At 42.5% G+C, this 72,089-nt stretch overlaps 3 protein-coding genes across 5 annotated transcripts; 1 reads left to right on the top strand and 2 right to left on the bottom strand.

Moving 5' to 3' along the window:
* Positions 1-5,700: 5,700 nt before the first annotated feature.
* On the bottom strand, positions 5,701-23,823 carry LOC112230951 (complement component C6). 3 transcript variants are annotated; one of them, XM_024397384.2, is made up of 19 exons: positions 23,633-23,786; positions 20,753-20,953; positions 14,329-14,485; positions 14,092-14,233; positions 13,847-13,988; positions 13,507-13,651; positions 13,205-13,414; positions 12,700-12,940; positions 12,468-12,590; positions 12,136-12,302; positions 11,709-11,934; positions 10,932-11,100; positions 8,354-8,468; positions 7,596-7,728; positions 7,218-7,412; positions 6,960-7,047; positions 6,501-6,742; positions 6,115-6,295; positions 5,701-6,022 (listed from the first exon to the last, which is right to left on the bottom strand). In XM_024397384.2, exons 2-19 carry the CDS (start codon positions 20,896-20,898, stop codon positions 6,019-6,021), a joined length of 2,826 nt encoding a protein of 941 aa, XP_024253152.1. In that variant the 5' UTR covers positions 20,899-20,953; positions 23,633-23,786; the 3' UTR covers positions 5,701-6,018. The 3 variants fall into 3 exon arrangements, with proteins under 3 accessions (XP_024253152.1, XP_024253150.1, XP_024253149.1); XM_024397382.2 differs by lacking the exon at positions 23,633-23,786 and adding an exon at positions 23,799-23,823 and having other exon boundaries at positions 5,701-6,295; XM_024397381.2 differs by having other exon boundaries at positions 5,701-6,295.
* Positions 23,824-29,361: 5,538 nt separating this feature from the next.
* Positions 29,362-43,459, bottom strand: LOC112230952 (regulator of G-protein signaling 7-binding protein B-like). Its single transcript, XM_042311259.1, has 6 exons — positions 42,798-43,459; positions 42,097-42,269; positions 34,618-34,748; positions 34,216-34,360; positions 31,203-31,273; positions 29,362-29,974 (listed from the first exon to the last, which is right to left on the bottom strand). The coding sequence occupies exons 1-6, from the start codon at positions 42,945-42,947 to the stop codon at positions 29,883-29,885; spliced, it is 762 nt and encodes a 253-aa protein (XP_042167193.1). The 5' UTR covers positions 42,948-43,459; the 3' UTR covers positions 29,362-29,882.
* A 12,411-nt stretch (positions 43,460-55,870) lies between these two features.
* LOC112230563 (5-hydroxytryptamine receptor 1A-beta-like) lies at positions 55,871-57,578 on the top strand. The gene has a single exon (XM_024396840.2). It carries the CDS (start codon positions 56,020-56,022, stop codon positions 57,250-57,252), a length of 1,233 nt encoding a protein of 410 aa, XP_024252608.1. The 5' UTR covers positions 55,871-56,019; the 3' UTR covers positions 57,253-57,578.
* Positions 57,579-72,089: the final 14,511 nt, after the last annotated feature.

The following is a 72,089-nucleotide window of genomic DNA, read 5'->3' as shown; positions in this document are numbered from 1 at the left end:
CTGACACTTGGCCAGCAGGATTTCAGATCAATGTATGTATTTGTACATTTATGCATAATGATTGTAATTGTGATATTTTGGCTATTGGTTTTATAAGGGGTGATCCATGGGAGCTGTAGCTGCTGGTTGTCATGGGGGTCCTGTTCTCAGGGTCAAATGTCAAGACGAGGGGGGGGACTCCCTTTTTTTTTCTTTTTTTTAACCTTTATTTAATTAGGCAAGTCAGTTTAGAACAAATTCTTATTTACAATGACAGCTAGGAACAGTGGGTTAACTGCCTGTTACTTGGTTAACTGCCATGTGTGGGCTGCCCACAGAACACAGGTCCTGTTAAGTGCCAGACCTACAACATTTACAGTGAGGAAACTTGACCTAGCAGCTGTCATCGAATTTGATAAACTTATCAGTCATGTGAGGACTCTCTGTCACCCCCTGACCATAGAGAGCCTTTTTATTCTCTATTTTGGTTAGTTCGGGGTGTGACTAGGGTGGGTAATCTTGGTTATTTATTTCTATGTTGGCTTGGTATGGTTCCCAATCAGAGGCAGCTGTTTAGTGTCGTCTCTGATTGGGGATTATATTTAGGCAGCCATTTCCCCACTGTTTTTTTGTGGGATCTTGTTTTTGTGTTGTTGCCTGGTGAGCACTCCAGAACGTCATGTTTAGTTTATTTATTGTTTTGTTGTGCGGTTCACTTATAATAAAATACGTGGAACCCATATCGCGCTGCGCTTTGGTCTGAGAATGCTTACGACAATCATGACACTCTCTTGAAGCGTAAGAGGAATGAGAGTTGGAGTAATACAGTGCTGAGGCATAAGGTTCATAGACAACTGGATACTATTATGAATTGTGTGGTGACATTTCTGTAGCCAAGAGCCGCTGAGGCATCCCCCAAGTGTGTGCTTCACAGAGTGGAAGGCGAGAAGTCCAGTGGCTATATGACTCCGGCTGGTTCCCAGACTTGCCCGTTACAATATCAGCAGCAGACTCCATCGCTACCATTTGACCAGCTCCCTCCGCTCAAGCCGTGAACTGACTAATTTATCTGCATGTCCAGCCCGTATTTATCCTGACATTGAAGTGTCTCACAGTTTTTCGTTCCAGGGCTACAAGCAGAATAGAAAACTATTTGACCTATATAGTTGCATTCATTAGTTTTATTGACAAATGTCAATGGAAAAAATAAGGTCAGCCAAAGCAAAAACCTGAAATGATTTTATATAAATGCTGTAAGTACAGAAATTGTATGGTCACTGGTTTCCAAGAACACAGGATGAGATGTTACTATCCTTTGTGCAAGCACTTCCAAGAGTTAATGAACAGTGAGCGTGGTGAAATTTGGGGAGCGCATCGTCAGTAGTGTACCTTTTGGTTCCTAGGGTGTTTCGGCCTTTCACACTATACACCCTCCCCAAAGGCGGCCAGCGACAGGGTGATCAATCCTACGCTTGCGTCCCATTCCCAATTAGTCATAGGAGTTGCCTTGTTCTTGATAGCCAACATCCCATGGGACTATGCATGGCAGGGGCGTCCTCCTCCCTGAGTCAAGCATTGTTGACCACATACCTCCTGGCCCTCTCACTTCGGGGCCCAGCTGGGGTCTTTCCTCTTCATCCAGAGCCACTGACTGCTGCCGCCTCCGATACAGCTTTGATTGCCGAACGCTGGCTCTGGCCCTTAATTCCCAGGTCTCTAAGCAGTCTGGTTGTAGATGTTGCCACAAAACCTCTGCAGCCCACCTCCACTGGTCGGACTTCTGTGTTCCAGCCATGATGCCGTGCTTCGGCAGCTAGATCAGCATAGCGCAGATGTTTTTGCTCATAAGCCTCATCTACTGAGTCCTCCCAGGGTACTGTGAGCTCAATGATGAAGACCTTATTGAGTGAACGGGACCAGAGCACCATGTCAGGTCTTAGGGTGGTGGTTGCGATCTCCGGAGGAAACACAAGTTGCCGGCCAATGTCAGCTAGCATTTTCCAGTCGCGGGCCAAGCACAGCTGGTCTCGCTCTAATGGTGTAGAGCCGCTCTTCCGTGGTTTAGCCCCTTCGCGGACAAAGTTTGTCCGTAAGGAGTGTGATGCTGCTGTGGGTGGTAGGGAGTTGGTGGCAGCTCGCTTGTCCTCCAGGGCGGACGCAAGGTTTTTAAGGACTTGGTTGTGACGCCAAGTGTAGCGTCCTTGGGTGAGGCTTGTTTTACACCCTGTGAGAATGTGCCTGAGGTTGGCTGGCATGGAACAGAGGGCACAGTCCGGATCTTCACCATACCATTGGTGAAGATTAACTGGTGTTGGAAGGACGTCATATGTTGCTCTGATGGAAAAGCTCAACCGCCTCGCTTCCATGGCCCACAGATCCTTCCAGCTGATCTTCCTCTTCTCCACACTGTCCCATCGAGTCCACTGTCCCTGTTCGGCAAGAGAGACTGCCTTGGCCCACCTTGCAGCCTCCTCCTGATGGTGTACTTCCTGCACTACCATCTTCCGCCGCTCGGGTGCAGTGGCCTTACTCCAAGCAGCACGGCTAGTTAACCCAAGGCCTCCTCTCCCTTGCTGAACATGACCCACAATGTCAGCATGTCTGAGGGCTGCTGTTGCCTCCTGGACTGCTTTTCCTGGCCTCCATTTTCGCCCAGTTGCCAAGGTCGGCGCGTTGTTGCTCACCACTGGGTCTCGAGATTCATTCAGTGTCATCTGGAGCCTGGTTTTTGCACACTTGAATTCCTCTGTTAGACTGGTGAGGGGCAGCTTGAGGACACCATCTCCATAGAGGCCTATGGTGGTAAGGCATCGTGGAACTCCGAGCCACTTCTTTAAGTAGCCTGTGACTCCTCTTTCCATCTTCTCCACTGTTGAGATTGGAACCTCATACAGTGCTAAGGGCCACAACACCCGGGGTAGGAGACCAAACTGCAGACACCAGGCCTTTTAACTTTCCAGGTAGCTGGGTGTTGTCGATGGACTGTAGGCTACTACTGATGTCTTTGCACAGCTGTTGCACCTGGTCTTTGTCCTTCAGGCTTGCATCATACCACCTTCCAAGGCTTTTTACCGGCTGCTCAGACACTGTTGGGATTTGGTCATCTCCGATGAAGAATTTCAGGTCAGAGAGTACTCCCTTCACAATCGAGATGCTGCGTGACTTGGATGGGAAATTAATAACGTACTTTGGTGCGAAAAGTGCAAATCAATCCCAGAACAACAGCAAAGGACCTTGTGAAGATGCTGGAAGAAACCGGTTCAAAAGTATCTGTGTCCACAGTAAAACGAGTCCTATATCGACATAACCTGAAAGGCCGCTCAGCAAGGAAGAAGCCACTGCTCCAAAACCGCCATAAAAAAGCTGGACTACAGTTTGCAACTGCACATGGGGACAAAGATCGTACTTTTTGTAGAAATGTCCTCTGGTCTGATGAAACAGAAATAGAACTGTTTGGCCATAATGACCATTGTTACGTTTGGAGGATAAAGGGGGTAGCTTGCAAGCCAAAGAACACCATCGCAAACGTGAAGCACAGGGGTGGCAGCATCATGTTGTGGGGGTGCTTTGCTGCAGGAGGGACTGGTGCACTTCACAAAATGGCATCATGGGGAAGGACAATTATTTTGTGGTTATATTGAAACAACATCTCAAGACATCAGTCAGGAAGTTAAAGCTTGGTTGCAAATGACCAAGCATACTCCAAAGATGTGTGCAAAATGGCGTAAGGACAACAAAGTCAAGGTATTGGAGTGGCCATCACAAAGCTCTGACCTCAATCCTATAGAAAATGTGTGGGCAGAACTAAAAAAGTGTGTGCGAGCAAGGATGCCTACAAACCTGACTCAGTTACACCAGCTCTGTCAGGAGGAATGAGCCAAAATTCACCCAATTTATTGTGGGAAGCTTGTGGAAGGCTACCTGAAATGTTTGATCCAAGTTAAATGATTTATAGGCAATGCTACAAAATACACTCAATTAGTATGTAAACTTCTGACCCACTGGGAATGTGATGAATGAAATAAAAGCTGAAGTAAATCTCTCTACTATTATGCTGACATTTCACATTCATAAAATAAAGTGGTGATCCTAACTGACATAAAACAGGGAATATTTTACTAGGATTAAATGTTAGCAATTGTGAAAAACTGAGTTTAAATGTATTTGGCTAAGGTGAATGTAAACTTACGACTTCAACTGTACATGCAGATACAGCATCATTCATAGACTGGAATGTGATACTCCTGGTATTGACTGAAAAATAAGCTCAAAATAAGCTCAAAGCTCAAAGACATTCATACCTGAACTGCACCTTTATTTGCCAAGGTAGAGTACATGATCAGTGAATATATTAAATGTACAGGCTACAATGTGCAGATCTCATGCATGGTAATAACTACATGTATATACGACTTGCATCCTTTCACAAAGTTATATTATATTCTACTCAATCCATAGGCTTCATTAATGTCATTCAGACTGTTTTGAAGTTGATACATCTGGCTATGAAAGCTGAGGTTCATTGCTAGGTTCTGAACTAATACGTATACCAAACGTTTGGGTCCATACACAGATCAGCTAGATAGATAGCTACACATCCATAGGCATACAGGCATTTTTATCCTGCACTGCATAATAAGCAAGAACATAGCAAGCTACGTTATTTCATCTATCTGCATTGCATGGCAAATATCAGCAAGGCAAGCTTACAAAATTGTACATTCAATTTGCAGGAAATGCTTTAGCTAGCTAGATTCTATACCTCCAATGTCACAAGATGAAAGCCTGGTTTGCTGGTTGTTTCAGGATTCCCTAAAACAACAACACCCATAAAGCTAGCCAGCTAGCAAGTCAGCTAGCTTGCTAAATCACGATTTTCATCAATTTAACTTCATGATAAAAAGAAAATGCATAATCGTTTGTCTCTACATTAACATATTCCTGTCAACTGTACATTTCTCATATGATTCGTTATGACATTATAATCACTTACATTTGCTTCCATCCCAGTATGTTTGTCAGCCATCTTTGTTGAAAAAAAGTCTCCAGCCTTGGGTCGCATAGGGTCAAATTTGTCACGGGAACCACTCGATACGATTGGTCATCGCCCAGTGGTCGCCGCTTGTGATTTGCATAAAGTTGGGAAAAGTGTATATTTTTCACCGCACCGCCCACAGGTCCCCTCTTCTCATTGCTTCCCATTCATTCCAATGGAAGGCAAGCAGTGTTTCACCGCACGGCATCCTGTGCTCGTGTATCATGCCCATTTTACGGAGATTCTGGCGCGGCCCCTGAGGCAGGGCTTTCCACTACCATCTATCTACAAAACACAAAATAATGGAATTTCTCATTGAAGAATGGTGTCCCTCCAATGGAGTTCCAGAATCTATGTTAATGCGCATTGAAGCTGTTCTGGTGACCCGACACTCTATTGGTAACGATGTATGCTGAGAGTCGGGAAGCAAGTTCAGGGAGTGAATACAGTTAATAAATAAATGAACAAAACAAGAACCACAAACAGCTCACCGACATGAAACAGGAACAATGCCGACTGGGGAAGAAACCAAAGGGAGTGACATATAAAGGGCAGGTAATCAAGGAGGTGATGGAGTCCAGGTTAGTGTCATTATGCATGCAATGCTGGTGAAAGGTGTGTGCCCTAACGAGCAGCCTGGTGACCTAGAGGCCTGAGAGGGAACACACAGTGACACTATTAAGACACTATGTTGATGTTTCCTTTATTTTTGGCAGTTTACATGTAGTTGCAAGTTGTTGTAAATAAAATATTTATTTGATATCATAACAACACAAGCAAATAGTCATAAAAGGATATAAAAAAGACATACAAGTACAAAATAACATGCAAAGAAATGAACTTCAAGCTAGATTGTAAAACAAATTAAATTGAACAAAGCTGCGATTCAAACGGGACAAAAAATCAGCTCCTTCAGAACGTCCATCTTTACAGTTGTGCTGTATGATATAATGGAGAGGGAGAGAGTGAGAATACAGGAAGAGGAAAGCTACACTAGGACCTGGTTATGTGGACTCTTCACACAGTTGTGCTGTATGATATAATGGAGAGGGAGAGAGTGAGAATACAGGAAGAGGAAAGCTACACTAGGACCTGGTTATGTGGACTCTTCACACAGGCCTTCGTTGAGAATCTCAAACTCCATCTTTCTACACTTGATGGCCGCCATGAAACACAGATTCACACTCCTCTTGCTCTGGGTCTTCAGCAGCTTCACACAGAACATGTGTTCTCCCTCCTTAGGACAGTCCCGGGGAACTTTACACAGACACTGTTTGGACTCTGATTGCACAAAGACAAAAGGGAAAGAGCACAGGTATATGAAATGATTTTGCTATGTTGAAACCCTATCGACACATTCATCCTTGAAACATAATTAATTGTATTGCATGTAAACTAGTTAACTCTTTGCAGATTAGGTTATTTCAGATGAAGTGGTCAAGTGCTATCTAAATCTGAGAGGGAATCTGTGGTCAGTCAGTCATACCAGTGCAGCTCTCCCACTCATAGCAGGTGTCAGAGTCGCAGGGCTCCTGGACTGAGCTCTTGGCAGCCATGCTGACCCTGAACTTGGCCCAGTCCAGGCTGACCACATCCTCGTCACACGGGCCCACATTCATGAAGAAGAGCTGGTCACCATGGCAACGGCCCGAGTGGAAACCACAGTAAGACATCATCACACCACTGCCAACTTCAGCATTGAAGATGCAGAACTCAGTTTTGTATGGGCTGCAATACACACACACAGGTGGAGCACACACAGACATGGAAAATCATTAGTCAGTCCAAGAAGAGGACAAATCTAGATGAATAGACTGATTCGGGAACCAAATTATTATGGTGGCCTTCAGATGCATGTGTTTAGCTAATGTTAAAAGGCAATTAAAAATCCATGAATATTCAATTGTTCATGACTTAATTATGATTGATAGGTAAAAGTGCTCACAGGCATGTCTCACGTGCCACGCAGCTACATTTGGATCCAACGTGCCTCTCTCCTCTCCCACATTGACTGTCAGGAACAAATGGCTTATCTGGACAGACACATTGACAGGACAAACATCTAATTACGTAATTTAATTATATTGTCAATCACGTGATCTCCACTTGATTGTCGAAAAACTCTATGAGGTCTTTAAAAGGATGCCAACTTTCCACCAACATCCCTCTAATGTTTATTCAAAGTCCATTTGAGACAGACTACCTATTTTGCAGTGCAGGTCTTTAGGAAGTGGAGGCTCCCAGGTTAGACTCTTGGCACAGGTGTAGAAGCCCTGTTCTGACGGAACCATGCCTCTCTCCGTGCATTCAAGTCCAACGGAGTGGTCCACCTTGTACTCCTTCTTGGAGGGGTACAGAGTCATACCCTCAGGCACGGCAGGCGGGGAGCACACCTTCCCTAAGATGGAGGACAAATACTCAACAAGACTGGTTTGACATGAATTATTTAAAAAAATATATATACTATTGGCAAAACATGGATTCCAAAGTCTTTCCATAAAAAAGAGGTTTGTTATGGACAGAGTGTTATGCCTTCTGTCTGCATTCTATGCAGGGATTGTTCCTAAGAGGACAGACTTACTGATGCACATCCCTGTGGGAGGGGTCCAGGTCCCGTCAGGGCGACAGTTGATGAACTGGTAACCTTCCATTTCAAACCCTGTGAAGCACAGGAACTCCTCCATGTCGCCAAACTCATAGTAACGCTTATCTTTCTGACATTGAGAAGACAGAGAGAGAGACCAAACCTTCCATCATAAAGCCCTAACCTGCAGAGAGATGAACCTAGAGAAGAGGCCACTCAGCCAGCTGGTTCTGGGGCTCTGTTAAAAAATCCAAACAGATACCACAGAGCCCCAGGATAATTAGACCCAACCAAATCATGAGGGAAAGAATTCATTCCAAAAACTGAAAACATTGGAATGCCATCTGTCCCTAAACAGAGAGTACACAGTGGCAGAATATCTGACCACTGTGACTGACCCAAAACTAAGAAAAGCTATTTGCACATTGTTACAACACTGTAGTTAACAATATAACATGTCAAACGTTTCTTTGAAAATGTTTGTGTGTGTAATGCTTATTGTTTATTCATGATTGTTTATTTCACTTTCTTTGGCAATGTAATTCTTTACCATGCCAATAAAGCCCCTGAGAGAGAGAGACTAAAGGAAGAAAAAGAAGATGCTAATAAGGGTATAAACAGGTAAAGGTCACTAAGACTGTGACATCACTGAGAGCTGGCCCAGAGTCTTTGGAAATATCACTCTTTCAGAGATGTTTAGTGAGCTCTGTCTCTGTTAGCTTTGTTAGCAGCTAGTGTTGTTAGCTTGTGTCTACCCTGAGGTGACTGTTGGTAGGACGCTTGGGTCTTGGACAGCCCTCCACGCCGGGAGGCAAGCCCTCCGCCCGCCCCTCTGTGGCAAAGTCCTCATCATTAACACATACATTTTGCCTGCGGAGAAAAGACAGACCAACAGAAAATCAGAAATGCACTCAGGTATATAAATCAACAGTACGTTTTTATCTAGAAGACCAACACTCTTCCTGGTTGATTCTATTTTACTGGAGTGGTATGTACAGGTAACTGCCAAAATAAAGGAAACACTAACATAACGTGTATGAATGAACACTGGAACCACACCTGCTTTCAATATACACTGGATATACCAAACATTAGGAACACCTTTCTAATATTGAGTTGCACCCTGCCTTTTTTCCCTCAAAACGGCCTCAATTCGCCGGGGCATGGATTCTACAAGTTGTCGAAAGCATTCCATGGGGATGCTGGTCCATGTTGACTCCAATGCTTCCCACAGGTGTCAAGTTGGCTGGATGTCCTTTGGGTGGTGGATAATTTGGATACACACGGGTAACTGTTGAGCGTGAAATACCCAGCAGCGTTGCAGTTCTTGACACAAACCGGTGCGCCTGGCACCTACTACCAAATCCAACAACTAGACTTTACCGTGAAATGCTTACTTACAAACCCTTAACTAACAGTGCAGTTCAAGAATAAAATATTTACCAAGTAGACTAAAATAAAAAGTAATAATAAAAGTAACACAATAAGAATAACAATAACGAGGCTATATACAGTGGGTACTGGTACAGAGTCAGTGTGCAGGGGTAGAGGCTATAGTTGAGGTTATCTGTACATGTAGGTGGGGGCGAAGTGACTATGCATAGGTAACAAACAAGCAGTGAGTGTACAAAAGGGAGGGGGGTGGGGGGGGTCAATGTAAATTGTCTGGTGGCGATTTTATGAATTGTTCAGCAGTCTTATGACTTGGGGGTAAAAGCTGTTGAGGAGCCTTTTGGTCCTAGACTTTGCGCTCCGGTACCGCTTGCCGTGCGGTAGCAGAGAAAACAGGTCTATAACTTGGGTGACTGGAGTCTCTGACAATTGTATGGGCTTTCCTCTGACACTGCCTATTATATAGGTCCTGGATGGCAGGAAGCTTGGCCCCAGTGATGTATTGGGCTGTTCGCACTACCCTCTGTAGCTCCTAACGGTCAGATGCCGAGCAGTTCTCATACCATGATGCAACCAGTCAGTGATGTAACCACACTCAGACCTGCCTGGTGTTTACTCTCGATGGTGCAGCTGTAGAACCTTTTGAGGATCTGGGCACCCATGCCAAATCTTTTCAGTCTCCTGATGGGGAAAAGGTTTTGTTGTGCCCTCTTCATAACTGTCTTGGTATGTTTGGACCATGATAGTTCATTGGTGAAGTGGACACCAAGGAACTTGAAACTCTTGACCCGCTCCACTCCAGCCCCTTCGATGTTAATGGAGGCCTGTTCGGCCCGCCTTTTCCTGTAGTCCACAATCAGCTCCTTTGTCTTGCTCACATTGAGGGAGAGGTTGTTGTCCTGGCACAACACTGCCAGTTCTCTGACCTTCTCCCTATAGGCCGTCTCATTGTTGTCGGTGATCAGGCCTACCACTGTTGTGTCGTCAGAAAACAATGATGGTGTGGAGTTGTGTTTGACCACGCAGTTGTGGGTGAACAGGGAATACAGGAGGGGACTAAGTACACACCCCTGAGAAGCCCCAGTGTTAAGGATCAGCGTGGCAGATGTGTTGTTACCTACTCTTACCACCTGGGGGCAGCCCATCAGGAAGAACAGAATCCAGTTGCAGAGGGAGGTGTTTAGTCCCAGAGTCCATAGCTTAGTGATGAGCTTCGTGGGCACTATGGTGTTGAACGCTGAGCTGTAGTCAATGAACAGCATTTTCACATAGGTGTTCCTTTTGTCCAGGTGAGAAAGGGCAGTGTGGAGTGCGATTGAGATTGCATCATCTGTGGATCTGTTGGGGCGGTATGCAAATTGGAGTGGGTCTAGGGTGTCCGGGAGGATGCTGTTGATGTGAGCCATGACCAGCCTTTCAAAGCACTTCATGGCTAACGACGTGAGTGCCACGGGGCGGTATTCATTTAGGCAGGTTACCTTCGCTACATTTGGCACAGGGACTATGGTGGTCTGCTTGAAACATGTAGGCATTACAGACTCGGTCAGGGAGAGATTGAAAATGTCAGTGAAGACACCTGACAGTTGGTCCGGGCATGCTTTGAGTACATGTCCTGGTAATCCGTCTGGCCCATAGCCTTTGTGAATGTTGACTTGTTTAAAGGTTTTGTTCACATCGGCTACCAAGCGCGTTCATATTGGCTACCAAGAGCGTTATCACACAGTCATCCAGCTCTCGTACATGCTTCAGTGTTGCTTCCCTCTAAGTGAGCATAAAAGGCATTTAGCTCGTCTGGTAGGTTCGCGTCACCGGGCAGCTCGTGTCCATACCCCATTTAAAGGAACTTCAATCTTTTGTCTTGCCCATTCTCCCTCTGAATGGCACAAATACACAATCCATATCTCAATTGTCTCAAGGCTTAAACATGTCAGTCTCTCTTACTCTTGGAAAATGGAGATGAAGCATCCCTCCTCCTGTCTGGCCGGTCCCTGGCAGAGTTTCCCCCCCCTCAGGGGAGCGGGGTTGTTGCACTCTCTGGTACGATGTCTCTTCATGGATGCATCACAGGCACTCCATGTCCCCCAGCAGCTCCAGTAACCATCTACTGCCTCTGAGGAAACCACACAGCAAACCACACTCAGACCTGCCTGGTGTTTACAGACCAGAAGTCAAACCACATTCAGCACTGTTTGGTGTGTACTAATCACCAGGAGTCAAACCACATTCAGCACTGTTTGGTGTGTACTAATCACCAGGAGTCAAACCACATTCAGCACTGTTTGGTGTGTACTAATCACCAGGAGTCAAACCACATTCAGCACTGTTTGGTGTGTACTAATCACCAGGAGTCAAACCACATTCAGCACTGTTTGGTGTGTACTAATCACCAGGAGTCAAACCACATTCAGCACTGTTTGGTGTGTACTAATCACCAGGAGTCAAACCACATTCAGCACTGTTTGGTGTGTACTAATCACCAGGAGTCAAACCACATTCAGCACTGTTTGGTGTGTACTAATCACCAGGAGTCAAACCACATTCAGCACTGTTTGGTGTGTACTAATCACCAGGAGTCAAACCACATTCAGCAGTGTCAGGTGTCAGTCAAACATACTGAGCACTGTCAAATGACTGTGCAATACACAACAGGGACTATACATAATCATCATCCTGTATAAAAATGTGTATATCAGTGAGTGAGTGGGTGCTGCTGTGTACCTGAGGTGTAGTCTTGTGCCCGTTGCTCACAGTTGGGCCCATAGGTGCCCGTCTGGCAGATGCACTGACAGTCTGTGCCAGAAAGGACGGCACGGGCATTGTTAGGGCAGGGGGCACACTTGCAGGAGTCAAAGTCCTCCAGGTACTCCACCAGAGCTCTGGTCAGGTGCCTTCTTTTAGTGGCAGCACATGGGATCCCCTTGACCAGATTGATGATGGGCAACAGCTGGAGACAGATAGGAAGGAGACCAATTTCTCACAGGAAGTGACATGTTTTATGTCTTAGGAAAGAGCTGTTATAAACCGAAAGTATCTCAAAAAGACGGTATGGATTCACTATATCACAGCCAATCATACACAATCAATGAATGAACTGGATTCATTGTTTCCATCCTATTTCATTATATTCCACGGAGGGAGTTCTGACCTCATACTCCACAACAGCAGGGTTGTCTATGAGTGATTTGGCCCAGTTCTTATAAGTGGTGCTGTCAGGGGCAGCCCCTTTCTGTTCCCAGGCCAGGGCTGCAGCCTCTCCGGCCCTGCCTCCACGCACCATGGAGAAAGACTTCTCTGACGACTGCACGAAAGAGCCTGACCAACACAGAAGTAACAGTAAAAGGTGAAGAGCCAGTTCTCAACAAAACTATTGAGAGAGATACTTAATGAAACCGAAAAAGTGAAAAGTCAAGACGACTAGAGCAAGGTGGTCTATCTCGAATGTTCAATTTGTGTGTAACGGTAATGAGAAAAACCAACCTTCATGTTTTTGAGTCATTGTGTTGTCAGAGCATCTTACAACATTTGAACTTTGCGAGTATATTATTATAGACATGCTCGACTCAGACTTTAGGCATCCTTTGGTATGCTCTTCTGTTAAACCTGTGACAATGAAACACAAAAAAAATGAACAATTTATGAAATCAGAGAGAACAATGCACTAGCAGTGGGTATTGTGCCTCCTTTTGACTACAAGGCTGTGCTCTCGTACCACTCTTCTTAAGCTCCAGTCTGCTGTATTGGTAAAGCAGATCATAGTGTCCCCCTAAGGTTCCGGAGGCGAAGTAGTGGGTCCCAAAGTGCTTGAAGATCTCCCTGTAGAGGGCGTAGTTGTACTCCAGGGGCAGGCTGGTCAGAAACTGTAAGAAGGGCTCTGTCAGGTACAGGTCTGAATCCTTCACCCTGAATCTGGATACAGGTAACACCTGGTGCACTCGGAAGAACTGGGAGTCCTGCAGAATAGGGTGAGATTACGTAATCATAACGTCAGTGTTACCTTCCCAGCTTTGAAACGCAGTGATTGTATGCCTGCCTCACAGTAAATGCCAGTCCTACTGCTTGGATAGAGGGTATGGTAATGTGATCTTAGATCTGTGATTGAGGGAAACCTCTACTTCAAGGTCTACCACTACGTTGCAATACTGTGATCAGGGTGTTTATTTTTGTGTGTGTGATTGTGAATGTATGAGAGTGCATATACTGTAGATGCAGCTTGCCGTCTTCTTTGAAGCTGAAATAGCCTGCTTGAATGTGTCTGTGTTGGATTGGTGGTGGCTTCTGGAACCAAAGAAGAAGATCGGGACCCAGATTAAACTAGAGTCACCACTGGAGGAATCACTTCTGGTAGAGACTGGTGGGGAGGCCAGGTTGAAGGTCTCACTGTAGACTGGCTGGGGTTCCTGTTTAAAGTCATCTGGGATCTCGACCTGTGGAAGCAGAACCACAACTAGATCTGATCCCAGACCAGTCAAACATGGGGAATAGAATAAGATGAGATCTCTATGCATTAGTACTGTACCTTGATCTCAAAGCTTTCTACATTGGCTGGGACGCGGTAGTACAGCCTGTAGCTGCTGCCTCTGCTCCTGTTAAGGTTGCAGGTGTCCCCCATGAACATGTTATCCAGTACCGCCCCCCTCTTAGTCTCTGCCATGGCATCAAACCTAAAACAGGAAAGTAACAGAAGCCAGCAGCATTAACCCTGAAGTTACGTTACTTTTCTTAAAATCACAGGATACGTATCAAGAATTACATGAAGCAGTCCTGCTCTGTATTCACTGACTACAGCTAAACATCTACTATGACATTGACCACTGCTCCAGGCAATGTCTTATGCTGGCCTTTGACCTTTAACCTACCCGTTTCCTATGAGGTCAGCTCCAGGGACCACTCTCTTCTCAACAGGACACACTATTTTGAATTCATCACAGTTCTTCTCATCCGAGTTGTCCCCACAGTCGTTCTGTTTATTGCATGTTAGTTTGGAGCTGATACAGCGACCTGCGACAAGGGGAAATGTACATGAGCAGAGTTTTGTTTAAATGTGCACATGCAGTATTTTGTCTATACCGTATATGTAGTAGGTTAATATGTGACTGTTCACCATTGCCACACTGAAACTCTTTGCAGTTGAGTGTTTCCATCTTGCACTCTGTTGATGGGTAACACGCTCTGTCTTCTGTCAGAACAGCATCGCACTCCACGCCTCCAAACTGGGAAGGCCTTAGCAGTGACCGAGTCCTTAACTACAACATCAGCAAACTGGTCAGAGACAGACGGTGGAAGTGTGTGCGTGTATTTCTGTCTGTGTGTCTCTGTGTGTGTATATTCTTTCACTTGCCTGTTTTTTGGCACACGGGGAGCACCCGGACCAGTTGGCCCAATCAGTGAGTTGACAGTGGATGAAGCAGGCCTGGACGTTACATGCCCGACTCTCATGCTTTTGACACAGCTGCTCACAGCCATTCTTCCAGTAATAGTCATCATATCGGATACTCCTGCAGAGGAGGGAATTGTGAAAACACAGAAAGTCGTATTCTATTGTATTTCAAACAAGGTTTGTTTAAAACTGAGATGGTCATGGAAACGCTGAAACGCAAAAGGAGCTTTTGGCCAACTGACCTCAAAATTATACACATTAATCATAAATCACTTACAGTAAAATATCCTTCCTTTATGTCATTTATGGGGCTTGTGAAGCAAAATTCCCACTTTAAATATTTGACATACTTCTGACTTATTATAGTAAAACAATAACAATAGTCAATGTCTGCGGCCCCGCGGAAATCTAGTTAACATAATACCAAAATCCCCATAAAAATGAATCACTTTAAGCTAGAGATAACTGGTTCTTTGCATGGGCAGCGTCTCAATCCACTACACCCCCTCATGTTGCCCGTCCGGCTCTGCAGGACTCATCTGAAGTCGGTACATCTGATCTACCAGCTTCTGTCTGTAGCGTCTGAACCGTTTGGGCTACACACTAACTTAACCCCTCGGTGGAAACTTGAGTCTCTCACGAACGCGTACAGTTGAAGTCGGAAGTTTACATACACCTTAGCCAAATACATTTAAACTCAGTTTTTCACAATTCCTGACATTTAATCTTACTAACAATTCCCTGTCTTAGGTCAGTTAGGATCACCACTTCATTTTAAGAATGTGAAATGTCAGAATAATAGTAGAGAGAATGATTTTTGCCAGTTTTTATTTATTTCATCACATTCCCAATAGGTCAGAAGTTTACATACACTCAATTAGTATTTGGTAGCATTGCCTATACTTAAAAAAAAAAACTTTGGTCAAACGTTTCGGGTAACCTTCCACAAGCTTCCCACAATAAATTGGGTGAATTTTGGCCCATTAATCCTGACAGAGCTGGTGTAACTGAATCAGGTTTGTAGGCATCCTTGCTCGCACACGCTTTTTCAGTTCTGCCCACAAATTGTCCATGGGATTGAGGTCAGGGCTTTGTGATGGCCACTCCAATACCTTGACTTTGTTGTCCTTAAGCCATTTTGCCACAACGTTGGTCATTGTCCATTTGTGACCAAGCTTTAACTTCCTGACTGATGTCTTGAGATGTTGCTTCAATAAATCCACATAATTTTCTTTCCTCATGAAGCCATCTATTTTGAGAAGTGCACCAGTCCCTCCTGCAGCAAAGCACCCCCACAACATGATGCTGCCACCCCCGTGCTTCACGGTTGGGATGGTGTTTTTCGGCTTGCAAGCCTCCCCCTTTTTCCTCCAAACATAACGATGGTCATTATGGCCAAACAGTTATATTTTTGTTTCATCAGACAATAAGACATTTCTACAAAAAGTACGATCTTTGTCCCCATGTGCAGTTGCAAACTGTAGTCTGGCTTTTTTATGGCGGTTTTGGAGCAGTGGCTTCTGCCTTGCTGAGTGGCCTCTCAGGTTATGTCGATATAGGACTCGTTTTACTGTGGATACAGATACTTTTGTACCTGTTTCCTCCCGCATCTTCACAAGGTCCTTTGCTGTTGTTCTGGGATTGATTTGCACTTTTCGCACCAAAGTATGTTTTTCTCTAGGACACAGAATGTGTCTCCTTACTGAGCGGTTTGACAGCTGCGTGGTCCCATGGTGTTTATACTTGCATACTATTGTTTGTACAGATGAACGTGGTACCTTCAAGCATTTGGAAATTGCTCCCAAGGATGAACCAGACGTGGAGGTCTACAATTTTTTTACTGAGGTCTTGGCTGATTTCTTTTGATTTTCCCATGATGTCATGCAAAGAGGCACTGAGTTTGAAGGTAGGCCTGAAATACATCCACAGGTACACCTCAAATTAACTCAAATTATGTCAATTAGCCTATCAGAAGCTTCTAAAGCCATGACATAATTTTCTGGAATTTTCCAAGCTGTTTAAAGACACAGTCAACTTAGTGTATGTAAACTTCTGACCCACTGGAAATGTGATACAGTGAAATAATCTGTCTGTAAACAATTGTTGGAAAAATTACTTGTGTCATGCACAAAGTAGATGTCCTAACTGACTTGCCAAAACTATAGCTTGTTAACAAAGAAATGTGTGGAGTGGTTGAAAAACTAGTTTTAATGACTCCAAACTAAGTGTATGTAAACTTCCGATTTCAACTGTATATATAGACAGGTGTGTGCCTTTCCAAATCATGTCAAAACAATTACATTCACCACAGGTAGATTCCAATCAAGTTGTAGAAACATCTCAAGGTTGATCATTGGAAACAGGATGCAGCTGAGCTCAATTTCGAGTCTCATATGAAATGTTCTGAATACTTCAGTTTTCTTAGTTTTTTTATTTTTAACACATTTGCAAAAATGTCTAAAAACCTGCTTTTGTCATTATAGGATATTGTGCGTAGATTGATGAGGATTTTTTTATTTAATCAATTTTAAAATGGGGCTGTAATGTAACAAATGTGGACACAGTCAAGGGGTCTGAATACTTTCCGAATGCACTGAATGTTATCTGGCTATGCACCATGCTATAGGCTTGTTTAGCAGACAAGAAATGCTTATAAGTGCCTTTGACATTATTTTACATGATATGATTTTATAGTAGCAATAATTTAAATGAATTTAGCTGAATAAAATAGAAATAATATTTTTTTCCATTCCCTGAGCGTGAAAGTGATCATTTGAAACAGGTTCTATCTATAGTTATTTGGCAACTTAAGTTGTGAATGTTGCAAACCATAGAATGCCTTATAAATTAAGATATATGGGCTGCATTTATGACTAGGCTATCGATGATTTGAGAAAGTCGTGAAAAAACAGCTTGTGCTTTGTTCCTTGCTGCACACGTTGTTCTCTCCTCAAGTGATCATATTTTCATCCATCAGACTATTCTCAATTTAAATTGAATCTTGTCTTTACTAATATGTACAATTTGTTTAGATTTAGAATGGCCCATTAGTGTCACACCCTGACCATAGTTTGCTTTGTATGTTTCTATGTTTTGTTTGGTCAGGGTGTGATCTGAGTGGGCATTCTATGTTACATGTCTAGTTTGTCTATTTCTATGTTTGGCCTGATATGGTTCTCAATCAGAGGCAGGTGTTAGTCATTGTCTCTGATTGGGAACCATATTTAGGTAGCCTGTTTGGTGTTGGGTTTTGTGGGTGATTGTTCCTGTCTCTGTGTTTGCACCAGATAGGGCTGTGTTAGGTTTTCATGGTTCTTGTTTTTGTTAGTCTGTTCATGTATAGTTTCTTCATTAAAGAACCATGAATAGAAACCACGCTGCGTTTTGGTCCGCCTCTCCTTCAATGCAAGAAAACCGTTACAATTAGCAAATGTACTGGAAAGGGAGCAAGAGAAAAAATACATCATCCTTTTGCAACGGAGGCCACTTTCCCGCAGGGTTCGTTTCACTCATGTGATATGACATGCTATTCTATAAAATCATTTCTCTGTAATTAATATTACCTGATTAAGCTTATCATGTAAATGTAATTAACTAGAAAGTCGGGGCACAATGAAAGAATGTTTATAGAGCTGTTATCTTCCGAATAAACTCTTAAAGACCTAGTAATCTTTTACATCAGTAGCAGTCAATATTTAATTGTCACTTTATTCAGTCTCATCTGAAAGTTGTAAATTCTTCACGAACCCTGGCTAACAAGTTGATTCAGCAATACAAAATTTGGTTTAATTATTTATTTACTAAATACCTAAATAATCACACAGAATTACATATACACAGAATGTATTATATGTTGATCACAAATTATGTCATAAAGGAAAACGTCCCTAGCGGACGGAACAGATATGAAGGCTGGTTACACTAAGAAAGGGAGTTGGGTTTGAGTGAAAGAGTGGGAAGACTGAGGAACAAAAAGGTTTTGTGTCTATCGGGCCGTAGGCAGCTATGCTATCGTAAATACAGTATCTTATGCATTCTAAATAACAGCCCATTTGAAAAAGGAAAATGCAATAAATATTTTCTGTGAGCTGCGCTTCGATCGGTTGTTCGTAGATGGAAGGCCGGGTGGTCCAGCATGGATCTCTTGTCCTCTGAAGAATGTCTAGTGGTGAACTGGAGCGTGGTAGAATGGATACTCTGTCCGTCCTCTCCTAGCCCACGTTTAACGGGCGGAGAGGGTATCACTACTTTAGTGAATAAGAGTTCAAAGTTCATACCAAGTTGCCATACTTTTAAGCTCATGCTATATTCTGGCTGGTATAGTCAATTCATCCTTTCGGCATGTGGATCGTCATCTTTACGTTGAAATTCGATGCTAATTTCGTTAGTTTTTTTTCGTTCAACCAGAGCTCACGCTGAGGTTGACTTAGTTCTGTATGTGACCTTTGTTCCTTCAACGTGGGGACCGCAAGTTCGCACGTCCTTGGAACAGGAAGTTGAATTTTCATCAACGGGTTTATATAGTGGGGAAAGAAGGGCGTGTTTCATAGTTTACAACCCATGTCTGTTCACTTGGACGAGGCCTCTGAGTGAGCAGAGTGTCAAACCGTTCTCTCATTTCAGAAGCTAAAATTACATTTCTTCTTTTCACAAATAGTTTCATATTTAAACATTTAAATTGCACAACAATTCCATGTGAATCTGATTTTCCAAGATACAGTTTGTCGTCCCATCATCAGTAATCATGTCTCAGACATCAACTGATCTGACATCCTATTCATTAAGTACCAACGTATATTTTCAACTGGTTGGATTACCGAAATATGGTTCAGTTTCCCACCTTTTGATGTCACCAGACTCTTTCTTTCTATGTTAACAAAGGCTTTACAAGAGTCAACTCTATAAAGTAGAGAGAGAGAGAGAGAGAGAAAAGTGGAAAGGTATTTATGGGGGTCATAAACCTCCCCCATCAGTGTGCATACACATGCATATACTGTAATACCCACCAACAATAATTGTAACTCTTGAACCGTTCAAGCAAGAGACACCAAACTAACTTTCACATGTGCAGGCTGCCCATACATCTCTACCAACCAATCAATCATTCAATATTTTAGTCAACTTACTTTTTCAACTATTGGGCTAACGAGCGACTCAGTGGGGAGGGGTTGGCCACGGTAGGTCGTCATTGTAAAATAATAGTTTGTTCTTAACTGACTTGCCTAGTTAAATAAAGGTTCAATAATAAATAAAAACAGTCACCACCATTGCTCTTGCAGACACTAACACTACTATAGCATTTCAAAACCATACATACTTTAACATAAGCTAGCAAGCACACCACATTTTCTTCAGGAAATGTACTTTTCACTGTTAGTCTAAAGAGTTTATTTATTAGAACTACAACTAGCTATCAGTATGTCTACATACCAACCCATTGTACACAGTTCTTCAACTACCACAAAAATACTTCAAATTACATCGACATTACATCGTCATTCAACCGTTGTTAGGTTAGATTACTCATTGGATATTACTGCATTGTCGGAACTAGAAGCACAAGCATTTTGCTACTCTCGCATTAACATCTGCTAACCATGTGTATGTGACAAATAAATGTTGATTTGATTTGAACTCAAACTAAACTTAATTTACACTGAACGTTTTACAAAAGTAAATCATGCATCTATTTATCTGAAACCCACAGCATTAATGATTCAGAGTTGCTTTGCTAAGAGTGTTGTGCACATAATCCTGCCTATTATTCCCATCTTCTGACAGAAGATCGCATTGTCATACAGATAGATGTAGGATCTTAATTTGATTATTCTTTTGTTGCAGAGAATTTTCCTGCACAGCAGAAAAGCAAACTTGCATTGTATTCAAGGTTTAAAAAGGATCCCTAAAATTTGTAATTTCCACTTAAAATGTAATTATTTGCCTCAATGAAAAATGTATCAACCCCTACAAAAATTGCCCATTAATTAGAAACCACATAATAATTCACATTTGCTGTTGCTGCACAATTATTTTCCTGCTGTAGCAAACTGGCTTAAGATTCTGCATCTGTATGTCTTCTTTCAGTGTTCAAACGCATCAACTGTAGTTTATGCATTTTTGTGATCTAAGTTCCCAACAATCCAAAGTAATAAGGTTTATATAGTAGTATATCAAAGTAATCAGACCAATTATTTTACGAAATGTTACTTTGACTATACAGTATGCAACTACTTTACTTTAAATAGTACAGTAAAACATTTCAGCTTCTTCCGTTACCATAAAAATACTTGGACAGAGATAAAGCAAGCCCCGCAACTTTACTTCATGTAAAGTTACCATTTAGTTCTGTGCTATCGCTCTGCTCATACTAAGTTGTGTATTTTACCTGCGGCGCTCCTGGGTCCCGTAGTTGCAGGTTCTGGTGCAGGTGGACCATGAGCTCCAGGCGTAGTGGTCACAGAAGCAGCCCAGGCTGACCGTAACTGAACCCAGGACATGCAGCAGTACCAGGAGACTGTTGGTACGGTCCATGGAGAAGGATGGTCCAGGAACAGCTCACACTCTGGTCAGGACACTTCTGAAAGAACTGGATGGAGAAAGATAAGGAGGTGGAGGAGGAAATAGATAGTTGAGCAGGATTTACATCCAGGCACACTCAATGAAATCCATGCACTTCATCCCACATGATACCAGAGGTGGGACCAAGTAACTATTATTCGAGTCACAAGCAAGTCTCAAGTCACAAGATCAGAGTCTCAAGTCGAGTCCCAAGTAGAGTCTCGAGTCAAGTGCAAGCCGTGCATTCTAACAGCAAGCTGAGTCGAGTCACAAGTAAAAATGATCTATACATGCAATGACTTGTTCAACTACAAATCATTGTCTATTTATTGAGGATACCAGACAACCCTTTTCATTATTTTGTCTACAAAATGTAATTGATGATGCAATTGTAAAATAGGTTCCTTGTTGCAGTCGCAAGTGCATGACATCAGCAGAAGGCGAGGCAGGTTGACGTGCTCAGAGTGTAGATTTATTTACAGGTCTTAGTGATCCAATGGTGAAAGCTTCATATCATACAAAATATACAAGTAGATTTACCAAATATACATGGGCCCAATGAAATAGCCTCTGTATCAAGCTTAGCCTGTCCTATCTGAACAGACACAGGTAGAGGGCAAGACTGCACAGTCTCCCCTTGAGAAACCAAATTGAACGTGTCTAACAGGAGCTCAAACAGGTACATATAAGCACTTAGCCCCATACAATTACCCAATTGGCAATTACAACCATTAAACTGGTTCTACAATGTAAAAGGCAATTTCCACATCCATTGTTACATTGGTACATTAATGACATTTCATCACAATTCATACTTGGAACAACACTTTTCTTTTATTCAACATTACTAGCCTATTTCTATATGGACTGAGGCACACACGCTCCTATTGGCATAACCAGAATGACAGAGACATAGGACACAGACACAATGACAGAGACATGGAACTCCGACATAACCTGGGAAATATGGACAAAGGAAAGCCATAGAGAATGATAGGGGCCACTAGTGGCCAAAAAGCCGCTTTAGCATGGCCGGTGCCATTGAGGGCTTCCACCCTTCTTCTGCCATTTTAAAGTAGTCTAAGTAGTAAATTTGGTAGGGATTCCTGTTGGTTTGAGCTTCAATGGTGCTGTCACAGATGCTATAGTGGCACAGATATAAAGATGAGTGTTCAATCTATGAGGAAACCATACAATGAATTGAATAAACAGAACTTCTAGCTCATGAGTCTTGTGAACCTTAATGTGCACAATAAACATCAAGCCCAGTCAGAGAACATTTTTAAATAAAAATGTATAGTATCAAACATGAAACAGAAATGTCTAAGTGTTACAATAAACGGTACATGGCATAGCTGTGGGAAGAAGGGCTGCTGAAGGTGCTGTGAACCCCCCCCCCATTTATTTTACATTTTTAATGTTTTACCAAAGTAGTGCACTGGGCCTTTAATATTCATGTATGTAGCGTGGACATTTTTTAAAATCTACATACCCCAGCCCCCTCCCCAACCCCCGGGGGGTCATATAAGAGGGCTGTGTACATTTCACAAGCCAGTCTGTTGCAGTTTTTTGTTGTTGCAAGGGCTATGCTGCAGATATTGTCTCTGGCTGCTTGTAGAGTAATCCACAGAAACTCTGTGCCACAAAATGAGTGACAAAACGTTACAATACCAGGCCAGATAATCTTGAGTCTTGAGGCTCCAAGTCCAAGTCAAGTCTCAAGTTATTTTATGTTCTGTCAAGTCGAGTCCCAAGTCGACAAATTTGTGAGTCCAAGTTAGTGCTGAGCGATTAGTGCTTTTTGAGGTCGGTTTGGTTTTGTTTAGATGATTAAAAAATTATCCGTTTTCGTTTTCAATATTTTTCTTTTTTTGCATTATGTGGGTTGAATGCTGTAAGAACAGAATAAACATTTAATAAAAGTCCCATGATGGTAGTGACTACCCATTACGGCTTATCACATGTTAATCATCATTTATTCACATTATTTTATTTTAATAAAATATTTGTTTAGTATGATGACTTCATTATTTCTTTCCAAGTCATCATCTCATAGAGCTGCTGCCTGTGCTGCCTGGCAAAATCACTACTTTAGTAGTTCTTCAAAGTAAATAAGGCATACTTTTATGACTGATTCATACCAACTATCAATCGCTTATATCATGTATTTTCAGGTAGTGATAACTAGCGAAGCAATTGCTTTCTATCCCTCTTGATTGCAAGTTCTCTCTTCTATCCGTCTGCATGTCTGCTCCACAATGACCGGACAAGTAAACTGGCACGCAGTACATTATGCTCATTATTGTTAATTGCCATGTTTTCTGCGCTAAACTATGTACAATATTGGTCTGTTGTAAAATAAAACTCCCTATTGCATCGCACAGTTCGGGGCTTGATCTGATTTATCTCTACAGAAACTGTGCATCCAGCTCACAGAAGAAAAAAACAACATGGAATTCAAATAATTTTGTCAATTCGTTCATTTAAAAAACGAAAATAACAGAAATGTTGGTTAATTGCTCAGCTCTAGTCCAAGTCATATGGCTCGAGTCCGCATCTGCTTGATAGTAAATTAGAATGTAGGCATCAAGGGTTAAATTCCTCCTCATATATAATCCATAGTTTTGCAAAACTACGAGGTCTAGATACTGTCCCCTTCCAGATAACAAACAGATTGTCAATACAATTCAAACTAATTCTGACTCACCACCGTGTTGACTCCTCGGCCACTAGATCCTGAGCTCTGCAAGAGTGTGTGTGCATGTGAGTATGTTTATGTTCAATAGCTTGAGGGGAACTACTTCATATACCCCCCTAAATGATCTCCCAAGGGAATCGGACTGTGAAAACGATTGGTTATTTGACTTGCCTACCTCTTAACCAGGAAACCCCCTTCCTGTAACAGCCACGAACCCAGCCTAGAATATACACCGAAGAGACTGAAGGCTAAGCAATTTCAACACAAAGTTCAAAGTTCTGTATCTCAAGTCTTCCAAACCATCCTTTCGCAACTCTCCATCCTGTCCTGTTACTGGAAAAAGTGTCTGGAAATGTCAGATTCCGGTAATATGTACCAGCTGTAAGTCCTCTCTACAACTCCTTGTATAACCCTTTCCTGCAGTCAATGACTTCAAGCGCCCTCGTTCGCCTCATGGTTGGAATGTTATTAAAACCCTCATTAAGGATCATCACATTAAGGATCTAATTTTTTTGTTGACAAAAATCTGGTGTTTCTATGTCAAACAGTTTTGATATATTTCAGTGTTCTGTGATGTATATAAAGTGTAATATTGGAATGCAACCTCAAAATTGAATACATTTAACTCTCTATATATCTTTAAGCCCATAACCATGTGTGTACTTTTGTTTCAATGTAGATTTGTTTAAGACTACCATCAATCACTTTGTGTGAGACTGATTTAGCCCACTGCAGCAAAAGGTTAACTCTCCCACTGTTGACACCCCACCCTTTAACATAGTCCTAGAAAGAGTGTCGAAAGAGAGAGGTCATGAATCAGACACTGCATTCCTGTAACACTGATACAAATGAAAAGGGTTTCATGCTGTGATGATTTTTATAGCTCTTTAAGTATCCACAATTTCTCTCCATCATTGCCCACATGAAAAATACAACACTTTACTATAGAATACTACAGTACTGTAGAATATACTGTAGAACGCTATACACACTGTATACACACTGTAGTATCCCTTGATAATGTGTAGTACTTATTACAGCATTTTGTAGTATACTGTAGAATACTATAGTAAACACTAGTATTATCCACACAAAAAACACTGAAGTAAACTGTTTTTTTAAAACTATAGTATATACAACAGTATTTAATTTGCATATACCTGCCCATTTCCATCCACCATGTCCCAATTTGTGCCACCCATAAGTGAGAAATCTATGTGCCAAGTATAGACCATACTGTATACTGTGTCCCCTACGGGTTATAGAAAGAGCAGAAGCTCTGAACTATCCATTCAGACCCCAGTCCTGCCTACCTACAGGTTGAGCTCTAAAATGAGCTCTTTTAGTATTTCTCCAGTAGTTCTAATCAAAGAGAAAGCCACCACTTCTATGTCAAATATATTAAAACAATATTACTATAGTAAATACTATAGAAATGTCTGCAAAAGCACTACAGTAAATACTGCAGTACGCTACAGTACAGTCCGCAAAAACACTACAGTAAATACTGCAGTATACTACTGTCTGCAAAACCAATACAGAAAATACTACAGTATATTACAGTCTGCAAAAACACTGCAGTAAATACTACAGTATACTAAAGTACGCAAAAACACTACAGTAAATGGATCTTTCTATAAACTAGGGTAAGGGTGAGCATTTATTGTAGTGGACAACTGTTTGGAACTGTTACAAAGTCATTAATGAATCATTTGCAATTTTTGTCATGTGAATATACTAACATACAAAAGGGGAACATAGATAGAGTTGAAGCCTGAGGTTTTAGACCTCCACAAGTCTGATTCATCCTTGGGAGCAATTTCCAAACGCCTGAAGGTACCACGTTCATCTGTAGAAACAATAGTACGCAAGTATAAACACCATGGGACCACGCAGCCATCATACCGCTCAGGAAGAGCGGTATTAGTCTCCTAGAGATGAATGTACTTTGGTGCAAAAAGTGCAAATCAATCTCAGAACAACAGCAAAGGACCATGTGAAGATGCTGGAGGGAACAGGTACAAACGTATCTATATCCACAGTAAAACGAGTCCTATATCAACATAACCTGAAAGGCCGCTCAGCAAGGCAGAATCCACTGCTCCAAAACCGTTATAAAAAAGCCAGACTACGGTTTGCAACTGCACATGTGGACAAAGATCATACTTTTTGGAGAAATGTCCTCTGGTCTGATGAAACAAAAATAGAACAGTTTGCCATAATGACCATCGTTATGTTTGGAGGAAAAAGGGGAACACCATCCCAACCGTGAAGCACAGCCGTGGCAGCATCATGTTGTGAGGGTGCTTTGCTGCAGGAGGGACTGGTGTACTCATAAAATAGATGGCATCATGAGGAAAGAAAATTATGTGGATATATTGAAGCAACATCTCAAGACCTCAGTCAGGAAGTTAAAGCTTGGTCGCAAATGGGTCTTCCAAATGGACAATGACCCCAAGCATACTGCCAATGTTGTGGCAAAATGGCTTAAGGACAACAAAGTCAAGTTATAGGAGTGGCCATCACAAAGCCCTGACCTCAATCCCATAGAAAATTTGTGGGCAGAACTGAAAAAGCGTGTGAGAGCAAGGAGGCCTACAAACCTGACTCAGTTACACCAGCTCTGTCAGGAGGAATGGGCCAAAATTCACCCAACTTATTGTGGGAAGCTTGTGGAAGGCAACCCAAAACGTTTGACCCAAGTTAAACAATTTAAAGGCAATGCTACCAAATACTAATGTAGTGTATGTAAACTTCTGACCCACTGGGAATGTGATGAAAGAAATGAAAGCTGAAATACATAATTCTCTCTACTATTATTCTGACATTTCACATTCTTAAAATAAAGTGGTGATCCTAACTGACCTAAGACAGGGAATTGTTAGTAGGATTAAATGTCAGGAATTGTGTACAACTGAGTTTTAATGTATTTGGCTAAGGTGTATGTAAACTTCCGACTTCAACAGTACATTCAATATAATTCATGCTTTGAATCCAAACCTATGTTTAAATCCTCTCATGCTTGGAGTCTTGGCAAAAATCATGTGACATCAAACACTACCTTTCTTTCCTTACATTTATGATACTGTTGTTTGATGTTACATCATATACTAAGCATTTAACAAATGAATTACACATTCAACTTGATCCTATGAAATTTCTGGATATTGCTGTCAGATTCTTTTTTTTGCCCGGAGATCTCGGGAAGTGTACTGCAATCTCGTAACATTTTCTATTTCCCTATGTTACGGTGTGAAAACAGTTTTTATGGGCAGACATATCCAAAATAATGTACTGTTTGTGATTGCAAAATCCAATGCTTCCAACATAAAGAGGAGCTTTAACATGATTAATAAAACAAAAATCAATACTGTCTTTAATTAAAGGGGTTCTTCAATAATTACTGGATAATAGTTGTTCGATGCGCATTTGATGTCTAGCTGTTCAGCTACATTGGGACATTTTCTCTCAACATCAGCTGATTCACTAAAGGATAAAGAGCTTGTGTGATACCACCCACAATTTAACACCAGCCAAAGTGTGGGAATGAATGTTGATCTCGAAGATTGACAGAACCTTTTGGTGTCCATGTTGTTACGGTGGTCAAGATAATTAGCCTACATCATGTCAACGTTAACTCAAGAATCCTGAGGTAAGATTACGGTTCGTGTACATTTTGATCGAATGTTTTCCGAGTTAAAACGGAACAATCGGGAACGTGAAAACAACCTGTTTATCCCTTGTTGAATAGAAATCTAAACATTATATAAAACCAAAGCCCCTACCCCTAGACACTTGTGGAGATCTGAGAGAATTGGACAGGTGTAAGCAATACCACCAAAATTCCATCAAGCCTATCAGAGGGTAAGGTGGAGCTCTCACCATGTCACCACCCATCAATCTCTCTCAGATCTCTGCAAGTGTCTAGACTGGGCAGTAGGGAGTAGGGGTTGTTTCTAGGCAGGCCATGGGTATTATGGTAGCTCAGTCAGTCAGCCTGGCACTGTCAAACATGTTTAATACTGTAGCTGTCAAATACTTGCTTCCTCTGTCCTTGGGAGAATCTCAATTGAATTTCCTTGATTCGTTGCATTCTCTCTCCTCGTCTCCTTCTCAAAAGTCATTGGATGAGGTCAGAGGTCGCTCCCCTCTGACATTCTAGAGGATGAAGGACAGACTCACTCACTCACTCACACACACACTGCTTGAAGAGTTGACTAATTATAATGATTTTATTGTTATTATTATTGTCAATGTTTTTGTTGACAGAACCCATTGTATTATATTATTGTATTGAATTATATCAACTATTAAAAAATATAGAAATACTGTTGTTGAATTATTCTGGAATGTTTAGCATGGCAATAAATTATAGATAAGTTAAAGCACAAACAGACCTGGCTACTAGGCAGGACAAAGAAACAAGCAGTATATATGTTTCATGTCACATTTTGAATGACACCGATGTTTTGCTGTTGCTAGGAGTTATGGTCTCATTGTGCCTACCTAGACTCTTTTTCCTGTAACCACACATGTGAAGCTGCAAGAAAATCATATTTAAATATACGTATATCAAACCATTTTGAAATGTTTACCCTGATGTTACACATTGGCCACTTTATTTATAGAAAGACCCAAATACAACAGTATACTACTATCTGCAAAAATAGTACATGAATTATAGTATATACTACAGTTTTCTTTTACAACAGTATTTATAAATACTACAGTATACTACAGAAAACTACAGTAAACACTACAGTATTCACTGTAGTGTTTTTGCGGACTTTTGTCCACAAAAACACTACATTGAATTGTACAATAAAGTCCGCAAAAATGCTACAGTAAATAATATACTATTTACAGTACCTTCAGAAAGTATTCACACCCCTCAACTTTTTCCACATGTTGTTGTTACAAAGTGGGATAAAAATCGATTTGTCTTTCTTTTTTTTTTGTCAACAATGTTCACAAGATTCTACTTTGACATTATGGGGTATTGTGTCTAGGCCAGTGACATAACATCTCAATTGAATAAATTTTAAATTCAGGCTGTCAAGGGGTGTGAATACTTTCTGAAGACACTGTAAACCATAGTATACTACAGTATTTTTTTTAGATGGGTGTATCCTCTCAGTGGGCATCAAGTATTGGCTCTGAATCCAAACATCAAGACACTGCAGATCAGAGCCACTGTATAAACCAGACAAAAACTCTTATTTCTATACAAAAAGTTTATTCACATTATAAAATGGCCTATACATACTATCATTCATAGAATAATCTATAGCGCAACATCTATACACTACAAACACTACTTTGAGCAATATTCATGCTGTACTCTTTCTGCCAAGACATACAAAATAAATAGATGCAAACAATTTACAGTAGACATCTTCAGATCATCTAAATTACAGTAGACATCTTCAGATCATCTAAATTACAGTAGACATCTTCAGATCATCTAAATTACAGTAGACATCTTCAGATCATCTAAATTACAGTAGACACCTTCAGATCATCTAAATTACAGTAGACATCTTCAGATCATCTAAATTACAGTAGACATCTTCAGATCATCTAAATTACAGTAGACATCTTCAGATCATCTAAATTACAGTAGACATCTTCAGATCATCTAAATTACAGCAGACACCTTCAGATCATCTAAATTACAGTAGACATCTTCAGATCATCTAAATAAAAAATGATTCAAAGAAATTTCATACAAAACAGAATTTTGACCAATGTTTATATATTTGAATTACATTCATTGACAAATGGCTTTTAGGAGTAACATTGCAAAGCCCTTCTGATGGAAAATGTACGTTGGAGACCGATTTCCTTTTCATTGAAGACTGCAAAAGAAGCATTGCACAGTGAAATAAATATAATGACATTCTGAGGAAGAGGTCTGAAGGCAGAGTTTAGGCGAAGCCGTCTACCAACATACTGAATCTCTTATGTCATCATCAGCTTGGCACATCTGTTTGGGCTTGCCTATAGACCTGTAAAGGTTCTCCTTTTCTACAAAGGGAGATGGCTTGAATAACATAATAGCAAAATATGCATAACATTATTATCCTTTGAATAGCTTTTTCTACAGCGAATCCTATTCAAAAGTAAAGTGACTGATCAGCATAAGATTTTTTTAAAAAAGATAATTTCCTAAATGGCAGTAATAAGTTGGAAAACATGTAAGATGTTGGGTAGGGTTGGTGTGTTCCCCTTGCTGTTGCCTGCAGGACCTATCAGGCACTCAGCTGGACACCAGGCAGCAGAACCCAGAGAAGCGCCTCTTCCTCTGCCTGACCAGCGGATATGGAGTGAGATTCAGCAGACTGCTGTCATCTAGACAGAACACAGACAGCGAAACCTGAGCACAGTGCAGTGCAGCGCCTTCAATATTGTGTATTTTTTTAATGATTTAATCCACTCATTGTCACACCCTTATCTGTTTCACCGGCCTTGTGGTTGTCTCCACCCCACACCAGGTGTCTCCCATTTTCCCCATTATCCGCTACGTATTTCTGTTTGTCTGTTCGTCTCGTCTTGTTAGGTCATACCAGCATGTTTCCCATTTTTCCTGTTCTCAAGTTTTAGTCTTCTAGTCTTCCCAGTTCTGACCTTTCTGCCTGTCCTGATCCTGAGCCTGCCTGCCGTCCTGTACCTGCCTGACTCGGACCTGTTTTACGAACCACTGCCTGCCGTCCTGTACCTGCCTGACTCAAACCTGCTTTACGAACCACTGCCTGCCGTCCTGTACCTGCCTGACTCGGACCTGCTTTACGAACCACTGCCTGCCGTCCTGTACCTGCCTGACTCGGACCTGCTTTAAGAACCACTGCCTGCCGTCCTGTACCTGCCTGACTCGAACCTGCTTTACGAACCACTGCCTGCCGTCCTGTACCTGCCTGACTCGGACCTGCTTTACGAACCACTGCCTGCCGTCCTGTACCTGCCTGACTCGGACCCGCTTTACGAACCACTGCCTGCCGTCCTGTACCTGCCTGACTCGGACCTGCTTTACGAACCACTGCCTGCCGTCCTGTACCTGCCTGACTCGGACCTGCTTTACGAACCACTGCCTGCCGTCCTGTACCTGCCTGACTCGGACCTGCTTTACGAACCACTGCCTGCCGTCCTGTACCTGCCTGACTCGGACCTGCTTTACGAACCACTGCCTGCCGTCCTGTACCTGCCTGCCCTCGTACCTGCTTTACGAACCACTGCCTGCTGTCCTGTACCTGCCTGACTCGGACCTGCTTTACGAACCACTGCCTGCTGTACTGTACCTGCCTGACTCGGACCTGCTTTACGAACCACTGCCTGCCGTCCTGTACCTGCCTGCCCTCGGACCTGCTTTACGAACCACTGCCTGCCGTCCTGTACCTGCCTGCCCTCGGACCTGCTTTACGAACCACTGCCTGCCGTCCTGTACCTGCCTGCCCTCGACCTGGCTTTTGCCTGTCCCTTTTTGTTATAATAAATATTCTGAGAATAGTACTATCTGCCTCCTGTGTCTGCATCTGGGTCTTATCCTGAGTCGTGACACTCATACTGTATAAATGCCACTTACCTTGGGTTTTCAGTGGTAAAGGCATGGTCTCCCTGAGTTTGCTTAGCAGGTTTCTCATCTCTCGCATGTCCCTAGGGAGACAGGGGGAATCATGGTTAAATCCATTTAGGGGAGAGTGGGGTATGTTGAGCTAATGGGGCACAACACTCTTAACGGCCAAGCTACCTGCCGATAAACATTATTAAAGTCACCAGTGTTCAATGACTCTATAGGCCAGTAGTCTCTAAGGTGCAGGGTAGAGTACCGGGTGGTAGCTGGCTAGAACAGTGACTAAGGTTCAGGGCAGGGTCCTGGGTGGAGGCCGGCTAGTGGTGACTGTTTAACAGTCTGATGGCCTGGAGATAGAAGCTGTTTTCAGTCTCTCACTCCCATCTTTGATGCGCCTGTACCGTCTTTGCCTTCTAGATGGTAGCGGGGTGAACAGACTGTGGCTCGGGTGGCTGAGGTCCTTGATGATATTCAAAATCAAATCAAATTGTATTTGTCACATGCCGCCAAATACAAAATGTGTAGACCTTACAGTGAAAGGCTTACTTACAAGCCCTTAATCAACAATGTTGTTTTAAGAAAAAAAAAGTGTTAAGAAAGTACAGTGCCTTGCGAAAGTATTCGGCCCCCTTGAACTTTGCGACCTTTTGCCACATTTCAGGCTTCAAACATAAAGATATAAAACTGTATTTTTTTGTGAAGAATCAACAACAAGTAGGACACAATCATGAAGTGGAACGACATTTATTGGATATTTCAAACTTTTTTAACAAATCAAAAACTGAAAAATTGGGCGTGCAAAATTATTCAGCCCCCTTAAGTTAATACTTTGTAGCGCCACCTTTTGCTGCGATTACAGCTGTAAGTCGCTTGGGGTATGTCTCTATCAGTTTTGCACATCGAGAGACTGACATTTTTCCCCATTCCTCCTTGCAAAACAGCTCGAACTCAGTGAGGTTGGATGGAGAGCATTTGTGAACAGCAGTTTTCAGTTCTTTCCACAGATTCTCGATTGGATTCAGGTCTGGACTTTGACTTGGCCATTCTAACACCTGGATATGTTTATTTTTGAACCATTCCATTGTAGATTTTGCTTTATGTTTTGGATCATTGTCTTGTTGGAAGACAAATCTCCGTCCCAGTCTCAGGTCTTTTGCAGACTCCATCAGGTTTTCTTCCAGAATGGTCCTGTATTTGGCTCCATCCATCTTCCCATCAATTTGAACCATCTTCCCTGTCCCTGCTGAAGAAAAGCAGGCCCAAACCATGATGCTGCCACCACCATGTTTGACAGTGGGGATGGTGTGTTCAGGGTGATGAGCTGTGTTGCTTTTACGCCAAACATAACGTTTTGCATTGTTGCCAAAAAGTTCAATTTTGGTTTCATCTGACCAGAGCACCTTCTTCCACATGTTTGGTGTGTCTCCCAGGTGGCTTGTGGCAAACTTTAAACGACACTTTTTATGGATATCTTTAAGAAATGGCTTTCTTCTTGCCACTCTTCCATAAAGGCCAGATTTGTGCAATATACGACTGATTGTTGTCCTATGGACAGAGTCTCCCACCTCAGCTGTAGATCTCTGCAGTTCATCCAGAGTGATCATGGGCCTCTTGGCTGCATCTCTGATCAGTCTTCTCCTTGTATGAGCTGAAAGTTTAGAGGGACGGCCAGGTCTTGGTAGATTTGCAGTGGTCTGATACTCCTTCCATTTCAATATTATCGCTTGCACAGTGCTCCTTGGGATGTTTAAAGCTTGGGAAATATTTTTGTATCCAAATCCGGCTTTAAACTTCTTCACAACAGTATCTCGGACCTGCCTGGTGTGTTCCTTGTTCTTCATGATGCTCTCTGCGCTTTTAACGGACCTCTGAGACTATCACAGTGCAGGTGCATTTATACGGAGACTTGATTACACACAGGTGGATTGTATTTATCATCATTAGTTATTTAGGTCAACATTGGATCATTCAGAGATCCTCACTGAACTTCTGGAGAGAGTGTGCTGCACTGAAAGTAAAGGGGCTGAATAATTTTGCACGCCCAATTTTTCAGTTTTTGATTTGTTAAAAAGTTTGAAATATCCAATAAATGTTGTTCCACTTCATGATTGTGTCCCACTTGTTGTTGATTCTTCACAAAAAAATACAGTTTTATATCTTTATGTTTGAAGCCTGAAATGTGGCAAAAGGTCGCAAAGTTCAAGGGGGCCGAATACTTTCGCAAGGCACTGTATATACAAAAATAAATATGAAAAAAATAATAATAATTGAAAAATAACATAATTAAGGGGCAACAATAAAATAACAGTAGCGAGGCTATATACAGGGGGTACCGGTACAGAGTCAATGTGCGGGGGCACAGGTTAGTCAAGGTAATTGAGGTAATATGTACATGTAGGTAGAGGTAAAGTGACAATGCATGGATAATGAACAGAGAGTAGCAGGAGCGTAAAAATGTGTGTGGGGGGGGACAATGCAAATAGTCCAGGTTGGCATTTGATTAGCTGTTCAGGAGTCTTACGGCTTGGGGGTAGAAGCTGTTAAGAAGCCTTTTGGACCTAGACTTGGTGCTCCTGTACCGTTTGCTGTGTGGTAGCAGAGACAACAGTCTATGATTAGACAGGAATCTTGGCCCCAGTGATGTACTGGGCCATACACATTTGCGGTGCGGTTGGAGGCCTTGCGGTTGGAGGCAGTTTGGAGAACGTGACCACCCTAACCATAATCCTGTGGGTTGAGATTAGAGTTTGCCTACCTGCGTCTGTGTCTGTCTGAGTCTTTCACCAATTTACCCATTGCAGGTTTATCACCAACTTTTTTTTCTTCTCACATTGAATGCATTATGCATCAATACCGCACATCTTTTTGCAAAAGCATCACAGACTAAAGCTCATCAATGATATAATGTTGACTATGATGTCCAATCTGTTGATAATCCTCTTTATGTATGGCCTATACTCATGTGACCTGGGCATTCTCACTGTGAGAGACCATGAGTGTATTAGCATTTAGCATTATACTGTACCTCTCTATGTTTTCAATATCGGTGCACACCAGCCAGGACTCATGTTGGTAGTCTACAGGTGAGGAGGAGTGCTCCTCCAGAATGGGCACATCAGAGCTCTCATCCATCTTGAAGTCCAACCTGGGCTCTGGGTATGAATCTTTTCCTGTGAGAGGGATTTACATATGATCAACATATAACACTGGGTAACCTGTGAATAGCTTGTGAATGTCTGAACTGCATGTCTAAATGTTCCAATGCTTTGTCTGAAATATAAGAAAACGATGGAATTTGGCTTTGATGTCTTCATGTGTGCCATACTACAGTAGTTACATCTTATTTCATTGCTCTTTATCTTGGTATGACACTGAACATTTTACTATGGACTACCCTGCCCTCTGCTGGTTGAGATTGGTATAGCACCTTTCCTGTGGAGCTGCAGCACTCCCAGTAGACACATGGACTTGAGCATCTCCGTGATGAACATCTCCAGGCAGCACTGCAGCTGAATGAAGAGCCGGCAGATCTCTGGGTGGATCTCCCCATCCTCTGGCCTAAAGCACATATATACAGTTGGAGAATAGACAGTTTCAAATCTGATCACTGTCTCCTATCCTTGGCCCTTCTTGAATCCCCCTGGCTTTAAAGCAGGGGCCGGAAATAGGTGGCTCACTGCCAACACCAGCCCGAGAGTGAATTATTTTGTCCCCCCAAAGTATTTAGAAAATAAATACTATATATATATGTATGTATGTATGTATGTATGTATGTATGTATGTATGTATGTATGTATGTATGTATGTATGTATGTATGTATGTATGTATGTATGTATGTATGTATGTATGTATGTATGTATGTATGCATGTATGTACACACACACACACACACACACACACACACACACACACACACACACACACAGTACCAGCCAATAGTTTGGACACAGTGAAGACATCAAAACTATGAAATAACACATATGGCATCATGTAGTAACCAAATAAGTGTTAAACACTTTTTCAGCTGCCTATGAGAAAGTCACTGCTTTTCTTGATAAAGCATAGACAGTTGGTCACTATGGTATGAAAGTCCCGCCTGCTTCTTGGAACAAGTATCACGCTGTTTTTGAACGGCCTTCAAAAGATGCATGAAAAGGCGGCCATTTTAAGTCGGGAAGTTGAACGAATGTTTTTCATCTCTACATGGTTAAACTAGTGAGAAATATACGTGATTGTTGAGTTTTCTTCATTTACTATCACCCTAAATAGATTAATTTTGCCATATCTAATTCATGTATATTACAGTACTTTCCATGATGTGGACAGTATTTGTTACTACATTACACAAACTGAAGTTTTGAACACATCCTATTAACCTGAGATTGGTGACGTTAGTATAAAAGTTTATAGTCAACATGATGACACAAAATCAATTGCTTAAAACAGATATCTTTGGTTTTGTACTGCTAACTTTGTCATACGCGCTGGGGCTCGCAGGACTTAGAACGCAGCTTTCTTCCTCATTTGGGGCGGTCTCTCTATTCAAGCCGCTGGCCATACACCAATACACTGATCTGACAGTCAAACTATAACTTAAATAGCAGCCAGCCGTTGTCACTGTTGATATCCTATGGCAGCGATTCGTTGAAGTTAACCAACAGAAAAAGTAGTTTGTCCCCTTTTCCGTGGTGGCAGGCAGCCTCATGAAATCAACATCTGCCATCCCAAAATATATACTGAACAAAAATACTAACGCAACATGCAACAATTTCAACGCCTTTACTGAGTTACAGTTCATATAAAGAAATCAGTCAATTGAAATAAATTCATATGGATTTCACATGACTGGGTAGGGGCGCTGCCATGGTTGGGCTTGGGTGGCATGAACCCACCCACTTGGGAGCCAAGCGCAGCCACCGTGAAGCTGGCCCAGCTAATCAGAATTCATTTGTTACAGACATAAATACTCCTCAGCTGTCCGGGTAGCTGGTCTCAAATGATCCTGTAGGTGAAGAATCAGATGTGGAAGTCCTGGGCTGGCGTGGTTACACATGGCCTGCGGTTGTTAGGCCGGTTGGACGTACCACAAATGCACATCATAAGCAATCCAGGGTATATACATCACTGGATATAAGCCTTATAAATTCTCATCTAACCAACCATGTATAGGTTATTCCAAGTTTCTGTGTGTCCTTTGAATAGTGTTATTTTAAACAGAGCTACACCCCAAAACGGTTGCCCCGTTCTATTGATTTCAGTGTTGCAATACACTTACCCTGTCAGCGACCCACTTGAATCAAAATGCAATACTTCAAAATGTAGCTAACTGTCTTCTACAAATTGATTTCAACGTGATAATTGACAAAACAGTGTGTTTCTCTTTCTGTATTGGTGCAGAGGAGTGTATTCATGGATGACAAGGGAAGCCAGGTTTCCAAAAAAAATTGACTAAGAAAAAAGCAGGCAATATTTTTTATTTTTTTTAAAATCTCTCTGTGTTTCAGAAATGTCCTTCAATTCGCAAAAGGCTGGATGTCTCTCACCGGAGAAAGCATCCAAGCGAACGAAACTGCGCCCTGCTTTCTCTATCTGATAGTGTCTGGTCAGAAAGAATATTGCCACTGGTAGCATTGAATGCAAGGGAAGCCAGCAAGCATTTGGCCTCCCTTGAGGCCTAGTGGTTAGAGCATCGGGTAACCGAAAGGTTGCTGGACCGAATCCCTGAGCTGACAAGGTAAAAATATGTCGTTCTGCCCCTGAACAAGGAAGTTAACCCACTGTTCCCTGGTAGACTGTCAATGTAAATAATAACTTGTTCTTAACTGACTCGCCTGGTTAAATTAAAAAAAATATATATATATTAACCAGCCAGCATTGAGCTAAACTGAGTCAGCTCAGCAGTAAACGGTCCTGGTGCACCAAAAACTAAAGTAGCAATGGAAGCCAGTTTGGATTTGGCTTCAGACCAATCACAAGCCAAACATCAATATTGATAGAAAGAAACTTGAAATGTTGCATCTCGATGTCACTGTCCACCTGTGGCTAGCTAGCTCGCTAAATTCGTCCCTTTCCTAAATTAGCCATGGATAGGTCTACACAGACAAATTCTGGCCTGGTTTTGATCTTCTCTGTCGGAAAGATATCAGTTTGTCTCTGTGGATGGTTTGTCCTCTGACAAATCAACTGTAAATTCCGGTGTTCCTCAAGGTTCCGTTTTAGGACCACTATTGTTTTCCCTATATATTTTACCTCTTGGTGGTGTCATTCGGAAACATAATGTTAACTTTCACTGCTATGCGGATGACACACACACATGGTGAAGCCCCAAAATTGCCCTCCCTGGAAGCATGTGTTTCAGACATAAGGATGACTGCAAATGTTCTACTTTTAAACTCAGACAAAACAGGGATGCTTGTTCTAGGTCCCAAGAAACAAAGAGGTCTTCTGTTGAATCTGACAATTAATCTTGATGGTTGTACAGTCGTATCAAATAAAAATGTGAAGGACCTCAGCGTTACTCTGGACCCTGGACTTATCACCTTATCGCCTCTAACATGTAAATAAAACACTATAAAGAGTTTATATAATGTGTCATTACATACCTATTTGAAAGTTTGTGTTGAATTTGAATCGTGTTTTTAGGGCGGTGCTAAAGTGATCAATAATCAGCAATGATGATGAAAAAAATGACTAGGTCATTGTCCATTACCCCCGTCACTGTCCATTTTTTGTTTTTAAAGGATGATAGAAGTGCTACACCTGGTGGAGAGAGATTGTAAGACAAATAGTTGCTTTATGCGTGCTGTACGTTACGACATGAGACGTCAAGATGTAATGGAGGGTCAGTTTTTCAACTTTTCTCCATTACCATGTCGATCAACACTTGAATAGAAACCTAGTTCACACCCCTGATTTTGACGTCAACACAGTCGCTACAGTCCCATTCGTTTTCTTTGTAGCCTCGTTTGAATGTTGTGGTTGTGCACATTTGTACGGAATGGGATGAGTTTACGTTAGTGGTGTTTTCTTTGCGACTTGAGGTAACTTTCTGTTGTTCTAAATCAATAGTTTAATATGCTGAAGAACAAACATGAGTACATATCTTTCCATATTTTACTTAAGGATGAAAAACAAGCTTTGCTTGATTTACAATCCGATACGTCAGTCCTTACCCGCCCTGCTGATAAGGGTGGGTCGGTTGTACAATCCAACACGTCAGTCCTTACCCGCCCTGCTGATAAGGGTGGGTCGGTTGTACAATCCGATACGTCAGTCCTTACCCGCCCTGCTGATAAGGGTGGGTCGGTTGTACAATCCGATACGTCAGTCCTTACCCGCCCTGCTGATAAGGGTGGGTCGGTTGTACAATCCAACACGTCAGTCCTTACCCGCCCTGCTGATAAGGGTGGGTCGGTTGTACAATCCAACACGTCAGTCCTTACCCGCCCTGCTGATAAGAGTGGGTCGGTTGTACAATCCGATACGTCAGTCCTTACCCGCCCTGCTGATAAGGGTGGGTCGGTTGTACAATCCGATACGTCAGTCCTTACCCGCCCTGCTGATAAGGGTGGGTCGGTTGTACAATCCGATACGTCAGTCCTTACCCGCCCTGCTGATAAGGGTGGGTCGGTTGTACAATCCAACACGTCAGTCCTTACCCGCCCTGCTGATAAGGGTGGGTCGGTTGTACAATCCAACACGTCAGTCCTTACCCGCTCTGCTGATAAGGGTGGGTCGGTTGTACAATCCAACACGTCAGTCCTTACCCGCCCTGCTGATAAGGGTGGTTCGGTTGTACAATCCAACACGTCAGTCCTTACCCGCCCTGCTGATAAGGGTGGGTCGGTTGTACAATCCAACACGTCAGTCCTTACCCGCCCTGCTGATAAGGGTGGGTCGGTTGTACAATCCAACACGTCAGTCCTTACCCGCCCTGCTGATAAGGGTGGGTCGGTTGTACAATCCAACACGTCAGTCCTTACCCGCCCTGCTGATAAGGGTGGGTCGGTTGTACAATCCAACACGTCAGTCCTTACCCGTCCTGTTGATAACAGTGGGTCGGTTGTACTCATGGATAGGACAGTTTATGTAAATGAGTGTCATAGACAACTGCTTGACAACCCATTTACAAGAAACTCAGAAGTGACCCCTCTTCCCAATTTCAGAACACTATCTTTACTGTCCTAGATGGGTATTTAAGTTCTGGTCAGATAACCAAAAAAGTATCTGTTTGGCTATTCAACACCCTAAAATTGCCACTTTCTATACTTTGCCAAAATTACACTAAAATGTTACAAAACCTCCAGGGCGCCCTATAGCGGGCATTGATGCAGTAACAGCTCCTTTATGGACTATTTTATTAGACCACTCGTAGTACAGCTCCCCTCCTTTGTAAATGACACCAGCAGTATGATCTCTATTATTGAATCTCTTCATCCTCTCCCTTAGAATACTTCGATAGTTACTTTGATGTTGAGTCATTATACACTAATATTCCACACGAGGGCGGTATTGAGGCCATAGAACATTTTCTTCTGCAACGTGACCCTACTGAACTACCTACCAGTCCATGCATTATAACATTGGCTGAAATGGTACACACACACAACTATTTCATGTTTCTAAAGTATTTCTTTATTCAGACGAAGGGTACTGCTATGGGATCCCTTATGGATCCTAACTATGCTAATATGTATGTGGGTTACATGGATAAACAGTAAATTCTCAATACTCTCAAAAATGTTTTCTTGCCTAACTATATTATTTAGAAACGGTACATTGATGATATTTTTGTTCTATGGAGGAGTGATGCAAAACAGCTCAAGGCATTCCATGCTTTTCGTAACTCTTGTTCTGAGCACCTGAGATTTACTATGCAATCTGACACACCTCAAATCATTTTCCTTAATCTTCTGCTTTTGTGTGTGGATAATGTTCTATACACTGATCTTTACAGGAAACCTACTGATCGTAACAGTTTGTTGAGGGCTGATAGCTGTCACCCATTTCCCTTGAAAAACAGTTTGCCCTACAGCCAATTCTGTCGAATCAAAATAATTTGCAAAAAAATAGCTGAGACGCAAAGAAAATTCAAGGAGAGGGGGTAAAAAAATGTCAGATTAATACTGCCGTTGAGAAAATGCAAAACAAATCGAGACATAATCTCTTTCAAGGACAGTCTCGCAAAAAGAAGCATTATTGTGTTCTTACTGCCCACTATTCAAAGTTCTCTGGGGAATCGTTCAAAAATTGGCACGTTCAAAGATCCGATGATAGTATCGGTAATGTGTTTTCGGACCCTCCCATGGTCGTATTCTAGCGGGGCGGGAATCTCAGATCAATTGGTCAACTCTGATTTACCGCCCCAAAATACCGCTGCACAACGTCGAGTTTCACCTTTACCGGATGGAAACTATAAGTGTAATGGCTGTGCTCAATGCAATGACACTTACAAATGTAGATCCTTCAAACACCCCCTAACAGGGAAACAGATAATCAAAGCTGTTATCGCGTGCTCCACTAGGGCAGTTATTTATCTTATAACTTGTCCTTGTGGTAAAAAAATGATGTGGGTAATACGAAGCGCGAATTAAAAGTATGAATGTCAGAGAATTGTAGGTGCAAAAACTCGACGTACCCAGTTGCGGCCCACTTGTTGGAAGCGAACCACTCTATTTTGTCCCTAAGTTATGTCGGCATCGAACACATCACCCTCCCTAGGAGAGGGGGGACATTGACAATATATTCTTAAAACGAGAGGCTGCCTGGATCTTTAATTTAAAGACCCTTGCCCCGTTCGGTATCAACGTAGACTTTGATCTGAAGCCATTCTTGTGATCACTGTGATTTTGCTATTCATTGTAAATGTTTGTAGACCCATGTAGCCAAATTGTATCTATGATCGTATCTTGTAGTTGTCACTGTATTAGACTAAGCAGAGGTGATTTGATGATGTTGAAATGTTTAAGTTGAAATGACTTGCGGTAACTCTGTGGTTCTAAATCAATAGTTTAGTGATTCAAAAATATCGGAAACATGAACATGTTTAACCATGCTGTAGGTCATGTAACAGAGGCTGCTATCCGGTTTTGTGGTAAAACAAAGGTGTGTGTGAATTTATCCCGGTACTGTGTATTCTTATTGTCTCTGCCTCTTATATATCTCGGTCGCAATGCATATGAACTAACTAACAGGTTATAGAGCAAACAACGCAATTATCACAACGTATACTAGGTTGTAATATTGCTTTTTCTTTTGCTTCCCCAGTGATTTTATACACGCACCGCTACTGATCAGAAGAAAATTAATCCACGAATACGATACGTTTGACATATATCTTCAATTAGGGAGGGCAAACCCGTTTTGGTGATTTCTCATATATCATCAAAATGAATAAATCATAGTACGATTTTTTTATTACCTGATTAATTAGCCTACAATACCATTGGAAAATAATGTTGAAAGTTCAATTTATATTCCTATACATGGAAATGTCAACATTCATTTCCAATGGTGTTGTACTTAATCGGGTAATTAGCTGTTGAACTGTGACTGATTTTTATGATATACCAGAAATCACCCCCAAAATATTTTTCCTTATCGAAAACCTTCAAAGGCATTGGGTAAAAGTAAATTAATCCACTAATACGAATATATAATTTTACATAATATCAAAAATGACGCGTTTTAATGAATTTAATTATATAATAGAGGTATTGAAGGCCATTCAAAACAGTGTGGGAGATGATCCAGGAAGTAGGCGGTACTTTCATACCATGTAGCAAGCTGTTCGAATAGCGCGCCTTAAAATGACATACACTAGCACCATGGACAGTTCCAGTGACAATTGAAGAAGTCAACATATCAAGTTGATGAAACTGTATCCGTATATCGTAGATTCCTTACCCAGATCCAGATATCACGGTGAGGTTCTGATGGGCAGCTCGGGCCATGGTACATCCTTTGGTCCTGGTGCGGTGCAGCGCCTCGCGTAAAGAGGGACAATCGGCCGAAATCTCCCCAATAGTGATGACCTGTTCTCGGTACAGCGCCACGAGAGTGTTGAAATCTTGGACTGTCTGAGAAGCAACATGGACAAATAACCCCTTTCAGCAAGTCAACGCATAGCACCATACATTTTCAAGGGAGATTGGAGCGACAAGATTATTGCATACGCTTATGACTGCCACCCGACCCGTATAGGCCACATAGCCAATTGCACTTCACTAATCATAATATAGCCTATACTTGAATAATAACAATATTGCGCTACATAATATAGGCTATTCATATAGACCCATATGCCCTTGTGAGTGCAACAGACATGATTTTGTTTATCACACCTTAAAGCGCTAAGACACAAATGACAGTCTTATATAAATCGCTCTATGGTACCTGGACTCACATTTACGACTTAGTTGGCAGAAAAATGTAGCTTGGTAAGAAATGTGTCTCTGCGTATTTTAATTTGTCTTTGTGGTTCAATAGAACACGTGATTTTCATGGGGGAAATATATAGGTTACAATGTGTCTGCTGTTATACTAGTATGCCAGCGATGACTCCATAGTTATTACGACTAACGAGGGAACGATAGATCATAACTTACCATCCTACATTCGCCTACGGCCCGCTGGGCTTTCCGCGTGCTCTCGGTGCTCTCCCGGCGTTCGGGGTCCCTCTGCAGTGGTTTGCTGAGCTGAAAAATGTTCGCTGCGGATCTGGGGCGGTTCTTGCGCCCGTTCGGAGCAGAACACATGCATACACAGCCACTGATAAAACCCAGCGGACAGCCTATCTATAATATCTCGCAGCCGAGGTGGAGGCTCTTGTCGATGTTCCTACAGGGTCTAAAATGTTCAGCTTGCAGGATGAGTGCGAGTAGCGGACGGCTTCTCGCAGCTTCCTCTCTGCAGCTCTCCCCTCAGCGGCTAGACGAGTCACCTTCACCCTGCAGAAGGCCAACTGTGGCTGAATGTGGTCTTCCGTTGTGCTTTCACGTGAGAGGCGAATACACTCGGAGCCTGCCATTCGTCACTGCTCCGTCATTGGAGGCATCGACGACTCCAAAACATGCGAGTCTGTCACATGAAAACGTGAGTAAACGTAAATACCTCAAAATATTACTCGTATCTGTCAGGAGTAAGAGCACAGTCAAAGACCAGTAGTGATATTCTCAAAGTAGATCTCATGAGTTTACATGCACATCGAAGCCTCCCCGACTGATGTCTGAGATCGATAGGCCTACATGTGGATGATTATAAATATATAGGCCTAGGCTACTTTACAAGCAAACCAAAATATTATTGTCACCACAAATGCAAACCAATGAAAACTGTAAACTTGACAGGTAACTTGCCAGAGATTTGGCAATTTGTTATGTAAAATTTGTATAATATGTCTGGTAATACACTGAATGACACAATATTTACAATGAGTTCCTGGAACACATAAAATTGCAAAAAATACTAAAGCACTTAAAATATGCCTATTATGTCTCGGTGCAAAGCTATTTCTCAACCAGATTTTTTTGAACAATCATAGTTTTTGTTCTTTCACATTCACTTCTATAACACTTCTATCACACTTCTATCACACTTCTATAACACTTCTATAACACTTCTATCACACTTCTATAACACTTCTATCACACTTCTATCACACTTCTATCACACTTCTATAACACTTCTATAACACTTCTATAACACTTCTATAACACTTCTATCACACTTCTATCACACTTCTATCACACTTCTATCACACTTCTATCACACTTCTATAACACTTCTATAACACTTCTATCACACTTCTATAACACTTCTATCACACTTCTATAACACTTCTATCACACTTCTATCACACTTCTATCACACTTCTATAACACTTCTATAACACTTCTATAACACTTCTCACATCTATAACACTTCTATCACACTTCTATCACACTTCTATAACACTTCTATCACACTTCTATAACACTTCTATCACACTTCTATAACACTTCTATAACACTTCTATCACACTTCTATAACACTTCTATAACACTTCTATAACACTTCTATAACACTTCTATCACACTTCTATAACACTTCTATCACACTTCTATAACACTTCTATCACACTTCTATAACACTTCTATCACACTTCTATAACACTTCTATCACACTTCTATAACACTTCTATAACACTTCTATCACACTTCTATCCCTCATAAAACAATTGTGGATTTGACAGTGAAAAGATTGATGGTAAAACATGCTCAACTGTCACAAAATATGAAATAGGCCTATCTACACAACTGCTTCATGTGAGAACTTTTTAAATATGACCAATAGAAATGCATCCCAAAAAAGAATAGAAACACATTTCAGGCAGTGCTCTTGATTCCAGTAACATATGGTGACAGGGGAGTTACCTGACAGTAGGCACTAATAAACACAATGTAGAATACTACATCACCCAGAAAGTACCCAATTGTCATACTTTGGTAAAAGTAAAGATACCGTAATAGAAAATGACTCAAGTAAAAGTCACTCAGTAAAATACTAATATACTTAAGTATCAAAAGTAAATGAAATTGCTAAAATATACTTAAGTATCAAAAGTAAAAGTATGAATAATTTCAAATGACTTATATTATGCAAAGCATACCGCACATTTTTTTCTTGTTTTTCCAAATTTACGGATAGCCAGGGGCAGACTCCAACACTCAGACATGATTTACAAATGAAGCATTTGTGTTTAGTCAGTCCACCAGATCAGAGGCAGTAGGGATGACCAGAGTTGTTCTCTTGATAAGAATGTGTATTGGACCAATTTCTGTCCTGCTTAAGCACTCAAAATGTAACAAGTACTTTTGTGTGTCAGGGAAAATGTACGGAGTAAAAAGTACATTATTTTCTTTTTTAAATTGAACCTTTATTTAACAAATTGTTATTTACAATGATGGCCTACCCCGGCCAAGCCCGGACAACGCTGGGCCAATTGAGCACCGCCCTATGTGACTCCCAATCACAGCCGGATGTGATGCAGCCTAGATTCGAACCAGGGACTCTTACACTGAGATGCAGTGCCTTAGACCACTGTGCAACTCGGGAGCCAAAGTAAAGAATGTAGTGAAGTAAAAGTTGTCAAAAATAGAAATAGTAGAATACTGATACCTAAAAAAAATACTTTCAAGTATTTTTACATAAATACTTTACACCACTGACTGCAAGCAATACACAATATACCTCACCCCAAAAGATGCTGAAATGTTTTCGGCAGTTGGTAAGAGGACATTTAGCACAGTTAGCTTTTTAAAAGTTGTGCTTCCGTGATTGTTAGACCTTTGGGAAGAAAGTCTTAGCTGACTGGTTAAGCTCTGAAAGCAAAAGGCAAATTTAAACACATTTTTGTTAAAACTCTCATCAAAGAGCATCTATAACATTTACAAGTATGGATAAAACAGGTAGTCATTATCAATAAGTTAACCATTGGGAGGAGTATGCACCATAAATTCACACCGTAGCCCACTTTTCTGGAAAAGTGTGTGTGGGATGAGGGTGCGGGATAAGGGACATGTGGTGTTGGCAGGCCTGTTCTTGGCCAGCATGTGGAGGCAGGACTTACAGAAGATGTGGGGGTTGCAGCTATAGGTACTTAAGTAGACATCTAGGTACTCCAGGTACTTACATAGACATCTAGGTACTTTAGGTACTTAAGTAGACATCTAGGTACTTTAGGTACTTAAGTAGACATCTAGGTACTCCAGGTACTTAAGTAGACATCTAGGTACTTTAGGTACTTAAGTAGACATCTAGGTACTTTAGGTACTTACATAGACATCTAGGTACTCCAGGTACTTAAGTAGACATCTAGGTACTTTAGGTACTTACATAGACATCTAGATACTTTAGGTACTTAAGTAGACATCTAGGTACTTTAGGTACTTAAGTAGACATCTAGGTACTTTAGGTACTTAAGTAGACATCTAGGTACTTTAGGTACTTAAGTAGACATCTAGGTACTTTAGGTACTTAAGTAGACATCTAGGTACTTTAGGTACTTAAGTAGACATCTAGGTACTTTAGGTACTTAAGTAGACATCTAGGTACTTTAGGTACTTAAGTAGACATCTAGGTACTTTAGGTACTTAAGTAGACATCTAGGTACTTAAGTAGACATCTAGGTACTTTAGTAGACATCTAGGTACTTTAGGTACTTAAGTAGACATATAGGTACTTTAGTAGACATCTAGGTACTTTAGGTACTTAAGTAGACATCTAGGTACTTTAGTAGACATCTAGGTACTTTAGGTACTTAAGTAGACATCTAGGTACTCTTATATGTTGTCACTGATCATTTGGACAAATAATGATTTCGCAGGTGCTCGCATCGTTTTAATTTTGGAAGGGGAGGGGACATTAACATCTCTTTGTTCCCTTTGCACATGATGTTCACGTATGATATGAGAGCACTCCAATCAGTCTGTCGAGTGTCATTGTGAGAGAACACTCAGAGGCAATAGAGAGTCTTTCGTTTTGGGCAGAACTGAGGGCTTTTTGACATGCACTAGGCCCCCCAATTAAAATACCAATATCACAGAGACAGTCTGCAAACCATGAAGAGAGTGGTTTGTGGAAGGGCTTGAGTTTAACAGCAATCAACCAAAACGAATTGAACTCCTCTTGGAACAAGAATAGCGACTTTATCAAAACACAAATATCAACCGCTAGTACAGGCGTCTCCCTTACCGTTGCTTAACATGTTTTTCATTGGTATGTGCAGTGCAAGTGTGTGTATCGCGCACCATAGCAGGGCATATTTATACTACAGATTGTAAATGAGCACCAAATACAGTGCAAGCCCTGCACCAATAAAGCAGTGAGACAAACCTCAGAATAAACCCTTCACGGCCACCAGAGCCTTACAGCAGCCACGTATGGTGACTTGAACCTGGGTACCTCCACAAGAGAAGGCGTTGCTCTTTTCTACGGGTCAGTCAGACTAGAACCAGAGTAGTACCTGTAGACCACACTGTACAGTAGTGTAAGTGTCTCTCAATGAAATACACTATAGCTCCTGTGTGGCTCAGTCGGTAGAGCATGGTGCTTGCAATGTCAGGGTTGTGGGTTTGATTCCCACGGGGGACCAGTATGAAAATGTATGCACTCTACTGTAAGTTGCTCTGGATAAGAATGACTCAAATGTTATGTAAATGTAGGTCCACATTGTCAACTGTTACACACTTAGCTGATGGGCAACTACATTATCAAAGACGAATGTGTAACTTTGCCCCTTTCCAGACACGGTCAAGAAATGTGTGCTTGTTGTAACAGTGTCCAAAAAAAGGACTCCACTGTGGTCTTCTAGTCAGCTCAACAAAATGGTCAAAAATAATCTCACAAAAGTGCAAAATACTAAACAAACTAACCTGTATGAATGTTTTATTTACCATTACACACATAACACCATTATTCTGTCTTTCTTACCAGCACTTACACGGAACCCAAACCGGCTGCGCGCGTGCGCCATCGTACATACATTTATTTTGTCCCCCCACACCAAACACGATCACGACACACAGGTTAAAATATCAAACAAACTCTGAACCAATTATATTAATTTGGAGACAGGTCGAAAAGCATTAAACATTTTTGGAAATTTAGCTAGTTAGCTTGCACTTGCTAGCTAATTTGTCGTATTTAGCTATCTTGCTGGCTAATTTGTCCTGGGATATAAACATTGAGTTGTTATTTTACATGAAATGCACAAGGTCCTCTACTCCGCCAATTTATCCACACATAAAACAGTCAACCGAATCGTTTCTAGTCATCTCTCTTCCTTCCAGGCCTTTTCTTCTCTTGACTTTATATTGCGATTGGCAACTTTCATAAATTAGGTGCATTAACACCACAGACCTCATTCGTCTTTCAGTCACCCACGTGGGTATAACCAATGAGGAGATGGCACGTGGGTACCTGCTTCTAAAAACCAATGAGGAGATGGGAGAGGCAGGACTTGCAGCGTGATCTGTGCAATAATTGAATAACATAGATTTCGACATTTATTTTGCAACACTCGCGCACGCGATGCGAGCGGTGTAGTCAGCCTGTCACAGTTGAAGTCGGAAGTTTACATGCACTTAGGTTGGAGTCATTAAAACTAATTTTTCAACCACTCCACAAATGTCTTGTTAACAAAATATAGTTTTGGCAAGTCGGTTAGGACATCTACTTTGTGCATGACACAATTTTTACAACAATTGTTTACAGACTTTATTTATTTCACTCATAATTCACTGTATCACAATTCCAGTGGGTCAGAGGTTTACATACACTAAGTTGACTGTGCCTTTAAACAGCTTGGAAAATTCCAGGAAATGATGTCATGGCTTTAGAAGCTTCTGATAGGCTAATTGACATAATTTGAGTCAATTGGAGGTGTACCTTGTGGATGTATTTTAAGGCCTACCTTCAAATTCAGTGCCTCTTTGCATGAGAAAATCAAAAGCAATCAGCCAAGACCTCAGATGTATTTTCTTAGACCTCCACAGGTCTGGTTCATCCTTGGGAGCAATTTCCAAACGCCTGAAGGTACCACGTTCATCTGTACAAACAAAAGTAAGCAACTATAAACACCATGGGCCCATGGAGCTGTCATACTGCTCAGGAAGGAGACGCGTTTGGTGTCCTAAAGATTAATGTATTTTTGTGTGAAATGTGCAAATCAATCCCATAACAACAGCAAAGGACCTTGTGAAGATGCCGGAGGAAACAGGTACGGAAGTATCTGTAAAACGAGTACTATATCGACATTACCTGAAAGGCCGCTCAGCAAGGAAGAAACCACTGCTCCAAAACCACCATAAAAAAGCCAGACTACAGTTTGCAGCTGCACATGAGGACACAGATTGTATTTTTTGGATAAATGTCCTCTGGTCTGATGAAACAAAAATAGAACTGTTTGGCTATAATTATCATCGCTATGTTTGGAGGAAAAAGGGGGAGGCTTGCAAGCCGAAGAACACCATCCCAACCATGAAGCACGGGGGTGTCAGCATCATGTTGTGGGGGTGCTTTGCTGTAGGAGGGACTGGTACACTTCACAAAATAGATGGCATCATGAGGAAAGAAAATTAGGTGGATATATTGAAGCAACATCTCAAGACATCAGTCAGGAAGTGAATGCTTGGTCGCAAATGGGTCTTCCAAATGGACAATGACCCCAAGCAAACTTCCAAAGTTGTGGCAAAATAGCTTAAGAACAACAAAGTCAAGGTATTGGAGTGGCCATCACAAAGCCCTGATCTCAATCCCATAGAAAATCTGTGGGTAGAACTGAAAAAGCCTGTGCGAGCAAGGAGGCCTACAAACCTGACTCAGTTACACCAGCTGTCAGGAGTAATGGAACAAAATTCCCCCAACGTATTGTGGGAAGCTTGTGGAAGGCTACCCAAAACATTTGACCAAAGTTAAACAATTAAAGGCAATGCTATCTCACCATAAAAATCTGTCAGTTTAAGATAGAGAGAGCTGCATTGGATGTGTCTCAAACCACCACATCCGCTGATGACGCACTGCGGTGAAAGGTTACAGAGCTAGAGCGATGTTTGTCAGACCATGAGACATCCTGAAAATCGGTATTCTCACAAAATCGTCTGTAGTAGGCTACAAATTATTATGACCCTTCTGTGGAAAGATGAGACTCTCATGAACACGATGGTGTTCTTCCTTTCTACACATCTCTGTGAAAAAGGGAGACTCTCACAAACACGTACATGTCGGTTGTTGCCCACAGGCCTCACAAGACTTGCCTTAAGGTCCCCCGATACCAGTTGAAAAAAATCTATGGAAATACAGCGCAGTCGGAAAGTATTCAGAACCCTTCCCTTTCCAACATTTTGTTACGTTACAGCCTTATTCGAAAATGGATTAAATAAAATGAAGTTATTGTCAATCTACACACAATACCCCGTAATGACGAAGTGAGACATTTTGCAAATTTATAAAAAAAATATATATATGTAAAATACCTTATTTACATAAGTATTCAGACCCTTTGCTATGAGGGTCAATTGAGCATCCTGTTTCCATTGATCATCCTTGAGATGTTTCTACAACCTGATTGGAGTCCACCTGTGGACATGATTTGGAAAGGCACACACCTGTCTACATAAGGTCCCACAGTTGACAGTGCATGTCAGAGCAAAAACCAAGCCGTGAGGTCGAAGGATTTGTCTGTATAGCTCAGAGACATGATTGTGTCGAGGCACAGATCCAGGGAAGGGTACCAAAAAATGTCTGCAGCATTGAAGGTCCCCAAGAACACAGTGGCCTTGTCACGCCCTGGTCTTAGTATTTTGTGTTTTCTTTATTAATTTGGTCAGGCCAGGGTGTGACATGGGTTTTGTATGTGGTGTGTTTTGTCTTGGGGTTTTTGTTAGGTATTGGGTTTGTATTATAGTAGGGGTATCTAGCATAGTCTATGGCTGTCTGGAATGGTTCTCAATCAGAGGCAGGTGTTTATCGTTGTCTCTGATTGGGAACCATATTTAGGCAGCCATATTCTTTGAGTGTTTCGTTGGTGATTGTCCTTATGTCCTTGTTCCTGTCTCTGTGTACTTTGCACCAGTATTAGGCTGTTTCGGTTTTCGTGTTACGTTTATTTGTTTTTGTATTTGATCGTGTTTACTTTGTCTCATTAAACATGGATCGTAATAGCCACGCCGCATTTTGGTCTGACTCTCTTTCACCTAAGGAAAACCGTTACAGGCCTCCATTATTCTTAAATGGTAGAAGTTTGGAACCGCCAAGACTCTTCCTAGAGCTGGCCGCCCAGCCAAACTGAGCAATCGGGGGAGAAGGGCCTTGGTCAGGGAGGTGACCAAGAAACCGATAGTAGCTCTGACAGAGCTCCAGAGTTCCTCTGTAGAGATGATGGGAGAACTTTCCAGAAGGACAACTATCTCTGCAGGACTCCACCAATCAGGCCTTTATGGTAGAGTGTCCAGACGGAAGCCACTCCTCATTAAAAGGCATATTACAGCCCGCTTGGAGTTTGCCAAAAGGCACCTAAAGGACTCTCAGACAATGAGAAACAAGATTCTAGGGTCTGATTAAACCCAGATTGAACTATTTGGCCTGAATTCCAAGCATCACGTCTGGAGGAAACCTGGCACCATCCCTACGGTGAAGCATGGTGGTGGCAGCATCATGCTGTGGGGATGTTTTTCAGGGACTGGGAGACTAGTCAGGGTTGAGGGAAAGATGAACAGAGCAAAGTACAGAGAGATCCTTGATGAAAACCTGCTCCAGAGAGCGCAGGACCTCAGACGGGGGCGAAGGTTCACCTTCCAAAAGGACAATGACCCTAAGCACACAGCCAAGACAACACAGGAGTAGCTTTGGGACAAGTCTCTGAATGTCCTTGATTGGCCCAGCCAGAGCCCGGACTTGAACCCAATCAAATATCTCTGGAGAGACCTGAAAATAACTGCGCAGCGACGCTCCCCATCCAACTTGACAGAGCTTGAGAGGATCTGCAGAGAACAGTGGAAGAAACGATGCACAGCTGTCATCAAGACAAAGGGTGGCTACTTTGAAGAATCTCAAATATAAATATAATTTTGATTTGTTTAACACTTTTTTTGGTTACTATATGATTCCATATGTGTTATTTCATAGTTTTGATGTCTTCACTATTATTCTAAAATGTAGAAAATAGTAAATAAATGTAAAATAAATGTTTCCTGATCCTTCTTATATTTCTCAGATAGAGGACAGACACTTCAGAACAAACTTCCTTAAGATTGTTTGAGCAAGTACATCATGTCATAGGGCTGACAGCCATCAATACAAATATATACAGTGGACCTACTAGTGACCAGCATTAGCAGCAGCACAAAAGTATAGCAAGACAAAGTTGCCTAATAAGTAAAGCGCTCTGTGCATTCTTAGATCATCTCATCAACAACATATCAACAATGTGCTAACAAAATCATCAACAACACATTACCATCGTCGTTGTCAACATCATCGTCATCCCTAGCCTACCTCCTTCTCGTCCCTGTATTCATGAACTTTACAAGGGAATGACAGGATTATTTGGACTGAAGCTACTGACCTTTAATACAGGGCATTTCCATGTAAAAGGCCCCATGAGGACCAATGTGTGAAGTTCATAGGAGCATATCAAATTGGAAGTCAAATGAAAGCTATGAGCCTATATTTTTGGGAAATGAAAGCGTAGGTATAAATGTTTTACAATTTTCCATCTTAAAAATGTGGATTAAGTAAAGGCTTTGATTTCTGGTGAAATGGATGGAAAAGGGGTCTTAGAAAACATCTAACATAAAATTAAAGGGTATGAGAAACACATGAAAACACAATCATGTTGAGTTGAAGATCTGCCAATTAATATCAATGCTTATATTTAGTTTTGGGGGAACAATTTGCAGTCTGTAAATTCATAATTTGGTATTATTTGGGGCCCGAGATCATTAGAATAATAGCCAGTGAAGAATAATTGTAACGACTGTTGGTGGAAGAAGGTGAGGACCAAAGCGCAGCGTGGTACATGTTCATGTTATTTATTAAACTGAACACTAAATACAACAAGTAACAAAAGAACAACCGAAACAGCTCCGTCAGGTGCAAAACACACTAAACAGAAAATAACTACCCACACCACACAGGTGGGAAAAGGCTACCTAAGTATGGTTCTCAATCAGAGACAACGATAGACAGCTGCCTCTGATTGAGAACCACACCCGGCCAAACAACACAGAAATCCAAAACATAGAAAATGGACATAGAATGTCCACCCTAGTCACACCCTGGCCTAACCAAAATAGAGAATAAAAGCCTCTCTATGGCCAGGGCGTGACAATAATACCCAAATATGCATATGGCATATTTCTACCTATTCAGGATACATCAACATCTGTGTAGTACAGATCAAGGACCTATGATGTAATTACCATAATTCTGTTACAGGATGTAAATCCACTTTACTTCCTCTAGTTCAATAACCAAAATAGATTTTATTCAAACTGAAGGTGTCATGTCATAGCTGACACCCCATTCTTTCTTTGAATCTCAATTCGGCGAAGATATTTAACTGAGTTTTAGAAAAATGTTTTTATATAAAAAACTGAGGGAGATTTTATATCTGTACAGTTCTTCCAGTAAATGTGTAAAATTTTCAGTGTAAATTGTTTAAAGTAGTCATTCTGCATAGAGTTGTATGGTTTGTTAAAAGGGGCAATCAGCAGTAGAAACAATAACAAACTGCTCTTCCCTGTTTCGTAAAAAGCTGAGGGATGGGTATGGAGAAATGTAACCACTCTCAAATGGATATACAGAGCTATGGATGCAAGTGTAACAGAATAGCTTCCGTCCATCTCCTCGCCCCAAACCAGGGACCCTCTGCACACATAGACAACAGCCACCCTCGAAGCATCGTTACTCATCGCTCCACCAAAGCCGCGGCCCTTGCAGAGCAAGGGGAACACCTACTTCAAGATCTCAGAGCGAGTGACGTCACCGATTGAAACGCTATTAGCGCGCACCCTGCTAACTAGCAAGCTATTTCACATCGGTTACACAAAGACTGACCTTCCATGATATCAAAATTACAGTTTTAACCATGTTTTGAGGCTATATAGTGTTTGTTTTGCATTTACTTTCTTTACAAACATTGACAAAAAATATATATATATTTCAGGTTCTGATTGGGTATGACATTTGAACTAAAGATCATAAGGCATTAATAAGTTATATTCTTCAAGAATCAATGGGTACATATAATTAATGTATAAGTCCAAAAATGGATGTAGCAACTGCTGATTGCCCCTTTAAACTTTGAAATCAATGTTTTCTGTAAATCTGTTAACGTGGAATTTCACTACACCCAACATTACTTGGATGTTTTTGCAGTCTAAGGCAGAGTAAACATCTCAGAGTATGGGTGCTGATTTAGGATCAGTTTAGTCTTTTAGTTCACAACGAATAAGAGTACATGGACAGGGGGGAACTGATCCTAGATCAGCACTCCTACTCTGAGATGTTTGATATATACCGCCTCTGAACAATTTTGGAGTCATAACTAGAATCATGTCCTGTGTGCTTTCCATATACAATGCTAACTGGAAAAGTAACCCACTCTCACCCACCGGATGCATGCATGTTCCGTCTACAAAGCCTTTACGAAACCTCCTGCAGCAGAAAATAGCCACCTTCCCTGGTTTGACCACATGGAGACCGATGTCTGATTCTGTGGCAGGTGAGAACAGCAATGAAAAAGAGGGCACAGTAGGCTACAGGCACACACACAGGCACGAGCATCTCTTTCCTCCTAAGGAAAGGATACCAGAACATGTGACTGCAATTCAGCACAGGTGATAAGGCTATTGGGAACTTTTTTGTTTTACAATGAACATACTGTCAGGAGGTGAACCTCAAAAGGCTAAATCACAATATATGATCCATGTGATGACTCCTGAGACTTTGTTTACTGAAAAACGGTTTACTGTTATGTGTAGATATCTAGCTATATTCGTATACACAATAGCCTACATTTTAGCATAAGTGACTAAACTTAAATTAAGAAACAGTAGCCCATCTACTCTATTTAACTTGGTAGCTAGCTACCATGATGATGATGATGCAGTTCAATGACTCAGAGCGTGCATGGCCATGATCCTATAGCGCTATAAATAGTATGGCAAATTCATGATATTAAAACTAACATTTACATTTGGATATTCGTAAATGTGTATTAATATGAATTTGGCGTACTATTTATTTTATAGGGATAGCCAATGACAAAACGATCCAGTTTGAGCTAATGTTAAATCCAGCAAGCAAACCCAAAACAACAACAAAATACCACTGACGTTAGTCTCGGTCGGCGATTGAGTTGATAGCCCAACATTTGTACATTTAGCCAAATAATTTCTATGCAAATGTTTATGACGATGGTATTTCAAACAATGGCCATACTTAAGACATAAAATATCCTACCTGGAATTTCCAAATTCCTTTGCATTCCCTCAAAACGAGGAATTTATATTTTAATTGAAGAAGAATTTGGTGGACAACAGAAAGTTAGAGGACAATTACGTCATTGCTTGTAGTTATGGAGAGTCAGATGCGCCATACTAACAAAAAAATATGTACCATCCTACATCCACGCTGCCATCTAGGCCTACGCCAGGTGGCAGCATCGGCCCTACTGCTCACATCGAGGTATGTAGAAGTTTCCTCTCTCTGATCTGAGGGAAACTTATATACGTTCAACATCTTTATTTTGAAGCAAGAACAGCAACGGGAGATTCGTTTTTATTATTTTCAGCATTGAGAAAGGATAGGCATATGTAGCCTACTGTTTCCGTTCAAGCTGTGGTTTTCGAGAATAATTGCTATTGCTCTTGACAAAACATTGTGAATAATAAATACATAAACCTTTAAAATGTGTGTGTGTGTTTGGACGAGGGGGGATATTCCATGTAAATTCACTGTCATTGCTGTTCTATCAAAACCTGTTGGTAATGTCCTAGTGATGATAGCGCCTGCATCTCACTGCCCGCACTCTCTCAGAGAGAGCCCAAATGTTGGTGCGCAGAGAAAATCGTTATTTCAACCTCACAGGCAACTGACGTATTTTCCATCACTGGTATAAATATACAGTTTCGTCAGTCTTCACCCCCCGGCACAGGGAGTGTATGCAATGCTATGCGAAGGGCGCAAAAATCCAGCTCAGATCACCAAATGCTCTCCAAGGATGGAGCTCTGTTGCGCATTGGAACTGACACGTAGTAACTGAGGAGCGCTTCCTTTTTCATCAGCATGGAGGAAAGAAACAACACTACGGCCGCATGGTTTCCATTTGATTTTCAAAACGAAACCTCGACAGCTGATGCAGAGATGAAACTAAGTTCCCAAATCTTCACGTCCTTTCTTCTTGCCGTACTTATCCTCTGTGCCGTATTTGGGAACGCGTGTGTGGTTGCAGCCATCGCCCTGGAGAGAAATCTTCAGAATGTAGGGAACTATCTGATTGGGTCTCTGGCTGTGACTGATCTGATGGTATCGGTTCTGGTGTTGCCCATGGCGGCCCTTTACCAAGTCTTAAACAGGTGGACTCTCGGACAGGTACCATGCGACATTTTCATCTCTTTAGATGTGTTATGTTGTACATCATCTATACTGCACCTTTGCGCCATCGCCTTGGACAGGTACTGGGCCATTACCGAACCCATAGAGTATATGAAGAAGAGGACACCCAGAAGAGCGGCGGTTCTGATCAGTGTCACCTGGTTTGTCGGGTTTTCCATCTCTGTTCCACCCATGTTGATCATGCGTTCCCAGCCGAGTAGTAAAGCGGAGGACATAGCTAATCCCGAGCAGTGCATGATAAGTCGAGACCCCTGGTACACAATCTACTCGACATTCGGCGCGTTCTACATTCCGTTGATACTCATGTTGGTCTTATATGGACGGATATTCAAAGCTGCCAGGTTTAGAATCATGAGAACAGTGCGTAAAACAGAGAAAAAGAAAGTGTCTGATTCTTGTTTGGCACTGTCCCCTGCTCTTTTCCACAAGAGGACCAACGGGGACCCGAGTAAAAGCTGGAAGAGGAGCGTGGAGCCCAAACCAACCCCCTGCGTAAACGGCGCGGTCAAGCACGGCGATTTGTTGGAGATTATCGAGGTTCACAGCAACTCAAAAAACAACCTGCCACTCCCCAACAACCCCCATTCCGAGCCGCTCTTTGAGAGCAGACAAGATAAGAACATGGAGGCAAAGAGAAAGATGGCCATGGCCAGAGAGCGCAAGACTGTGAAGACGCTGGGTATAATTATGGGCACTTTTATCTTTTGCTGGTTGCCTTTCTTTATTGTCGCCCTGGTAATGCCCTTTTGCCAGTCGTGCCAAATGCCAAAGTGGCTCGAGGACGTCATTAACTGGCTCGGGTACTCCAACTCTCTACTGAACCCCATCATTTACGCATATTTCAACAAAGACTTCCAAAGTGCCTTTAAGAAAATAATCAAATGTCACTACTGCAAAACATAAGCATATTACATAATCCGTGTATGATGTAAAACGGTTGACTGCAGAGTTGGGACTGATGTCTGCAGAAGACAAATCTTACAACCATTTCAGTAGCATTAGTCAGTCAAACATGGGTCTACTGAAAGGTTGACAGTAAATGTTGACAGTTGACAGTAATGTTGTTTAAATAAAACTAATTGTATTATTATTAATATTATTATTATTATACCAGGAGTTTTTTTTACGAAGCTGTATAAACAGGTTTGCAGGATGTCAGAGCTGATCACTCGTGCCCATGTCAAGCATGCTTTGTAGTGTTCAATAAACCATGTCCTATTTCAGGATCTTCTGTACTTCTGTGTTGACTTGTGTGCTTACTTGGAGCTTCGTATAATCTCTTAGGCATTTGCCATAGCATTTTAGGGGGAAATAGTTATTTGTGTTGAGTCACCTACATTTACAAGTCTATCAGCAATAGAAAGCATTATGGAAGTATAAGCATCATTTAGTTTTTCTTGTAGGAATAATTGTGTATAGAGATATACCCAAATCAGCCCACAGCAAATAATCACTTTTTTTCACAACAGACTGGTGGTTGAGATAATCACAGACATCACCAGTAACATCCCTGAACTACTTACACACACCAACATTTTTTTTATAGGCAACATGATCAGATATGAAAATAAGAACAAAATCTAATGCGTAATGTTGATATCCATCACTGAAGTGATAATTGTCTATCCTAGTATGAATAATTTCAGGAAATTCTAATTGTATTTTGCATTTGAGGCATGTCACAGGGATATAAAAAAAAAAGAATGCAATGGATTTCAAAACTAGTGACAGCAAGTCAAAGTTGAAAGCTCCACAATAACAAGCTTTATAAACCAATAACCTAGTAAGCCGATGACACTCCCCTACTATAGTGTGTGTGTGTGTGTGTGTGTGTGTGTGTGTGTGTGTGTGTGTGTGTGTGTGTGTGTGTGTGTGTGTGTGTGTGTGTGTGTGTGTGTGTGTGTGTGTGTGTGTGTGTGTGTGTGTGTGTGTGTGTGTGTGTGTGCTGATATGAATGGGGACATACACTACCATTCAAAGGTCACTTAGAAATGTCCTTGTCTTTGAAAGAAAAGCACATTTTTTTATCCATCAAAATAACATAAAATTGAAACAGACGCCTCACAAGTCCTCAACTGGCAGCTTCATTAAATAAACCCGCAAAACACCAGTCTCAGTGAACGTCAACAGTGAAGAGGCGACAACGGGCTACTGGCCTTCTAGGCAGAGTTCCTCTGTCCAGTGTCTGTGTTCTTTTGCCCATCTTAATCTTTTTTTTTTATTGGCCAGTCTGAAATATGACTTTTTCTTTGCAACTCTTCCTAGAAGGCCAGCAACCCGGAGTCGCCTCTTCACTGTTGACATTAAGACTGGTGTTTTGCAGGTATTATTTCATGAAGCTGCCAGTTGAGGACTTATGAGGCGTCTGTTTCTCAAACTAGACACTCTAATGTACTTGTCCTCTTGCTCAGTTGTGCACCGGGGCATCCCACTCTCACTCCACTTCTATTCTGGTTAGGGCCAGTTTGCACTGTTCTGTGAAGAGAGTAGTGCATAGCGTTGTACGAGATCTTCAGTTTCTTGGCAATTTCTCGCAAGGAATAGCCTTCATTTCTCAGAAAAAGAATAGTTTCAGAAGAAAGTATTTTTTTCTGGCCATTTTTAGCCTATAATCGAACACAAATGCTAATGCTCCAGATACTCAACTAGTCTAAAGAAGGCTAGTTTTAATTGCTTCTTTAATCAGGATAACAGTTTTCGGGTGTGCTAACATAATTGCGAAAGGGTTTTCTAACGATCAATTAGCCTTTTAAAATGATAAACTTGGATTAGCTAACACAGCGTGCCATTGGAACACGGGAGTGATGGTTGCTGATAATGGGCCTCTGTTTATGGAAATCTACATAGGCGTACAATCATCTGTTTCCAGCTACAATAGTCATATACAACATTAATGGTAGTGTATGTATATTTTTGAATTACACCTGCACTCTGTGGGTTCATTAGAGAGAGTCAGAAAGAAAGAACGAGAGAGTAAGAGAGAGAGAGTGTGTGCACTGAACAGAAATGATGAGAAGAAGAGAGAGGGAGAGAGAGAGAGAGAGAGAGAGAGGATGGTGCGATGTATGGTGCGATGTGTATGTTGGAGTGTTTGTGATCTGATCACTGCTATAAAACAAGATGCTAGCTTGATTGATTGTGTCATTATGCATCTGGAAGCCATTGTATGGTCTGTAGTGGGGCATTAGCATAGCAACAAAGATGGGCTATTTGCACAGCGTAGGAGACCAATTCAACTCAGCACAGGGCTTTTCTCTGTGCAAAACACTCACCAACAGACCCACACACATGTCCCTCTGTGTGATTTTCAGCAAATCTCAGGAGGGTGAAGGAGTCCACCCATGCAAAGGGTCTTACATTTTTATCTTACATTTTAAATGTAAAACTGTATTCTAATCATATACAGACCTAACTTTCACCATGAACCTGATTCATTTAACACTGGCATTACATGTAAAATGCTCTTTTGTGTTGGTTTTCAAAGGGATACAATATAACTGGCCAGTGTGCCCCATGGAGCATGGCATGCTGTTTCCTTCAGCAACCCCGGCAATCCTTCCCACACAAGCTAGACCCACTAAAGACTACTCAATGAAAAAAGAGGATGGAGAGCCGTGTCGCCATAGCGACTCTCAGGGCCTTCAAACTCTGGGTTTGAGGGGCAATTATCTGATCAAAGGACGTCTAGAAAACAGGAATACAGAGGGCCCACGTGGGGTCCCACAGCTGGCCAGACGCCACCTTCCTGAGGAGCCCCATTTTGTTTTCACAGCCCTGATTACCACAGTTGGGGAATTAAAAACATTGTTAAATACTACAACTTGGCCCAAAGTTGTTCTTGCACTGATTGGAAAAATAAGGAAATCTCCAAGCCCTATAACCATATCCAAGGCCCACTCCTCGCAACAACCATCCACCTACATTTGTCCCATCTCATCCACTCTCCTCTTATTCTCCAACAAAGCACAGTGTTTGTCCAAGGGACTACTTGGGGTGCAAATAGCCAGAGATCATTTCAGACAGACAGAACCATGATGGAGAATGAATCATAAAGCTGCCATTCAGATTCCTTTGCAATCTCCCGTGCACTCCTCACTAAATCACTGTGTGGATTGGAGAATATGAGAACATCATCCATGTGCACTTGAGCTGCTCAGTTATGCTTCCTCCGTGGCAGTGAAGAACAGCCCCCGGTGTTCTTCTGTCAGTACCATTAGGTTCCAGTCCTTCAACTAAACCTATAAACCCATGGCAGAAGAAGAATTGGTTTCCGTTTTGGTCTCTGCTTGCTAGTCCTTACATAATAGCTTACAGTATATGAAAATAAATAAGTACATGATGAAATGGGGTACTCCTGAGTTAGTTACTCATCATATGAATAGATGAAAAAGAGAAATACATACAGCATTTATCCATTTCTGTCCATCATTCTTTCTCTACTCTCTCTCTATGTCACCTCCCACCCCTGATTAAAGCTCACACCAGTGATGCAATTTGTAGTAGCCGGAAACAGATGAACACTTGACATTAAACAGAAGCTCATTGTTTGTGGTGTTGCTGTTTGTACCTTCGGCAGGTGCTGTCATTCAGCATTCTGCAGGGGCTGCTCCCAATCACCTGTGGTCTATAGAGAACAATGGGACAGGAAGATTAAAGATGACGACACATACATCAGAGAAGAAGAGGGCACACATACGCACACAAAGAGGTGTAAAAAAAAAAGGTGTGCTTTATTTGATTTATTTGATACAGGTCTTAAGACAATTCACATTGGCATATTATGGTTATGGGTACTATTCACAAGGGGTTTGTCATCTCTTTAGAAACACTGAGGAAATTCAATGAGGGAATTGACTACTAGCACATAAAACAACGTGGGCCGTTTCCCCGCCATCAGCCAAAAGGCACATCTACTGTTCTTTTCATTTATCTTTCCTCTTTCAATTTCTGTCTCTGTCTGACCACCTGAGGCGGAGAAGGTGCTGGAAAGGGATTAGAAAAGGGATGATAAGGTGGGATAAGGTAAGGTGGGACATACGTGAACAGGGTTGGGGGGAAACAGCGAAAGCACAAAAGAGTGGTGAAAAAGGCAAAGGTGCAGAATGAGAGAACATGAGCAATCCTCTCCTCAAAGCCATTACCTGTTCCTCCCCAGCTTGACACTGACAGCCAACATTGACATCCAACTGACTGAACAGAAGGAGAAAGATGATTCTGATGCACAATGAGACACAATGACACACATGTATATTCAAACGCACAACAGACATATGGTCAGACGGATAGACACATAGGTGAACTTTCCATCTATCAATTCATCAGATTGATAACTAATGTGCCAACACACTCTATCATGTGTTGCAGGTTGGTATTTATTGTCATGAATCTTGCTGTGGAGGCAGCTCTGCAGTGGTCATTAGCTGGCAAAGCCACAAAGTCATGAAATAAGATTTTTAAACCTAACCACACTATTACCCTAATGCCTAACCCTAAATTCACATTTTAATTTGCAGCTGGCCCACCTGACAGAAAACGCTCAGTTCTGCCTCCAGGGAAAGATTCATGCCAATAAACGTCAACCTGCTCATTTGTTACCCTCCCCTCACCCCCCAGTTTCCAGTCACAATAAGGAAGGGATCATAACAGTCAGACAGCTTGTCTATGACATTCTACCGGCTTACCGAATAAGCTAGGCAGACCCCTTTATGTCCCCGATCCAATGGTATATAAACAAAAAGCTTGTAAGTCTCTGAAGCGGACACTGCTGCTTGTAAAAGATCAACAGGAAAAGCCCAACACAGAGTTAGCCTTGCCAATCCTCACTAATGACAAACATTCCCTTGTACTCTGTCCTTGCCCTGTCACAAGGAAGAAACTAATAGTCTGGCTCATGGACTATATGAAATGCACATACTGATATGGCTTTGCCTATATCAATAGGATATATAAAGGATCAATGGTCTATAGAATAACATAGAGCAGAAGGATGTGTGTCGATTGTTGGAATATACCTTAAGATCCTCCTAAAGCCATTATTAGAGAGGGATCTAGCCTGTCAGTCTGTGGCATTCTGCGCCACCCTCTCAAATTCTACAGTCTGGACTCAATGATTCATAAGCAAACATTTCCTCACTGTGGATAAGCCCACTTATAAAGACCAATGCTTATGAAAGTAAACCCACAGACACTGAAAACTAAGCTAAAAGGTGTATCACACTGCTTCCCATGGGACTAAACAAAGATCGTTCACTGTTGAACCAAAACAGCACAAACTACTCCAAATCTGACTCCACACCTACAGTACTGTATTTAACAATAATGTGAAAACATCCATAAAGTACACAAGACAGTAAAATATATTCAAAGAGTATTTTAATAAGGAGAGGTGGAGATAAACGCTGATGTGTCACTGTTTGAGAGACTCAGGGACAAATTGGTGAAGCTTCAGTCATTATCTAAGCAGAGAGCAGCAGCGCCTCTTCAACCTCAGGAGGCTGAAGAAATTCGGCTTGTCACCAAAAGCACTCACAAACTTCTACAGATGCACAATCGAGAGCATCCTGGCGGGCTGTATCACCGCCTGGTACGGCAACTGCTCCGCCCTCAACCGTAAGGCTCTCCAGAGGGTAGTGAGGTCTGCACAACGCATCACCGGGGGCAAACTACCTGCCCTCCAGGACACCTACACCACCCGATGTTACAGGAAGGCCATAAAGATCATCAAGGACATCAACCACCCGAGCCACTGCCTGTTCACCCCGCTATCATCCAGAAGGCGAGGTCAGTACAGGTGCATCAAAGCTGGGACCGAGAGACTGAAAAACAGCTTCTATCTCAAGGCCATCAGACTGTTAAACAGCCACCACTAACATTGAGTGGCTGCTGCCAACACACTGACACTGACTCAACTCCAGCCACTTTAATAATGGGAATTGATGGGAAATGATGTAAATATATCACTAGCCACTTTAAACAATGCTACCTTATATAATGTTTACATACCCTACATTATTCATCTCATATGCATACGTATATACTGTACTCTATATCATCGACTGCATCCTTATGTAATACATGTATCACTAGCCACTTTAACTATGCCACTTTGTTTACATACTCATCTCATATGTATATACTGTACTCGATATCAGCTACTGTATCTTGCCTATGCTGCTCTGTACCATCACTCATTCATATATCCTTATGTACATATTCTTTATCCCCTTACACTGTGTATAAGACAGTAGTTTTGGAATTGTTAGTTAGATTACTTGTTGGTTATTACTGCATTGTCGGAACTAGAAGCACAAGCATTTCGCTACCAACAAGTAATCTAATCTACACCCTCTCTGGATTATTGACCCCTGCCTGCCCTGACACTGAGACTGCCTGCCGTTCTGGACCCTTTACACCCTCTCTGGATTATTGACCCCTGCCTGCCCTGACACTGAGACTGCCTGCCGTTATGGACCCTTTACCCCCTCTCTGGATTATTGACCCCTGCCTGCCCTGACACTGAGCCTGCCTGCCGTTCTGGACCCTTTACACCCTCTCTGGATTATTGACCCCTGCCTGCCCTGACACTGAGACTGCCTGCCGTTATGGACCCTTTACCCCCTCTCTGGATTATTGACCCCTGCCTGCCCTGACACTGAGCCTGCCTGCCATGTTGTACCTTACCCCATTTTACTGGATTATTGACACCTGCCTGCCCTGACACTGAGCCTGCCTGCCATGTTGTACCTTACCCCATTTTACTGGATTATTGACCCCTGCCTGCCCTGACACTGAGCCTGCCTGCCATGTTGTACCTTACCCCATCTTACTGGATTATTGACCCCTGCCTGCCTTTGACCTGTCGCCTGCCTTTGACCTGTCGCTTGCCTGCCCCTGTTTTAGAATTAAACTTGTGTTTCTTCGAACAGTCTGAAACATGATACAACTGGCATATGACTAAATAGTTAATCAGGGTGATTTTCCCACAAATAGACAGGTATTTCCCTTTCCATGGTAGCTCAATCTTATATTTTTGCAAACTTTCTATTAGAATTTATTGTATTGAGATCATTTTTTTCTTTCAGGATTTGAATACTGAGTATGTCCACTATTTTATTGGTAAACTACACAGTAATGTAAAAGTTGTATTTTTTTGTGATCCAATACATAATATAGTACACTTATCATAATGTGGTTGTAACCCTGAGAGGCTAGAAAATGCAGCTAGATCCTCTATGAGGCTGTGGAGGGATCCAAATTGTAGATTTAAAAGAAAACATGAATCTTCAGCGTACAATGACACCTTTGTTATTAAGATATCTAATCCCTTGATATTAATGTTCGATCTGATTTTAATAGCTAACATTTCAATGGCCATAATAAATACTGTTGAAGTCGGAAGTTTACATACACATAGGTTGGAGTCATTAAAACTCGTTTTCCAACCACTCCACAAATTTCTTGTTTACAATCTATAGTTTTAGCAAGTCAGTTAGGCCATATACTTTGTGCATGACACAGGTCATTTTTCCAACAATTGTTTACAGACAGATTATTTCACTTATATCACAATTCCAGTGGGTCAGAAGTTTACATACACTAAGTTGACTGTGCCTTTAAACAGCTTGTAAAATTCCAGAAAATGATGTCATGGCTTTAGAAGCTTCTGATAGGCTAATTGACATAGTTTGAGTCAATTGGAGGTGTAACTGTGGATGTATTTAAAGGCCTACCTTCAAACTCAATGCCTCTTTGCTTGATATCATGGGGAAATCAAAATAAATCAGCCAAGACCTCAGAAAAACAATTGTAGACCTCCACAATTCTGGTTCATCCTTGGGAACATTTTCCAAACACCTGAAGGTAACATGTTCATCTGTACAAACAATAGCAAGTATAAACACCATGGGACCACGCATCCGTCATACCGCTCAGGAAGGAGACACGTTCTGCCTCCTAGAGATGAACGTACTTTGGTGCAAAACATGCAAATCAATCCCAGAACAACAGCAAAGGGCCTTATGAAGATGCTGGAGGAAACAGGTACAAAAGTATCTATATCCACAGTAAAACGAGTCCTGTATCGACATAACCTGAAATGCCGCTCAGCAAGGAAGTAGCCCCTGTTTCCAAAACCGCCATAAAAAAAGCCAGACTACGGTTTGCAACTGCACATGGGGACAAAGCTCATACTTTTTGGAGAAATGTCCTCTGGTCTGATGAAACAAAAATAGACCTGTTTGGCCATAATGACCATCGTTATGTTTGGAGGAAAAAGGGGGAGGCTTGCATGCCGAAGAACACCATCCCAACCGTGAAGCACGGGGGTGGCAGCATCATGTTGTGGGGGTGCTTTGCTGCAGGATGGATTGGTGCACTTCACAAAATCTCACATCATGAGAAGGGAAAATGGCTTAAGAACAACAAAGTCAAGGTATTGGAGTGGCCGTCACAAAGCCCTGACCTCAATCCTATAGAAAATTTGTGGGCAGAGCTGAAAAAGCGTGTGTGAGCAAGGAGGCCTACAAACCTGACTCAGTTACACCAGCTCTGTCAGGAGGAATGGGCCAAAATTCACCCAACTTATTGTGGGAAGCTTGTGAAAGACTACCCGAAACATTTGACCCAAGTTAAACAATTTAAAGGCAATACCAAATACTAATTAAGTGTATATAAACTTCTGACCCACTGGGAATGTGATGAAAGAAATAAAATATGAAAGAAATAATTCTCTCTACTATTATTCTGTCATTTTTCATTCTTAAAATAAAGTAGTTATCCTAACTGACCTAAGACAGGGAATATTAACCAGGTTTAAATGTCAGGAATTGTGAAAAACGGAGTTTACATTTATTTGGCTAAGGTGTATGTAAACTTCCTACTTCAACTGTAGATATGCCGATAGTGGACAACCTTGTTTTACTCCTCTTGACAGTTTAATACTTTCTGAGAAGTAGCCAATATTTACTATTTTACACGTAGGTGTCACGTCTAATCAAGGTGGGTGGAATCAGGCGCAGAGAGCAGATAGCGATATAAAGTTTATTCTCCGGTGAACAAAACAAACACGGTCAACCCAAACACACACAGGGTGAAATTATCCAACACAGGATAACAGACTAACCGGAGAATAAGAAACACAATAACACCGACAGACGAAAATGAATGACAAAATAAACAATCCCGCACAAAACAAGGGTGGGACAACCTACATTATATACAGACACTAATTAACTAAACAACACACAGGTGAAACCAATCAGACAAAACGAACAGATACACGAAAAGGGATCGGTAGTGGGTAGTAGCACGGTGACGACAACCGCCGAGCACCGCCTGAACGGGCAGGAGAGCCAACCTCGGCGGAAGTCGTGACAGTAGGGTTACTATACATTTCTTTTGCCCATTTTATAAGAGATTCTCCAAATCTGAAGTATTCCAGGCATTTATATATAAATTCCAGTCATACTTTATCAAAAGCCTTTTCAAAGTCAGCTTTGAATACCAGGCCTGGTTTCCCAGATTTTTCCTAGTGTTCTATTGTTTCCAGTTCTTGTCTTATATTATCTCCAATGTATAGACCATGTGAAAAACCTGATTAGGATCTGATTAGGATGAATAATATCCGACAATACCTTTTCAATTCTGTGCGCTATGCATTTTGCTAGAATTTCAGCATGACAACACTGAAGTATAAGGAGCCTCCAATTTTTGAAATGGACCGGATCTTTATATTTACAAGTTGAATACTGTTTCAGTAATAATGAAATCAGACCTTCTAGTTGAGTATCTGATAATCTACCATTTTTGTAGGAGTGATTAAAACATGCTAATAACGTTCCTCTGAGTATATCAAAAAAGGTTTGGTATACCTCCACTGGTATGCCATCCAACCCTGGAGATTTCCTGGATTTAAAGGCTTTAATTGCATCAAGAAGTTCCTCCTCTGTAATTTGGCCTTCACATGCATCTTTCTGTACAGCCGTTAATAATTTTACATTATTTTAATCGAAAAACAATCCATAAAATTATCTTTGGTTAGTGGAGATGGAGGAAACGAAAACATATGCTTAAGGTACTTTGCTTCCTCTATCAAAATATTGTTTGGTCAATCATGGTCGACTCCATCATTTGTAACAAGTTTCAGTAAATTCTTTTTGGTAGCATTTCTATGTTGAAGATTAAAAAATAATTTGGGGCATTTTGCCCCATATTCCATCCAGTGCGCTTTATTTTTTATAATATATTACACTTGATCTTTCTTCAATAAGTTGCTCCATTTATTTGTGTTTTTCCTCTAAAATATTCTGTGCCTGTATGGTACAGTTTTTATTTCTATTTATTTCTATCTATCTCTACTATTAGTCCTGTCATCTTTGTTAATGTGGTGTCACGACTTCCACCGAAGTTGGCTCCCCTGCCTGTTCGGGTAGTGCTCGGCGGTCGTTGTCACCGTCCTACTAGCCACTACCGATCCCTTTTTCGTTTGTCTGTTGGTTTTGTCTTATTAGTTTCACCTGTGTGTATTTTAGTTTAATTAGTGTCCTTATATATAGTAGGTTGTCCCGCCCTTGTTTTGTGCGGGATTGTTTTTGTTACTCTATTGTATGGTGTTTTTTTCGTGTGGTTATTCTCTGGACTATTTTGGTCCTGTGTTTGGGCTGTTCTATTGTATGCGCCCTGTGTGTTGGCGTGACCGTTTTTGTGCGCCGGAGAATAAATTGACAATCTACTGAACCCTGCTCTCTGCACCTGATTCCACCCACCACTCCTAGTAAATTGTGACAGGATCCCGCACCTGAACAATGGAATCAGCAGGAGGAGCCGCGTCTCCTCTCCCATCCATCGAGGAGAGGGTCCTCCATCACACCAGCGTGCTTCACAGGATTGGTTCGGCCATGGACCAAATGATGGAGAGGATGGATCAATGGGAGAGGAGTGGTCTTCCCACCTCATCTCCAGCACCCCCTCCTTTAGCACCTCCTGTTCCTGCAACTACATCTGGCTCCGGGGCTCTTCGGCTGATGCACCCACGGGAGTATGACGGAACGGCGGCTGGGTGCCAGGGTTTCCTTCTCCAACTGGAACTATACCTGGCTACCGTGCGTCCTGCTCCCTCCGGAGAGGAGAGTGTGAGCGCCCTTGTCTCCTGCTTGACTGGGCGAGCCCTCGAGTGGGCCAACGCAGTGTGGAATGGTCCAGACTCGGCGAGGGATAATTACACAGAGTTCACCCGTTGATTCCGAGCTGTGTTTGACCATCCACCAGAGGGTCGGGCGGCAGGTGAACGGCTGTTCCACCTGCGTCAGGAGACGAGGAGCGTACAGGACTTTGCTCTGGAGTTCAGGACCTTGGCCGCAGGAGCAGGGTGGAACGACAGGGCCTTGATAGATCATTTCCGATGCAGTCTCAGGGGGGACGTCCGCAGGGAGCTGGCATGTCGGGACACCACCTTCACCCTGGATGAACTCATTGACTTGGCTATCTGTCTCGACCTGCTGGCTGCCCGCGGGCGTTCGGATCAGGTCCTGTTGTTTCCACTTCCCAGCCCTCCTGCCCCTATCCCTATGGAATTAGGAGGGGCGGCTTCGAGTGGGACCGGAGGAGGAGTGTCCTCCTGCACCAGTTGTGGTCGCCGAGGGCACACGGCCGACCGGTGCTGGAGGAACTCGTCTGGGAGTCGGGAGGGCAGGCGGAGCACTACTCGATCACCCCAGGTGAGTAAGCACCAGACTCACCCAGAGCTTCCTGTCGGTCATATGTATGTGTTGACTTCTTTCCCTGTTTTTTTCCCTCTCTACAGCATAAGGCGCTAGTCGATTCAGGCGCAGCTGGGAATTTCATGGATCGTGGGCTCGCGTTAAGGCTAGGGATTCCCCTGGTGTCGTTAGACCTACCTTTCCCGTGCACTCCTTAGATAGCCAACCATTAGGGTCAGGAGTAGTTAGGGAGGCTACGGTGCCGCTGGACATGGTAACGCAGGGGGATCATAAGGAGCAGATTAGTCTGTTCCTTATAGATTCACCTGCGTTTCCAGTGGTGTTGGGAATTCCCTGGCTAGCTCAACACAACCCGGTGATTTCCTGGCGACAGGAGGCTCTTAAGGGGTGGTCAGAGGAGTGTTCAGGTAGGTGTATAGGAGTTGCCGTTGGTGCGACTACGGTGGAGAGTCCAGACCAGGTTTCCACCGTGCGCATTCCCTCTTGAATATGCCGATTTGGCTATCGCCTTCAGTAAAAAGAGGGCAACCCAATTACCACCCCATCGTCGAGAGGACTGCGCGATAAACCTTCTGGAGAACGCTGCACTTCCTAGGAGTCACGTGTATCCATTGTCCCAGGAGGAGACGGTAGCGATGGAAACATATGTTGCTGAATCGCTGGGACAGGGGTACATTCGGAACTCCGCATCACCCGTCTCCTCAAGCTTCTTTTTTGTGGAGAAGAAGGATGGAGGTCTGCGTCCGTGCATTGATTATAGAGGTCTAAATTCCATCACAGTGGGGTTTAGTTACCCACTACCTCTCATCGCTACGGCGGTGGAATCATTTCACGGGGCGCGCTTCTTCACAAAACTGGACCTGAGGAGCGCGTATAATCTGGTGCGTATCCGGGGAGGAGATGAGTGGAAAATCGCATTTAGTACTACATCTGGTCATTATGAGTACCGCGTCATGCCATATGGGTTGAAGAATGCTCCAGCCGTCTTCCAATCCTTCGTAGATGAGATTCTCCGAGACTGTGGTAGTGTACATCGATGACATCTTGATCTATTCTGCCACCCGCGCGGCGAATGTGTCTCTGGTGCGTAAGGTACTTGGGCGACTGCTGGAGCATGACCTGTATTGCTAGGCGGAGAAATGTGAGTTTTTCAAACAGTCCGTTTCCTTCCTGGGGTATCGTATTTCCACCTCCGGGGTGGTGAGGGAGGATGACCACGTTACAGCCGTGCGTAATTGGCCGACTCCGACCACGGTGAAAGAAGTGCAGCGGCTTTTAGGGTTTGCCAATTACTACTGGAGGTTTATCCGGGGTTTTGGTCAGGTGGCTGCTCCCATCACCTCACTGCTGAAGGGAGGACCGGTGCGCTTGCGTTGGTCAGCACAGGCGGGCAGAGCTTTCAGTCGTTTGAAAGAGCTGTTCACCAATGCGCCCGTGTTGGCGCATCCGGACCCCTCTTTAGCGTTCATAGTGGAGGTGGATGCGTCCGAGGCGGGGGTCGGGGCCGTGCTGTCCCAGCGCTCGGGCGTGCCACCCAAGCTCCGCCCGTGTGCTTTCTTTTCGAGCAAGCTCAGTCCAGCGGAGCGAAACTATGACGTGGGGGACCGGGAGTTGTTAGCTGTAGTCAAGGCTCTGAAGGTGTGGAGACATTGGCTTGAGGGGGCTAAGCACCCTTTTCTCATCTGGACTGACCATCGTAATCTCGAGTATATGCGGGCAGCGAGGAGACTAAATCCACGTCAGGCTAGATGGGCCATGTTTTTTACCAGGTTTCGGTTTACCATCGCATACCGGCCAGGCTCCCAAAACACCAAAGCCGACGCTCTGTCCCGCCTCTATGATACCGAGGAGCGGTCCGTTGAGCCAACTCCCATCATTCCACCGTCATGTCTCGTGGCACCGGTGGTATGGGAGGTGGACGCTGAGATAGAGGAGGCCTCACGGTTAGAGCCGGCCCCCCTAACTGTCCAGTGGGGACTCAGTACATGCCGAGGGGGGTCCGGGATAAGCTGATCCGGTGGGCTCATACTCTCCCCTCCTCGGGTCATCCTGGCATCGAGAGGACAGTGCGGAGTCTTAGAGGGAGATACTGGTGGCCCACGCTGGCTAAAGACGTGAGATTTTATGTCTCCTCCTGCTCAGTGTGTGCTCAGAGCAAGGCTCCTCGGCACCTGCCTAGAGGGAAATTACAACCACTCCCCGTTCCACAACGGCCGTGGACACACTTATCGGTGGACTTTCTTACCGACCTTCCCCCGTCCCAGGGAAGTACTACGATCCTGATCGTTGTGGATCGGTTTTCTAAGTCCTGTCGTCTCATCCCGTTGCCCGGTCTCCCTACGGCCCTGCAGACTGCGGAGGCCTTGTTTACCCATGTCTTCCGGCACTATGGGGTGCCTGAGGACATTGTTTCTGATCGGGGTCCCCAATTCATGTCCAGAGTGTGGAGGGCGTTTATGGAGAGACTGGGGGTCTCGGTCAGTTTAACCTCAGGTTTTCACCCCGAGAGTAATGGGCAGGTGGAGCACGTAAACCAGGATGTGGGCAGGTTTCTGCGGTCCTATTGCCGGGACCGGCCTGGTGAGTGGGCAAGGTATGTTCCTTGGGCTGAACTCGCTCAGAACTCCCTATGCCACTCCTCAACTAACTTGTCCCCTTTTGAGTGTGTGTTAGGTTACCAGCCGGTCCTGGCCCCATGGCATCAGAGCCAGACCGAGGCTCCTGCGGTGGAGGAATGGGTACAGCACTCCAAGGACACCTGGAAAGCCATTCAGGATTCACTAAGGTTAGCGGGAGAACGGCAGAAGAGGAGCGCTGACCAGCACCGCAGTGAGGCCCCCGTGTTTGCACCGGGGGACAGGGTCTGGCTCTCGACCCGAAACCTGCCCCTCCACCTGCCCTGTCGGAAGCTGGGGCCGCAGTGTGTGGGGCCGTTCAAAGTCCTGAGGAGAATAAACGAGGTGTGTTACAGGTTACAACTTCCTAGGTATTACCGTATTAACCCCTCGTTTCATGTGTCTCTCC

This window comes from Oncorhynchus tshawytscha, linkage group LG33 (assembly GCF_018296145.1).
Source record: "Oncorhynchus tshawytscha isolate Ot180627B linkage group LG33, Otsh_v2.0, whole genome shotgun sequence".
NCBI lineage: Eukaryota > Metazoa > Chordata > Actinopteri > Salmoniformes > Salmonidae > Oncorhynchus > Oncorhynchus tshawytscha.
Note: the sequence above shows the minus strand (reverse complement) of the source record. Positions and strands in the feature narration are given on the sequence as shown.

Excerpts from the sequence above, each read along its gene's own strand:
- LOC112230952 (XM_042311259.1), bottom strand. The coding sequence starts at position 42,947 with ATGTGTTCTGCTCCGAACGGGCGCAAGAACCGCCCCAGATCCGCAGCG. Across the intron at positions 34,749-42,096 it reads ACCGTGATATCTGGATCTGG|GCCAGAGGATGGGGAGATCC; the intron begins GTAAGGAATCTA and ends TATGTGCTTTAG. Across the intron at positions 34,361-34,617 it reads GCTGCAGCTCCACAGGAAAG|GAAAAGATTCATACCCAGAG; the intron begins GTGCTATACCAA and ends TCCCTCTCACAG.
- LOC112230951 (XM_024397382.2), bottom strand. The coding sequence starts at position 20,898 with ATGGACCGTACCAACAGTCTCCTGGTACTGCTGCATGTCCTGGGTTCA. Across the intron at positions 13,989-14,091 it reads AGAGTTTCAGTGTGGCAATG|GTCGCTGTATCAGCTCCAAA; the intron begins GTGAACAGTCAC and ends CCCTTGTCGCAG. Across the intron at positions 12,941-13,204 it reads TTTCAGCTTCAAAGAAGACG|GACTCCCAGTTCTTCCGAGT; the intron begins GCAAGCTGCATC and ends CCTATTCTGCAG.
- LOC112230563 (XM_024396840.2), top strand. The coding sequence starts at position 56,020 with ATGGAGGAAAGAAACAACACTACGGCCGCATGGTTTCCATTTGATTTT.